Source organism: Capra hircus, chromosome 9 (assembly GCF_001704415.2).
Source record: "Capra hircus breed San Clemente chromosome 9, ASM170441v1, whole genome shotgun sequence".
NCBI lineage: Eukaryota > Metazoa > Chordata > Mammalia > Artiodactyla > Bovidae > Capra > Capra hircus.
In genome coordinates this window covers 38389509-38461597 of record NC_030816.1, presented here as the reverse complement: position 1 = coordinate 38461597, position 72089 = coordinate 38389509, and positions in this window count along the sequence as shown.

Below are 72089 nucleotides of genomic sequence, written 5' to 3'. Positions count from 1 at the left end.
GCTCAGCAAGTTCTGTGATTTCATTCCTCCTGGCCTGGAAACTAGCTCATTACAACAGCTGGAAGATCTCCCATCTTCTCAGCCCTGTGGGTTTACTTCATCCAACACCGTCCTGACTCTACTTTCTTTACTTCAAAGCTCATGTTTCTCAACAGAACAAGAAGACAAAATAATGTTCAAGGAGCTTTTCTTTTACTCTGTTAGGCTGGTACCTCCACTCCCATAGAGTGGGCTAATTCTTTTCTTATTCTTCTTACTAAACACATTAAGAGTAGACTAGAAATTTTCTCTATGGGGCTTTTCTCTAAAGAGGCTCATTTTGTGTTTATCTATGGATATATTCCCATCTCTACCTAATGCCGCACCTGTGCTCTTCCTGAGCCATGTGATACTCCTTTTTAAGCTTATTAATCAGGGCCACTTGCCAGTTAGCATCAGAACACTTCCCCCGGACACATATCCCTATCAGGGTCTTGTCTATCAGGGTCTCAAGACCTGAGGACCCATCTCTCTTGTTTCTGGACCGGTATTGAGCTTCAGTTTTCAGATCTTGAAGGCACATGTCTGATCATGCCTCCCATAGTTTCGCAGACTCTAAGATGACAAATCCATTTTATCAGCTAAACAAATCTTCCTTATTGATAAGAATTACATCCAGAGCAGTGGTTTTCCTTCCTGCTTCCTTAAATTTGTGAGCAATGAAATAGCCCACAAGGCAAGTCAAGAACTTATCAGATAATTTACATAAGTACGCCCGCATAGTCCCAGGTGCACTGTAAGGTATTTAATAAACACCTGTTGAATTAACGAGTGAATGGTTGGAGGAAGAAGATTGCACCAGCCGTGTGTTCTTCCTGAGTTTATCCCTTGTGTGCAAATGGAACATCATCAAGAGTGAATCTGGAGAAATTACAGCAATATATTCTAACTTAACAGAAATCAATGTCTTATACACTAAGTTAGATCAAAATGTATTTTCTTCTTTAGGCATTTCAAAATGACTTCAAATGAGCCAGATGCTGAGTCCTGCCTCAGAATCATTGTCTGAACTTTCACTGTGAAGTTATTTGATAAATAAAGCAAAACTACTCTCCATTCCCCCTGTCTGCCTGCCCAGTGCCCACTCCTACCAAAACAGGCTCATGCTTTCCTGACTTCATGAAAACTTTCCCTTTTTAGAATTAAGGGGGAAATTCCATTTCTCTTATGCCTAGTGTCCCGTCTCATTACAGACAATTTTCATTATGGCCCTTGGAAATGACCCTGAGGATTGATGGGAAAGTAGATGGAAAGTAATGGAAGGAGAGGTGGCAGTTGTTAGAGTGCTGAATTCAAGGGTTCAGAGGTGGAGTCCTTTCTAGAAAAATCAGAGTTGTGAGAAGACAGGAGTCACTGAATGAAGGAAAAAATGAGGAAATGAAATCTAGCATTCCAGCAGGTCTGCACAGCACTGAGGTGCCATGATTAGGTCAGGATTGGGGTGGGCAAGAGTGACCCAGCTTCCAAAGTCATCAGTGAATGAAAAGTCTTGGCTGGGAGATTTGTCAGTGTCTCAGAGGTAGGCATGAAACCTCAAATAACTGGATAGATTTTGCTGAAGAGTCAGGCATAATAACCTGGAACAACTTCAGAGAATGAGAAGACAGACCTTACATTTTTTTCTTTTTGGTCTCATCACACAGCATGCAGGATTATAGTTCCCTAAACAGGGACTGAACCCATGTCTCCTGCATTGGAAACACAGAGTCTTAACCACTGTACCACCAGGAAAGTCTCATAGACCTGACTCTCTAATAGGACCCTGAGTGTAGGAATATGAGCAGCCTCTGCTAGAGAAGAAGAAGGGCCCACTGGGCAGAGCCATTCTGTGGTAGCAGACAGATGGGCAATGGGCAGTTTATGAAGCTATCAAGGCTGTGAGGCTGTATGGGGTTACCTAGCCTCAAAGATTCCAACAGATTTAGCTGGGGAAACCATGATGCTTGCACAGACTCAGGCCTCTCAGAAAAGAGTCAGTTGTGGCCTTGATAATGTGGGGCCCTGAGGAGGATTCCAACCCAGATGGACAAACAGTTGTGTTAGTTAGTGCTTTTGAGTGAGTTTGAGTGAAGTTGCTCTGTTGTGTCCTACCCTGTGGACTCTAGCCTACCAGGCTCCTCCATCTGTGGGGTTCTCCAGGCAAGAATACTGGGTTATCATTTACTTCTCCAGGGGATCTTCCTGACCCAGGGATCGAAACCCGGTCTCCCGCATTGCAGGCAGACGCTTTACCCTCTGAGCCACCAGGGAAGCCCAGTTAGTGCTTTAGGCCTCACCATATTCTGGAAACAGCAAAGTCCCTGACAGATAAGCAGCCTGTCTTGAAGGAATCTAGATGAGAACACAATGCAGAGACCAAGTGACCCCAAATTATGCCACCAGTAAGTAGCAAAGGCGAGTCCCCGGCTTTTTGACTCTAAATCCAATGCTTTTCCTCTTAGACAATTAGGAATATTTCTGTCTGTTTTTGAAATCACAAAAAATAAGACTAGATGTTAGAGCATAAATTATAAGGAGCAAACACGTTTCAAAAAAAATAAAATAATTGTATGTAGAAAAGTGATTTATCTCTTCCCAGAAACTAAAAGGTATGGTGACTTGACTCTCATGCAAAAAAATAAAAAAAATCACATTAAAACAGTAAGCAAAAGAACTATATGAGTTTTACTACCACGGATGTTCAAAAGCAATTTTCCATTTTTTTAACTTCATTTTTAATACATATATTTCCCCAAATGACCCAGTAGAAAGTTTTCCATACCGTGCACTAGGCATACACAAAGTTCATATGCAAAATTCATACATTTTGAGTCAAGAGGTGGTTGAGGGGAAGGAGGCAGGGCTTTTGAAATTGCTTTTGTAACAGAGAATTGTTTATGTTTAAAAACTTCACTTGACTGTATTTGTTCTTCACCTGGCTGCCCACAGTCTCCTGCTAAAATTCAGTTCAATGAAGCTACATCAGCTTCAACAGGATCTAAGCAAAAGAAAGAAAATCTTTTTTAAAATGCTGGGAGAAATTGAGGTCCATTCTATACTGTGATCTTGAAGAATTCAGGCCACTTTTTGGCATTCCTAGTTATCTCTGAGGTCTAATTCTTCACTAAGTGAAGGGAAAGCATTACTTTTTATTAATGTTCTTCATGATATGAAAAGTAAACCAGAGAGAGAACCCAGTCCCCCAGCAGCCCAGAATCTGCACACACACACACACACACAAAAGACCCCAAATTACTCATGGTCTTTGCTCCAGCTGCTGTAACAAAATACCAACGACTGGGTGGCTTAAAAAACTGTGGGAGCACAGTGGTACAGGCTGGGGAGTTGAAGGGCAGGGTGTGAGCATGGCTAGAGTTTAGCAAGAGCACTCCTCTTGGCTTATGGACACTTGCCTTCTTGCTGTATCTTCACATGAAACACAGAGAGAGAGATCTGGTTTCTTCATACAAGGAAATGAATCCCATCATTAGAGTGTTACCCATATGACCTCATCTAAACCTAATCACCTCCCCAAGGCCGCACTTCCCAATACCATCACATTGAGAGTTAAGCCTTCAACATAAGATTTTGATGGGAACATAAACATTTAGCTCAGCTGGATCATTGAAAAAGCAAGAGAGTTCCAGAAAAACATCTATTTCTGCTTTATTGACTATGCCAAAGCCTTTGACTGTGTGGATCACAATAAACTGTGGAAAATTCTGAAAGAGATGGGAATACCAGACCACTTGACTTGCCTCTTGAGAAACCTATATGCAGGTCAGGAAGAAACAGTTAGAACTGGACATGGAACAACAGACTGGTTTCAAATAGGAAAAGGAGTACGTCAAGGCTGTATATCATCACCCTACTTATTTAACTTATATGCAGATTTCAGTTCAGTTCAGTTCAGTCACTCAGTTGTGTCTGGTTCTTTGGGACCCCACGAATCGCAGCATGCCAGGCCTCCCTGTCCATCACCAATTCCCGGAGTTCACTCAGACTCACGTCCATCGAGTCAGTGATGCCATCCAGCCGCTTCATCCTCTATCATCCCCTTCTCCTCCTGCCCCCAATCCCTCCCAGCATCAGTACATCATGAGAAACACTGGGCTGGAAGAAGCAGCTGGAATCAAGAAGAAGCTGGAATCAAGATTGCTGGGAGAAATATCAATAACCTCAGATATGCAGATGACACCACCCTTATGGCAGAAAGTGAAGAGGAGCTAAAAAGCCTCTTGATGAAAGTGAAAAAGTTGGCTTAAAGCTCAACATTCAGAAAACGAAGATCATGGCATCTGGTCCCAACACTTCATGGGAAATAGACGGAGAAACAGTGGAAACAGTGTCAGACTTTATTTTTTTGGTCTCCAAAATCACTGCAGATGGTGACTGCAGCCATGAAATTAAAAGACGCTTACTCCTTGGAAGAAGTTATGACCAACCTAGATAGCATACTGAAAAGCAGAGACATTACTTTGCCTACAAAGATCCGTCTAGTCAATATGCCAGCAAATTTGAAAAACTCAGCAGTGGCCACAGGACTGGAAAAGGTCAGTTTTCATTCTAATCCCAAAGAAAGGCAATGCCAAAGAATGCTCAAACTACCACACAATTGCACTCATCTCACATGCTAGTAAAGTAATGCTCAAAATTCTCCAAGCCAGGCTTCAGCAATACGTGAACCGTGAACTTCCTGATGCTCAAGCTGGTTTTAGAAAAGGCAGAGGAACCAGAGATCAAATTGCCAACATCTGCTGGATCATGGAAATATCAAGAGAGTTCCAGAAAAACATCTATTTCTGCTTTATTGACTACATCAAAGCCTTTGACTGTGTGGATCACAATAAACTGTGGAAAAGTCTGAAAGAGATGGGAATACCAGACCACCTGACCTGCCTCTTGAGAAATCTGTATACAGGTCAGGAAGCAACAGTTAGAACTGGACATGGAACAACAGACTGGTTCCAAATAGGAAAAGAAGTATGTCAAGGCTGTATATTGTCACCCTGCTTATTTAACTTCTATGCAGAGTACATCACTAGAAATGCTGGACTGGAAGAAACACAAGCTGGAATCAAGATTGCCAGATATATCAGTAACCTCAGATATGCAGATGACACCACCCTTATGGCAGAAACTGAAGAGGAACTAAAACGCCTCTTGATGAAAATGAAAGAGGAGAGTGAAAAAGTTGGCTTAAAGCTCAACATTCAGAAAACAAAGATCATGGCATCTGGTCCCATCACTTCATGGCAAATAGATGGGGAAACAGTGGAAACAGTGTCAGACGTTATTTTTGGGGGCTCCAAAATCACTGCGGATTGTGATTGCAGCCATGAAATTAAAAGCTGCTTACTCCTTGGAAGAAAAGTTATGACCAACCTAGATAGCATATTCAAAAGCAGAGACATTACTTTGCTGACTAAGGTCCGCCTAGTCAAGGCTATGGTTTTTCCAGTCGTCAAGCATGGATGTGAGAGTTGGTCTGTGAAGAAAGCTGAGCCCCAAAGAACTGATGCTTTTGAACTGTGGTGTTGAAGAAGACTCTTGAGAGTCCCTTGGACTGCAAGGAGATCCAACCAGTCCATTCTAAAGGAGATCAGTCCTGGGTGTTCTTTGGAAAAAATGATGCTAAAGCTGAACCTCCAGTACTCTGGCCACCTCATACAAAGTGTTGACTCATTGGAAAAGACTCTGATGCTGAGAGGGATTGAGGGCAGGAGGAAAAGGGCACGACATAAGATGAGATGACTGGATGGCATCACCGACTCGATGGACGTGAGTTTCAGAGAACTCTGGGAGATGGTAAAGGACAGGGAGGCCTGGTGTGCTGCGATTCATAGGGTCGCAAAGAGTCGGACATGACTGAGTGACTGAACTGAACTGAGTACAGAAAAAAGTCCAAGCATTTTTTAACATTTAAAGCCCAAATGAACTGTCTGAATGACCTAATCTCTGCTAAAGGAGACTCTTGTTCATTTTGCTAAGGAATCAGCCAAGACTCAAGTGAACAGCCTTGTCTAGGACTGTGCCAGCCAGTGAATTTAGCAAGTTGCTCAGAGCTCCAGCTACTGTGGATAGCAACCTGAGGTGTCACCACAAACCGACACGTTCAATTCTCAGAAGTCTTTAAACTGACGGCTGAGTGGAGAGTATTGCCCAATACATTATAATTTAGATCATATTTTTCAAAATTCACAACACATACTAGAAAAACAGTTAAATTTTTGTTTGTTTGTTTGTTTGTGTTTGTTTTTAATGTGGACTTTGGTTTACTTGTCTTTTCTTCCCTGCAGAGGCTTTGCCCAGAGAGTGAAGCCAAGGGAAAAATCTGAGTCATACTGAAAAAAAATGTTTAAGTTATTTATGAATACTGGCTTATGAGTGTGGATATTCCTTTTTAAAGTATGTCACTGAGCTATAAAGGAAGAAATGGCATATGCTTCAGTTGTGTTTTCTAGAAGCTAGAATGATGAGATTAGTGTGTTTCGGGTGTAGGGGGAAAGGGACACTTCCAGATTATATCAGTAACATTTGTTTTAGACTTTGGGTCTTTTATGGTATTTCCTGCTTAACTTTTGCGAGAAGGCAATGGCAACCCACTCCAGTACTGTTGCCTGGAAAATCCCATGGGCGGAGGAGCCTGGTGTGCTGCAGTTCATGGGGTTGCGAAGAGTCGGACACGACTGAGCTACTTCACTTTCACTTTTCACTTTCATACATTGGAGAAGGAAATGGCAACCCACTTCAGTGTTCTTGCCTGGAGAATCCCAGGGACAGGGGAGCCTGGTGGGCTGCCGTCTATGGGGTCGCCCATAGTCGGACACAACTGAAGCGACTTAGCAGCAGCAGTAGCAGCTTAACTTTTGAGATTTAGATGACTGTTCAAAGGTTAAATATTAAAATGAGCTTTTTAAATGCATGTAAGACAGAGACAGCAACACTTTATGTTTTATGTAGGATGTATCTATTATAATACCTACACATACAGTTCAGTTATAAAAATCTGCAATACAGTCAGTTTGGGGATAATCACTCATGGGAGTCTTAGTCTCCTTTGTTGGGGGTAAGAGAGAGGGGAAATGAAGGAACAAGCTTTTGGCCCTCCCAGGGAGGAGCCCGTCTGTGTTCTTGAAGGAGGATGGTCTCTCCCTTGACTTTGACCCAGACTTTGCTGGAACCCAGCTCTGCAGATGCTTCTTACTATTTTCCATGGTGTGTGACAGCTTCTGGAGGTAGGGCTGGGACAGATGAAATCAAGGCATTTTGGGGTTCAGATGCTTCTTTATCATAGATGATAGCAGAAAGGAAGATGAAGAGAAGAAAGGAAGGGTTTTCTTTCTCTGTTTTTCATCAGCAAATGAAGACCAAGTTTGGCAAGCTGAAATAGAGGAATGGAGCACGTATCCACAGGAATAATTCACTGAAAGTCTTTAAGATATATATTAACAATTGTATTTCTAAGAACTCTGCAAGATAAATTCTGTTTTCCCTATTTTATTGATTAAAAAAATAATAGAGGCTAAAGGCAGATCTAAATACACACAGGGCCAGATTTGAGGTTTGGGCCTGTCTGGTTCCCCAGTGCCCACTCACTCCCCTTTGTACTGTGCTGTGCTAAGTTGCTTCAGTAGTATCTGTCTCTTGTCACCTTGTGGGCTGTAGCTCACCAGGCTCTTCTGTCCAAGGGTTTCTTTAGGCAAGAATACTGGAGTGGGTTGCCATTTTCTCCTCCAGGGGATCTTCCCAACCCAGGGATACAACCCAACTCTCTTATGTCTCCTGCATTGGCAGGGGGATTCTTTACCACTAGTGCCACTTGGGAAGCTCCATTCCCCTCTACTCTGATTCCCCTTAAAATAGAACAGTGGGCAGGAGGATCGAGTTAAACTTTGCAGGCATAGTCTTTGTGACATCCAGGATCTGATTCTAATCTGAAATTTGAGGAAACCACTAAAGATATTACAGGAGAAGAGAGATGCAATCAAATTCCAGGCCCAAGAAGAGAATCCCAGTGGTGATGCTTGGGAGGATGAAGGGAGCACTGTCAGGGCTGGGATCCAGGGAGGATGAGTCAATGCTCTGAGAGCAGCAAGGCCCCAGAGCTTGCCAGTACTTGAAATGTCTGAGAGAAAACACAGCCTGGCTGGCATCAGGTTGGGCAAGTGACCAAGCCAAAGTGGCACTTCAAATGTTATAGGATTTGAATACAAATATTTCAAGGATTTAGAAAAACTGATGCTATGGAGGTATTTTTTGTTGTTTAAGGACTATGGTTACAAACACCACAGTTTCAAGAAAAAGAGAGAGGAAGAGAAAATCTGCCTAGTCTGTGTTTCATTTAAGTGGAAATATATTTATATATTTACATTCTAAAAAAATGGTAGTCACATCTATGAGCCAGTACATTGCTATAGCTTGTCAAGATCTTTTTTCTTTTGGATTTAGTCATGTATAACATATAATCTAACCCAAGATAAATGTAAAAGTTATCAATGTATCAACCAAAACCATGGTCCCAAATTATGAGTTAAAAATGCAAATGCCTTCATGGACAAAGGAGGTGATCTAAAACTTAACTGGGTGAAGTAGGCTGGGTGTACATGAGAGAGCAGTAAGGACTGTGGCAAAGTGGAGAACCAAGAACTGGCAAGGATTATGCCAGGTAAGCTTAAGCCAACAGCTATCCAGTGAAAAAGGCTACCTAAAATAGCTAGACCTTCTAATTTTGGAAATTGAATGAAAAGCTGGAAACTTACACTTTTGTGTCAGGTTTTCTAATCTTAAATACTGTGGGAATCAAATGAAATATGCCTGACCTAAAGAAAAAGAAGACAATGACCTTGTCTTAGAAACAGACTGTGTCTGAGAAACAAAGTATGTAAGGGTATTTTGGAGCAAAGGGTGACATGCTGGAGGTTAGGGCTATAGAAAGACAACCTAGGAAGTGACAACTGGTTTGTCGCAGGTGTCAGCATGGAATTATTGGACTTGAATTTTAAGGAAAACAGAATCAAGTTTGCAGAAGATGTGCATTTGTCCCTGCTAAAATCATATGGATAGGACTATTTTTTATTGACTGGTTGGGATGGCAAGCTTTGAAAACTTCAGATTTTGAAGTGAGATCAAATGAGAGAAACAACTCCACGCCAGGAAATGAAAAGCTCCATTTGGGTCTACGGGTCTTTTGAGAAATATCTATGCAAACACTGCGTCTATCTGTCATAAAAGGGTTGTGTAATTAACATATGCAAAACACCACTACCGTCCTGCTGGAAGCTAACTTCCCTCCCTGGAAAATCCAGCCTCTATTTATTTACAACAAAATAAAGTGGACCCTTCTGGAAAGAAACAGAGCTCCACGGCGGCCCGAACACTGTCGCAGTGATGCTTTAAATCTTTTATATCTCCCATACCTCCGGGGGCTGGTGCTGGATGGTATTGAGCCAGGCCCATAAATAATTTATGCTAAGTAGCAATTTAGTTGTTTGGCTTGAGGTAAAGAAATCCAAGAAATTCATAAATAAAGTTCCCATTTTTGCTTGTGTTCCAAAGTTAATTTATGTTACTCTGCAATTAACTAACATAAAGGTGAAAAAATATGACAGGCCTAAGGTACAAACTTGTGCTCATAAATCTGCTCTATCTTAACTAGTGTTTTAGTGATAGTCACCCCGTTCCCTCCATCCTGTGCTATGAAACAGAAACTTCTCCTTGATCTCATTCCCTATTACCTTGTGGACCTATACAAAGTATTGCAATTGTTTTGAATGGACCCCTGGGTGGGCGGAGGAAGAAAAGGAGATGGGATTTGGGATGGCTACAAATGGAGCTTCTGACACATCTGAAACAGTTCAGTTCTTTGGAAAAAATAGCTAAAGCTAACACGACAAATGCAAACAGCTGTTCACTCAAAGGTTCAGAGTTAGACAACCTGAGAACCGGCAGCAGGATGGCCAGCCGAGGCTGCCATAGCAGGGGTGGGTGTGGTGGGTAGCAGGAGCAGGGCAGAGAGCCTGGCAATTTGGAGACCCTGGAGGATGTAAGAGCAAGAAGCAGTTGTGCAGACATGAGGCACGTGGCCTTCAGTCAGGCGCAGAATCTAGGAAGACTGGATTACCACCGTAAAACATCAGCAGGCAGCTTAAGCACAGGGCTCTGTTTTCTGCCAACAACGTGGAATTCTTTCTTTGTAGGTTCCCACTTGTGACTTTATGGCTCAGCTGGTAAACAATCCGCCTGCAATGCAGGAGACGTGGGTTTGATACCTGGGTTGGGAAGATCCCCTGGGGAAGGGACAGACTAACCACTCCAGTATTCTGGCCTGGAGAATCCCATGGACTATATAGTCCATGAGGTCGCAAAGAGTCAGACACGACTGAGCCAATTTCACTTTCACTTTCACTGGCGACCTCAACCTTCAATTCTCTGCTAGCTTGTGCTTTCCAACTTTTGTCTGAGATGGTTGGTATTTGAGATGGTTTCCCTGTGACATGTGACTGCTTCTACCCTGAAGATCTTCCAAACCTTATTCATTTATTCTTCATTCATTCACAGCTTTCTTCAATCAGATTAGCTTCAAGTTTTGCTTTTCTTCTTCCTATTTCTTTGATCTAATCTTCTGACATGTTAATCTTTTTTTCTTTATTCTAATAAAACTGCTGTCATTTTAAGGCTCTTTAAATTTGACAAAAGGCCAGCAAATCATTTTCTAAATTAATACACATAGGTACTTCCTGGTTAAGGTTTGAACACCCTTCTGAAATGCTGCTGACATGACAGAACACAAAGAAACTTGAAACATATAGGTAAGAAAGATAATGGGAAAGGAGACAATGGGGGACTAAATGTCAACAAATATTTTCATGATTGATATTTGTTGTACATTTAAATATATATGACTTGAATTTCACAATATCATTTTTATTTTCTGTTGGAGTATAATTGCTTTACAGGGCTGTGTTAGTTTCTGCTTTACAACAAAGTGAATCAGCTATATGTATGCATACATCCCCTCACCACCACCACCCCCTGCCCCCATGTAGGTCATCACAGAGCACCAGGCTGAGCTCCCTGTGTTACACAGCAGGTTCCCACTAGCTGTCTATTTTACTCATGGTAGTGTATATAGAAGATGGAAAGCAGATGGAAACGTGGGAAATGACTTACTGAGTGGAGGAAGACAAACCTGGAAGAGGAAAACATTCAAGAGAAGCAAGATGTTTCCCCACTTATCCCAGAAAATTTTGAAAATTTAGAAGCGCCAGATACAGAGGGCAAGGCAGGATACGGGGAGACATAGAGCTCTATATGAAGAACGTGTAGACCTCGGGGTCCCTGAGCAGCCAAACTGCTCCCCTATCCTGCCAGAGACAGGGGGTAAATTACCTAGAGAAAATGCACCTCTGGTGGTCTGACTCAGAAATACTGAGTACAGTGAAAGAAAGAGCTGGAACATCAAACGATAGACTAAAAGTTGGCAAAGTGTCCATCCTCAAAAGTCAAGTCCCCAGCCCCCATCCTTTCCATTTGTCTGTCATTCAGTCAGTTCAGTCGTTCAGTCGTGTCTGACTCTTTGCGACACTATGGACTGCAGCAAGCCAGGCCTCCCTTTCCATCGCAAACTCCCGGAGTTCACTCAAACACATGTCCATTGAGTTGGTGATGCCATTCAACCATCTCATCCTCTGTCATCCCCATCTCCTGTATTCAATCTTTCCCAGCATCAGGGTCTTTTCAAATGAGTCAGTTCTTCGCATCAGTATGTCTCTCAGCATGTCTGTTCTTCACATTAGTATGTCCGTCAGTAGACAGGTATGCATAACCCTTGTATGTATAACTATCTAGGGACTTAAAGCAATTTTCTCTGGAGAAGCCTGAAATAAGGAGCATGAGAAAGAGGCCTTCAGATGCTTACATTTGGGGCTTCCATGTGAAAAAAGACAACTTACTCTATATTTAAAAATATAAGCTCACTTCTACATCTAGAATCTTTTATCAGCTTTAGAACCTCAGTTTTAAATGCTTATGTTCTCTCTAGCTCAGTTGGTAAAGAATCCTCTTACAATGCAGGAGATCCTGGTTCAATTCCTGGGTTGGGAAGATCTGCTGGAGAAAGGATAGGCTACCTACTCCAATATTCTTGGGCTTCCCTGGTGGTTCAGCTGGTAAAGAATCTGCCTGTAATGCAGGAGAACTGGGTTTGATCCCTGGGTTGGGAAGATCCCCTGGAGAAGGAAAAGAGTACCCACTCCAGTATTCTGGCCTGGAGAATTCCATGGACTATATAGTCCATGGGGTCGCAAAGAGTCAGACATGATTGAGTGACTTTCCCTTCACTTTAAATGCTTAAGAAAGCTAGAATCACCAAACATTTGGAAAAGCCTCCAAAGTGATACAAAAGGGCCAGAACATGAAAAAGAAGAGAATTCAGAAGAATCAGAGACAACACAGAAATTGGAAATGCTTTAAAGTCAATAATCGATATACATGAATAAAAAAGAATAAACATGCATTTATGAACTAATACCAGGGTATTATTTTCATGGGCAGAAATCAAAAAATATGATTGTGACCTTGAAAATTAAATATACAGAAGAGATTAGAAATTCAATTGAATGGATGAAAGATAAGTGTCAAGAAAATCCTACAGAGAATAGAATAAACATAAACAAAAAAAGAACTGTGTTATTGAAGAAGGAAAATAAAGAGAAAATTTAGATAATCAGTTCCAGAAGTCTAACACTAGAAACCAGGAATTCCAGAAAAAGACAAAAGGTAAAACTGAGGGGAAATACAAGGAAGTTTCCCAAAATGAGGAGACACAGACATCACAATTCAAAGTTTCCACTAAGAGCCCAGTTCTCTAAATCACAAAGAACACCACCACAACACATCACACAACTTCCAAAGAATGAAGAGGAGATCCTAAAATCTTCTGGAGAGACAAGTTGTTTACAAAGGATCGGTTATCTAACTCACATCTAACTTTCAATATCACTTTTGAAGGCTAGGAGACATTGGAACATTGCTCTCAGAATTCTGAATCAAGTTATTTTCATTCTAGAATTTCATGCCTAAACTACTAAGCAAGTATGGGAAGACTAAAAGCAATTTCAAGTATGCAAGCTCTCAGAAATGTTACTCTTTCTCTGGAGGAGACTGAAGTACTCTAAAATATTTAAGAGTACTCAAAGAAAGAGTGAGGAAAAAGGACATAATGAAGAGAACAATGAAGGAAGAGCAATGAAGGGAATTTTCAGAGAAAAAACAGCCCATGTTGTAGCAAGAGGCTGGAGGACTAAACAAGAGATGCCTCCAACTAAAAAATAGATGGTCAAATAGACTGATTTAAAAAAAGCGAGTGATTTAATTGGTATGTAATATTTTTGAGCATTTTGAAAGAATTATTGCTAAGCATTTGATGAATCAACTAGAACATTGGGGAAAATAAGAATAGATATGTAGAAAATTAAGCAAACTTTTAAAATGAAGCACTTTATTACCTCTATAAAAAAACAACCTAGCATATAAGAAGGGGAAAAAATCATAGCCCAAATGTAATATTTATGTAGTCATAATATAAATACTGAGTTTTAACAAAAAATTGCAATATAACTTTTAGAGGACAGTAAAAGACCATTATGGTAGGGGTGTGGGAGAGAGACATAAAGAAGGTAAAGTTTTCACTGTAAAAATGAAGAATAAATTGATAATGTCTAATACCAAGAAATTAATGGAAGTTTAAATACATGTATACAAATATCATAAGAAACATCTGAAAGGGTCACAAGTTGTTGGATCTCTGAAGAAGATTATGGTGTAATACTGACTTTTTTTTTAGTCAAAAAAACCTAGAAAAGTATAAAGATGGAAGAATCAATTATCCAGATTGCCATACATAATAATAATTACTGTTCATATGTAGAATAATAATTACTATTCATATGTGTTTTGGAGGGGCAGTAGCAGTGGGGTAGTGAACTTTAAAATTTCCTTCATTGATTTGTTAAAATGATGGTGCTTATTAAGAAGTATTAAACAATGCAGAAATGTATGAAGAAGTAAATAAAAAGCCTCTTATATTCCGAAATTACTACCAATTACACAAGTCCAGATTTTGTTGCATGGCTATAAAGATATGAAGATAGATAAAAACTAGGTATCTAGTTGTGGGCTTCCTTGGTGGCTCAGTGGTAAAGAATCTGCCTGCCAGTGCTGGAGACATAGACCTGGGTTTGATCCCTGGGTTGGGAAGAGCCCCTGGAGGAGGAAATGGCAACCCGCTCCAGTATTTTCTCCTGGAGAATCCCATGAACAGAGGAGCCTGACGGGCTACAGTCCATGGGGTCACAAAGAATCAGACATGACTAAAGCGATTTCACATGCATGCATGCGTGTGTTCTTAATTACGAGAGTTCTTAATTAACGACTAGGTAGATGCTGATAGATAGATAGATTAGATAGATAGGGCTAGACAGATAACATTACTTTTTGTTAAACAGGGATTATATATAGATACTATTTTTAGTAGCAAAATATTCAACTTAATTTAATAGTAAAAGAGAAACTGAAGCAAGATTAAAGATACTGTCGATTTTCAAAGAAATGGTTTCTCTAAATTTACAGCTCTCTAAGCTTGAAAGGGGGGAAGAATGAATATGAAAAACAATGAGTTGGAGTCATTAATGTTTTTATTATATATTTCAATATTAGACAGTATCAGTAGACTCTTTCTTAGAAATATGAGAGTATCTCCCTTCACCACACTTTCCAATTATCTTTATACTACTAATTTTACATTGTTCTGATTAATACCATTCACATTTTGTTCTATAGCAATAATTCTCTCAGTTGTTTAGTCTTTAATTCTATATTTAAATAGATTCAAACACCATCAGTTCTTTTTATCACAGCTTCTCAATTTCCAAGTTCTTTATTTTGATTTATCTCTTAATTAGCTAGAACTCATTGTCAAGCATTTTTTTCATGAAGGATTCAAAAATGCCATATTCCATGGGTTCTTTCATGTTTTTGAATGTCTACCTCTTGCCTTTTTTCTACTGATCTCTTAGCTCTCTTTAGCTCCTTCAAAACTTTACAGAAATAACTCCATTATCATCTGGCATTGATCGTTGCCATTAAGACATCTGAGATCTGATTCTTTCTTAAATCATAGAAGGTGATTTGCTTTATCTACTTAGTCTACCTAAGGATTTTTTTTAATCCTTGAAGTTCAATACCTTAACTAGGATATATATCCATTTTGAGTATCCCATATCAAAATTTCTGAAATAGTCGATCCAAATTTTTTTTTTTTTTCTTACAAAGAGAAATTGAAAGTGAAAGTGTTAGTTTCTCAGTCATGTCTGACTATTGGGATCCAATGGACTGTAGTCCACCAGACTCCTCTGTCCACAGAATTCTTCAGGCAAGAATACTGGACTGGGTAGCCATTCCCTTCTCCAAGGGATCGTCCAGACCAAGGAATTGAACTCAGGTCTCCTGCACTACAGGTGGATTCTTTACCATCTGAGCCACCAGAGAAATTACTATGTACTATATTCATTCAGTTCAGTTCAGTCACTCAGTCATGTCCGACTCTTTGTGACCCCATGGACCAGAGCATACCAGGCCTCCCTGTCCCTGACCAACTCCCAGAGTTTATCCAAACTCACGTCCATTGAGTCAGTGATGCCATCCAACCATCTCATCCTCTGTCATCCCCTTCTTCTCCTGCCTGTAATCTTTCCCAGCATCAGGGTCTTTTCCAATGAGTCAGCTCTTCACATCAGGTGGCCAAAGTATTGGAGTTTCAGTTTCAACATCAGTCCTTCCAATGAGCACTCAGGACTAATCTCCTTTAGGATGGACTAGTTGGATCTCCTTGCAGTCCAAGGGACTCTCAAGAGTCTTCTCCAACACCACAGTTCAAAAGCATCAGTTCTTTGGTGCTCAGCTTTCTTTATAGTCCAACTCGCACATACATACATGACTACTGGAAAAACCATAGCTTTGACTAGACGGACCTTTGTTGGCAAAGTAATGTCTCTGCTTTGTAATATGCTATTTAGGTTGGTCATGACTTTCATTTCAAGGTAAACTTTCATGGCTGCAGTCACCATCTGCAGTGATCTTGGAGCCCTCGAAAATAAAGTCCGCCACTGTTTCCACTGTTTCCCATCTATTTGCCATGAAGTGATGGGACCAGATGCCATGATCTTATTTTCTCTCAGAAAGTTGAGCTTTAAGCCAACTTTTTCACTCTCTTCTTTCACTTTCATCAAGAGGCTCTTTAGTTAATTATATAAATATTTATTAAACTTCTATATATCAGACACTAAGCTGCTGGATATATCTCTAAACAAACCCCAGACCAAACAGTGGAGCTTGTTGAGGGTGGGACCAAGTGAGGGCACAGGAGTAAACAGGAAACATAATAAAGAGGTAAATTACATTATAGCATAGCATGACAGAAGTGACAAGCATTATGGGGAAAAAAAGGAAAACTAGAGCAGTGTAAAGAAGAATAGGGTATGGGAGTGGGGGAGTGGAAAGGTTTAATCCCAGAATTAAACAAGGCAGTCATGGAAGGCCTCATTTAAAAGGTAAAATCTGAGCAATAAACACAAAGACATGAGCTCTGCTGATTTCTAGGGGACGAGTGTTAGAGGCAAGGGGAAAAGCCAATGCAAAGGCCTAAGATGAGAACCTGTTTGAGAACTTTTGAGAAAAAGTGAAAGTAAGGGAAGTGCTATAGCAAAAACTTGTGTGTCCTAAGACCATGGAGGTGATAGAGAGCTAGGTATTCCAGTTGTCATCTTCATAGCAGGCCATTGTGAGGCTTTTGCTCTGAGTTTCAAGGTTTTAACCAAAGAGAACAATTTAGCATTTTAAAAGGATTACTTTGACTAGTTTGTTGAGAGCTCAGTGTAGGTAGGCAAAGGAAAGAGGAAGACCAATTAGAAAGCTATTGGAATAATGCAAGTAAAGGATTTTTGCAGTACAGTTGTGCTTTTTCTTAGGTATTAGGGGGAAAATTCTGTGAAAAAGTTTAAATCTGCCATCTAAACCCAGAAGCACATTTGATTTTTTAAACTAAGTGCCTGTGTTCCTTTGCTAAAAATATTTTTAAAAAATAATTTTTTAAAAGATAGATGAAGTTTGCTTTATGTTGGAAGCCATCCAGTGAGATAAATTAGATAACTCAAGTCAGCCCTACACCAAAATTTCAGAGAAAGCACAAAGATAAATTTAATGCATCAAAGTACATAGTCATTCACTAAGGGCAGAGAATATTGGAAGATAATTTTTCTTTTTCTTTTCTCTTTTTATTAATGGGAATCTTCCCCATATGACTTTATCATCTCCATTCAAGTGTCAGCTATCATTTCCCAACACTAAAGTCCTTTTCAATTCTTTCAGACTTCTTTGGCAAATGCCATTGGGGTTAAACACATTTTCTTATATCCAGTTTAACCATGATGTGCAGAATTTCCTGTGTATTTATCATTATTTGATCAAATATTTGTAATCTGGTTGACTTGAAAGACAACTTGACATAGGAATTTTGCTACTCTCTCCCTTACTAAGATCAGAGCTACCTTCTCTGTCTTTTGCTCATCAAGAAACTTCATGGCATCAAGTTAGCTTCCCATATTACTCCTTAAATCAGTGGAAAGAAACCCACAGTTCTCAGAAAAATAAGAAGAAACCTGCCAAATTCCTGGCAGATAGGCAGGTGGAACGGGAACTGACTGTTCCACCTGCCAACATCTCAGTGGACCCAACTGAGGAGTCATCCACTACAGGGGAGCAGGGAGCCAGTAATTTAGATGGAAATCTTAGAGGCTCCCCATTGATCTACTTTGTCAACCAATGCATCCCTCTTTTACCTGAAAATTTCAGTCTAACTTCCCTTCAAGCTCAAACATGTGACTTTATTTCCACTGTCCTCTCCCACCTCCACCTCCAAGACACAACTTCATGCTATTTCCAGATGCCTAAAGGAGTGGGAGAAGTATTCTTCCACCAGAGAAAGAAATGACACATTTGAGACAAAATGTTGAGGATCAGAAATTTTACTCTCATTAGACGAGTTTAATCAAAAAGTACAAATTAATGAAGGGCAATGAAAGTATTGGAGAATTGGAATAATCACTAGAAAAAAAGAAAGTTCTGAAGACACAAACTCACAAAACAAACTTCACCATTTTCCTTGAAGGGAATACGATTAAGTTTTACTAGTTGGGGCCAAAGAAGAGTTGAAAGCCGAAGTATTTCTGTAAAGTAGATTTATAGATGTAAATATCTAAGTTTTCTTTTCAACCTAGGTTGGAAACTGAATCATTTTAATACTAGTAATCTGAAGAAGGAGGAAGAAGAGGAAAAGGGGAAGGATTCAAGCAGCAAGAGCTTGTGTTAGTAATCAATTTCCACAAATAAATGTCTTACCTGCTCAGCTGCTTCAGTCCTACTCTTTTTCGACCTCATGGAATGTAGCTTGCCAGGCTCCTCTGTCCATAGGATTTTCCTGGCAAGAACAGTGGAGTGGATTGCCATGCCCTCTTCCAGGGGATCTTCTCAACCCAGGGATCAAACCCATATGTCCCGCATCACAGGCAGATTCTTTAACACTTGAGAAGCCCCCATAAATGTCTTAGATAAACTGTAAATAAATAAATAGAAGTAACTTTGATTTCAAAAAAATGTAAAAAGTCTTACCTGACTCAGGTAAGAACCTGGTATAATGATCCTATATCACTGTATCACTCATCTTTCAGCAACATAAGAACTGCAACGACTCTTGATTTTTACAGGCCATTCATTATTTCCTGTGAAGACATTTCCTGAAGTAGTTTACAGGCACACAGCCACTCCCATAGCACATCTACCAGTATTTATGGAAAACTGCTATTTCCTTCAAGCTAGCCCAGGGCCTATGCCTAAGGAAATGCTTATTAGATATCAGCATCATCTAAATCGAATGCAAGACTAATGGGGATAGAAAACTAAAACAACCAAAGACTTGTGGCTATTCAATAGCCACTAGTAGTTTAGTGTTTATGCATGTGAGCTGTAATCTCACTTCTAATCTTACTTCACAGAGTAAGTCTATCATGGGATGTTTTCATCTCGATTCAATTTCTTGGAAGCGCTTTCCCTCATCTGTGAACTGGAGATAAAAATGAGACACCACCACCACTGCACATTTACACATCACGAACTACTGACTACAAAAATCTGTTTAAATATAATTTATAAAACATAAACCTCTAATAGAGTGAAAATCTTGTAAAGTACCCTTGGATGTTCAGTCTATTTCATACAGGATAAAAAATAAGATAATTTTCTCTCTACATGAATTCAGCAGCCTAATGACACTTCCAAATCTCTTAACTAAATGCAGTACTATTATTAAACTCTATATAGCACCACAGCAACCTGAACTGGCCAGTCCAGTGCATCACCTTAAATGCAAATTCCCACAGATCATATCCTGCATGCTTGACCTATTCTTTACAAGATTCCTTATACCAGTGAGATGGCATCTGCTCATCATTGTCATCATCCTCTAAAAGCATTTGTTAAGCAGGGGGCCATAGATGGTACTCCCCCAGGTCTTGTACAAAGTGAAGCAATATCCAATTTCTTGACCTCTGGAGGCCTTCAGACCAAGATGGAGAATACTAAAGCAGAAAGATGTAAAGGAGATGCGGGTAGATGAGTAAAAGCTTTAAAGCATTGTATGAATTAAGTGAATGGATAAATGTACAACATTTTGCATAAGCAAAGGCTAAGTAAGGGAAAGAGAGGCAAGTAAGAGCCCTGTGCATTTTGACCAAGTGGAGATGTCAGATGAGCAGGATGAGCAAACAAATCCAAAAGAACTGATTTCACTTTTCAACACTTTTGTTGGCTTTCATGTTATAAAGCCGCTAGTCATTGCCAAGAAGGGGGGAGATACAGAATGTTTTGTTTTTATTCTTTAAAAAGAAAACAGAAAAAGTCTTTTGGTTTTCAACTCAGTGAATTAATAAACACTTGTATACTTAGAAAAATTGTGTTCAACATTTAATTTAAACTAGGCTACAGTCAAGAAAACCCTTAAAATGAGGCAGAGCAGTATGAGCTACTGATTTATACTAAGAAGCAAGTTTGAAAGGGACTTATTTAACGAAGCTTGTTTTAAACTGACCATCTCTTGTAAGGATGTGTGCACTTCTCAGAGGCCTTCTGTGACTGGGTTTTGTTTTTATGAACTTGGTGAATAGGATTTAAACTTCTTAGCTTTTTTTCCCTTTTTTTTTTTTTTTTCAAAAACTACAAACGCAATCAGTTTGAGTAGAATCCATTCAACTGGCCTCTGCTTTCTGAATGCAATAAAGAAGCTACTTTTCCTCCCCTTCGTTTCATTCCAGCTGAGCTCTGTGCAGCAAACATCTCATGCTGAAATCAGTGCCTTTTTAAAACTTCAAGGGGCTTGAAAGCTCCCAACCTGTTCAGAGGTGAAGTGGCTCCAAGAGTTCAGCTCAGACGCACCCTATTTGCACTTCCCTCCTCTGTAAAGGATCTCAGTCCTTTATCCACTGGCCTCATTATGAAGTTCTCTCACTATGAACGCAGGACCAGGGCGGGTCTCCTCTTTGGTATTGTAGCATCACTGTCTATTACACTCACTGTAAAGAACCCTGGCCACTGGCTATAGTCTACTGTGAGATCAAGAGAAGCCTGGTTCTCTACAGTGGAAGAAAAGAGTTAATTACTCTGCCCTCCCCAAGCACCCCTCACAATCCCACCGGCCTTCATATCAGTACTGGCTGCTTTCTCTTCCTTCCAAGGGTTGTAACTATAGCAAAGGAAGGATGGGTCCTAGTTCTGCAGAAGCAGTGAGCTGAGTTCAGAGACCCTGAGGGTATAAACCTCCCAGCCACTTTTTTAACCTCTAATAAAGCAGAGGCTGCAGAATCTCCAAGGCCCCTCTGCAGGAAAACAAAGCCTTGAGTTTTGGCTTCCTCCCTTTTCAACAGGTAGAGTCAATTCTTAAACCAACAGCTTTTCAGAGAAGAATAAAGTAAAAATGTCCATATATTGTATTGAAATGCGCCTTGCAATAAATTTCAAAACAAATGAAGTGTGGGCTTGCTGGGTAACTCCCCAAGGGATGCTTCTGGTGTCTGAGGGCTTCTTATTCTTCTGCAGATAAACCATGGTTCTAGGTATTTTGAGCTTCCCTGGTGGCTCAGTCATAAGGAATCCAGAGGGTTCCATATCTGGGTCTGGAAGGTCCCCTGGAGGAGGAAATGCCAACCCACTCCAATATTCTTGCCTGGGAAATTGCTTGCCTGGCAGGCTACTCTATCACTCATGTGATAGCAAAAGAGTTGGACACGACTTAGCAATTAAACAACTAGATATTTCACTTTTTTCCCATGTATTCCGTAAAGAGAGCAGCGATGAAGCTGTAATCTGAGAATTCCTCAAGAAAAGTGCCTGTTGTTTAAAAGGTTTGCTTAAAGGACTTTCTTCTCTGGGTGCCCAAATCACTATCAACTCTTCAATTTACTACAGAAGGAGCCACATTAATTCTTACAGGTGACTACAACATCTACGACATTTCCTTCCAACACTTCAATCTCGCAATAGTCTCTGGCCCAGGTTAGGGTTGGCCTCAGTAGCATCTCCCAGAAGGATTTCTGGTTTGACTGAGCATGCACAATGATGTTCTCCCTACAGACTCTGCAGACACAAACTAACATTGTTGTCAACAATTTTAGGAAGTTTCATTTGCAAGTTTAATTGGTTTCTCACTATTATGTCTTCCTATAGGACCAAACATAGCCTAATTCCATGAAAGCCAAAGCTAATTTCACTGAAACTCTAAAGAAGCAGCCCCTTAAAAGAAACATTTATGGGATGTTTCTTGCAAGCAGCAATATTTAAGAATGATCAAAGGTTTCAAATATAAAGTTCCTCTCCAAACTCTTCGCTCAATATGGAAATTTTCCTCGTTTTAAGATTAGCATTAAATGCTTTGTTTCAAATACCCTAAGACAATGAGTGAACTTTATCTTTTGGGGAGACAAGAAGACACTGTGAACTGTTCCATGATTAGACCTAAAATATTCATGTGATCACCAACATTAGCTTCCAGAAGCATTTTTAATTGAATGAATATTATCTCTCTGCAAGTAAGTGGTTTATCTTTCACTTCATCACATACTTAATATCAAATATTACATGTTATCACTTAAACTGGATTTCTGCATTTAAAAGGAGGCAAATGCAGCTGATGTGTTATGCAAGTTGATAGTTTACGTAAGCTGAAAAAAGAATTTATGAAAATAGATTTTTTTTAAGTCTGGTGAGGATTTATTAGGAAGTTTTGTAGTCACAGTGAATAAAATGCTATGAACAGAAGAACCAAGATCTCTGGCACTGGGCTTACAGCACTAGTCACACATTAACAAGTATCAAGGATGTCCCAAGCGGAATCTTACCGAAGTCTCACTCTTATCCCAAACACAATACCCACGAACACAGAAATGATATCCATGCATCACAGTGAGAAGCAGGCAATTCAGAGGAGTAGTGAGAGTCATATTTTTACCTCTATCAAGCCTTTTTTTCTTTTCTTACTGAAGTAAATTGAGCATAATTTTTAGGACTGTTGACATGAGGGAAATATTTTGGTTTTCTCAATGATTTTAAAGTGAAAAACTAGTCACTGGTACAGCAAGGAGATACATGATGTTGCCAGGTCAGAGTCAAACAGAGACTTCACCACTCCCTTTGTTGGCTAATGATGTCATACAAGATCTAATTCAAGTCTTTACAACATCCAAACACCTGCCAAATGCATTCTTATAACTAACATGTCTCTTCAGTGGTTCTCTATGACAAACGACCTTGGGCTTGGTAAAATTTTTAAAAGATACTTCCTTTATTTATTGCCCCCAACACTCAAACCTCTTCATTTCCAGCTAAGAGGCCTTGAGTTAGTCTGTGCAGAAAAATACACAGCACTTCTCTGTGCATCTCTCGGTTTGGGCACGCAGCCAAGCCTGACTTGTCACCTGGCACTACAGAGCCGTGGGTCCAGAGCACCCAGGAGTTGGGAGGAAAGGAGGCCATGCCTTCACACATCTGGTACTTGAGCTAAAGGACCCCCTTTCGTGTGAATTAGGTAATTGGAACAAGTGCTGGGGGTAGTTCTCCTATAGGCTCCTTCAAAATGGACTTTTCCAAAGTATTTCTAGCCAGGAAAAATTGATATGGGGACAGCAGGCTTAGAAAGATTTGTTCTGTTATTTACTCATTACTTCAACAAATATTTTTTGAACTCCTACCTGCTGAGTTCCAGGCACTGTGCTAGAAGATCATTTTAAGCACATTGGACAAGGTTTCTGCCCTCCTGCAGTTTATAATCTAGTAAGTAAACAAATACACAAATAAATATACTCTACAATTTCAAACTGTGGCTATGTTATGAAGTAAAAGAACACGGTGCCATAAAAGAAATTGAAAGGTAAATCTGATTTCCACTGAAGAGCTGGAGAAGGCTGTGGTGGAGATGTCTAATATGGTTACCACAGAACTGTCTGAGATTCTAGAATCTGTGTCTTCCCTAATAGTCACTTTATAATTTTGCTTCAAGGCTGTAGTCTCAGTAGCATTTTCATAACCCAATCTTGCCTCCTTCTTCAGCTTTATTCTTTCTCAATTTGCCTCAGTCTCCACCCTCAGAGCCAGTCAATCTCTTGTTCCTTAGAAGGCTTTGAAACTATTGCCTAGTGTCTGCTGACACATCTGACTCTCTCTTCCCACTTTTTCACCACAGTGACTCCTCCTCATCTTCCGTGGCTCACCTGGGACAAGACTGATGCTACAAAGACTCTGACGATTCCCTTTTCCTCGTGTAGGCACTTCATATGACTCAATGCCAGGGGGCACATTTCCATTTTTATTTTTATTATGTCACAGTGGTTGACTATCAACAATTTCATATGATTCAGCCCAGAAGTTCACGTGAATGGCAGCTGTCCACTGCCCTCTGTCCATATGGACTGGAACGTGCATGCAGTTTCTGAAGTTGTGCAGTATGGCAGCTCTACTCATCACATGACCCTTCCCTGTTTCCATTGCACACTGTACCCACCTCTAAAACTTATTTTACCATTTTGAATGAAGTGATCCATTCATACTCCTTTCTTCCCCTCTCAGTAGTTTCATCTGGTATCCTTATCAGTTAATACAGACTTTTTTGTTAAAACACTAAGAGTAGCTTTTCATTTACTGACATCTTAAAACACATCATCTTTAATTCTCACAACAATGCTAACAGGAACATATTATACAATTTTTAAATTTGAGAAACCAAGGTTTAAAAGTTAAATAATTTGACTCCACACCATACTAAAAGATGGGTGAGCTCAAACTGGAGTGACACTGTATCCGATTCTAGAATCCATATTCTTTCACCCATGCAATGCTAGATTTCACTCTTTTCATAAATTTATTCAACTAGAATATACATATAAACCTAAGCCTATTTACTAATGTGTCTCACACACCTGCAATTGACAAAACCTGACTTGACTTCAAGGAGCTTCCAGTCTAGCAGAGAAAGTAAACAATGAACAATCAATTCCAAGAGAGATAAACTGGGAGAAATGCTTACTGAACTAAACTGAACATTGGGGGAGACAAAAATAAGAAGCATTATGATAGCTATTCTTAAAAAAGGGATATGTTTAACTTTGTTTAGTTTCAAATATTATACATAATCACTTTATCTTAACCTTTCTACCTACTTTGTTTCAGAATAACTGGGTTATAATCTAGATATACATATCTAGTTATGACTGAGGTCAACTCTATCACAGTCCTTTCATGGATCACAGCCTTAACTGTATGGATCACAACACACTGTGGAAAATTCTTTTTCTTTTTTTTTATAAAAAGTGATTACAAGTTTTTCTATTAAATGGTAATTTTAGTGATGTAGAATTCTATTATTTTCTGTTGACCAATCATGATACAATGATATTAAGTGAATAATAGTTACGTAATTGCAATAGTAAAAATATTTATCAGTTTTCATAATCAATTGCCAGATATAAAACAAAAAGATAATTACAATTGCAAGCCATAATGGAAACATGATTAACCTAATGATATAAAGTAATTACGTACAATTTGGGAGGGGGTTAAGTAGAGCCATGTGATAAGTGGAAGTACATACATGCACATATTCTCATCCTCCCAACCAGTCTATGTCTTTTGGTAGATGCATTTAATCCATTTACTGTTAAGGTAATTATAAATATGTATGCTCTTACTACCATTTTCTTAGTTGTTTGAGTTTATTTTGTGTAGGTCTTTTCCTTTTCTTGTATTTCCTGCCTAGAAAAGTTCCTTTAGTATTTCTTGTAAAGCTGGTTTGATGATACTGCATTCTCTTAACTTTTGCTTGTCAGGAAAATTCTCAAACAGATTGGAATACCAAACCACTTTACCTGTCTCCTGAGAAACTTGTGTGCAGGTCAAGAAGCACAAGTTAGAACTGGAAAAAGAACAACAGACTGGTTCAAAACTGGGAAAGGAGTACAACAAGGCTGTATATTGTCACCTTGCTTATTTAACTTATAGGTGGAGTACATCACATGAAATGCCAGGCAGGGTGAATCACAAGTTGGAATCAAGATTTCCAGGAGAGAGGTGGTCCTAAGATGGCGGAGGAATAGGATGAGGAGACCACTTTCTCCCCAACAAATTCATCAAAAGAACATTTAAACGCTGAGTAAATTCCACAAAACAACTTCTGAATGCCAGCAGAGGACATCAGGCACCCAGAAAAGCAGCCCATTGTCTTCAAAAGGAGGTAGGAAAAAATATAAAAGACAAAAAGAGAGAGAGCTCTGTCCCAGGAAGGGAGTCTTAAAAAGAGAGAAGTTTCCAAACACCAGGAAACACTTTCAACACTGCCAAGTCTGTGGCAAGCCTTGGAACCACAGAAGGCAACATAACTGGGAGGAAAAATAAATAATTAAAACCCACAGATTATGTGCCCAATGGTAATTCCCCCAGTGGAGAAGCAGCACAGATGCCTGCACCCACCACTAGCAAGTGGGGGCTGCATTGCTTAGAGTAAGGACCAGATCAGGCCTGAATGCCAAGGGTAATCTGAGGGAACTAACTTGGGCTAGCACACCAGACTTTGGGATAGCTACCACGCAAAAAGCCCTAACCTAAGACACCACCAGGCCTGCTCACAGAACAAAGGACTGAACAGAGATAGTCGGCTGCAGTCCATCCCCCTCCGGTGACAGGCAGCCAGAGCCACAAGGGGGCAATCGCAGCCCCAGAGAGGCATTATATACCAAACTGCAAGCAGACTTCTTTGCTAACTAAGACTTCTTGGCGTTCTGGACAGTCAACATCTGCCTGAGAAGGCATGATGGTTGTACACCCAGAAAACCAAGTGGCAGGTACGGGGGAGGCGATAAGTTGCAGCGACCGCGTTCACCAAACACCTCATCACCTGAGCTGCTCGGACTTGGGAAGGGCACACAATGCAGGCCCAACCAAGTCTGCTCCTCTGAGGACTATCAGAGTGCCTGAACCTGAGTGGCTTAGACCTGGGAGGTGCATGCAGCCCAGGGCCAGCCTCGGATGGTTCCCAGCAGAGCCTAGAGCCTGAGCAGTGTGGGCAGGGAGGGCACGTGCATGGTGAGCATGGGCAGGCTCAATGTGGCTGAGACACTGTGGGCACACACCAGTGTTATTTGTTTGCAGCGTCCCTCCCTCCCCACAGCGCGACTGAACAAGTGAGCCTAAAAAAGTGTCCACCACTGCTCCCTTGTGTTAGGGCAGAAATCAGACACTGAAGAGACCAGCAAACAGACAAAGCTAAAACAAAGGGAACTGTCTTGGAAGAGACAGGGAAATAGATTAAAACCCTGTAGTTAGTACCGACTACATAGGAAGGGGCCTAGGATCTTGAGAAATATAAGCCAGACCAAGGAACTAGCCAAAAATGAACTGACCCCACACTGCCCACAACAACACCAGAGAAAGTCCTAGATATATTTTTACTATTTTTACTATCATTAAAAAATTTTTTTTAATTTTTAAGTCTTCTATTACTCCTTTAATTTTCATTTTTATAACCTACTATTACTTTGCAAAAAAAAGAGAGAGACCCTATTTTTTAAAGCAAGCTTCATATATATATATATATATATATATATATATAATTTTTGTGACTTTTTTTTCTTTTCTTTAATATTGCATTTTTGAAAATCCAACCTCTACTCTAGATTTTTAATCTTCGCTTTTTGGTATTCGTTATCAATTTTGTACCTTTAAGAACCCAATCTTCAGTATCCATTTTTACTTGGGAGTGAGATTACTGGCTTGACTGCTCTCTCCCCCTTTGGACTCTCCTTTTCCTCCACCAGGTGACCTGTATCTCCTCCCTCCCCCTTCTCTTCTCTACCCAACTCTGTGAAACTCTTTGTGTGTTTCAGACTGTGGAGAACACTTAAGGAACTGATTACTGGTTGGATCTGTCTCTCTCTTTTTGATTCCCCCTTTTATCCTACTGGCCACCTCTGTCTCCTTCCTCCCTCTTCTCTTCTCTGTATAACTCTGTGAGCATCTCTGAGCAGTCCAGACTGTGGAGCACGCATAAGGAAGTGATTACTCTCTCTTCTTTTGATTCCACCTCATCTCATCCACCTAACTCCCTCCTCCCTCTTCCCTTCTCCATGTAACTCTGTGAACCTCTCTGGGTGTCCCTCACTGTGGAGAAACTTTTCATCTTTAACCTAGATGTTTTATCAATAGTGTTGTATAGATGGAGAAGTCTTGAGGCTACTGTAAAAATAAGACTGAAAACCAGAAGCAGGAGGCTTAAGTCCAAAGCCTGAGAACACCAGAGAACTCTTGACTCCAGGGAACATTAATCAACAGGAGCTCATCAAATGCCTCCATACCTACACTGAAACCAAGCACCACCCAAGGGCCAACAAGTTCCAGAGCAAGACATACCATGCAAATTCTCCAGCAACACAGAAACACAGCCCTGAGCTTCAATATACAGGCTGCCCAAAGTCACTCCAAACCCACTGACATCTCATAACTCATTACTGGACACTTCATTGCACTCTAGAGAGAAGAAATCCAGCTCCACCCAGCAGAACACCAACACAAGCTTCCCTAACCAGAAAACCTTGACAAGCCACCAGTACAACCCCACCCACAGTGAGGAAACTCCACAATAAAGAGAACTCCACAAACTGCCAGAATACAGAAAGGCCACACCAAATACAGCAATATAAACAGGATGAAGAGACAGGGGAATACCCAGCAGGTAAAGGAACAGGATAAATGCCAAATAAACCAAACAAAAGAGGAATCTACCTGATAAACAATTCCAAATAATGATAGTGAAAATGATCTAAAATCTTAAAATCAAAATGGAATCACAGATAAATAGCCTGGAGACAAGGATTGAGAAGATGCAAAAAAGGTTTAACAAGGACCTAGAAGAAATGAAAAAGAGTCAATATATAATGAATAATGCAATAAATGAGATAGAAAACACTCTGGAGGGAACAAATAGTAGCATAATGGAGGCAGAATATAGGGTTAGTGAAGTAGAAGATAGAATAGTAGAAATAAGTGAATCAGAGAGGAAAAAAGAAAAACGAATTAAAAGAAATGAGGACAATCTCAGAGACCTCCAGGACAATGTTAAATGCCCCAACATTCGAATCATAGGAGTCCCAGAAGAAGAAGACAAAGAGAAAGACCATGAGAAAATACTTGAGGAGATAATAGTTGAAAACTTCCCTAAAATGGGGAAGGAAATAATTACCCAAGTCCAAGAAACCCAGAGAGTACCAAAGAGGATAAACCCAAGGTGAAACACTCCAAGATACATATTAATCAAATTAACAAAGATCACGCAAAGAGCAAATATTAAAAGCAGCAAGGGGAAAACAACAAGTAACACACAAGGGGATTTCCATAAGGATAATAGCTAATCTTTCAATAGAAACTCTTCAGGCCAGGAGGCAATGGAAGGACATACTTAAAGTGATGAAAGAAAATAACCTACAGCCCAGATTACTGTACCCAGCAAAGATCTCATTCAAATATGAAGGATAAATCAAAAGCTTTACAGATGAGCAAAAGTTGAGAGAATTCAGCACCACCAAACCAGCTCTCCAACAAATGCTAAAGGATCTTCTCTAGACAGGAAACACAAAAAGGGTGTATAAACTCGAATGCAAAACAATAAAATAAATGGCAATGGGATCATACTTATCAATAATTACCTTAAACATAAATGGGTTGAATCCCCCAACCAAAAGACAAAGACTGGCTGAATGGACACAGAAACAAGTCCCCTATATATGCTGTCCACAAGAGACTCACCTCAAAACAAGGGACACATACAGACTGAAAGTGAAGGGCTGGAAAAAGATATTCCACACAAATAGAGACCAAAAGAAAGCAGGAGTAGCAATACTCATATCAGATAAAATAGACTTTAAAACAAAGGCTGTGAAAAGAGACAAAGAAGGACACTACATAATGATCAAAGGAGTAATCCAAGAAGATATAACAATTATAAATATATATGCACCCAACATAGGAGCACCACAATATGTAAGACAGATGCTAACAAGTATGAAAGGGGAAATTAACAATAACACAATAATAGTGGGAAACTTTAATACCCCACTCACTCCTATGGATAGATCACTTAAACATAAAATTAACAAGGAAACACAAATTGAAATGATATAATAGACCAGTTAGACCTAATTGATATCTATAGGACATTTCATCCCAAAACAATGAATTTCACCTTTTTTCTCAAGCACACACGGAACCTTCTCCAGGATAGATCACATCCTGGGCCATAAATCTAGCATTGGTAAATTCAAAAAAATTAAAATCATTCCAAGCATCTTTTCTGACCACAATGCAGTAAGGTTAGAAATGCAGTAAGGAGAAAAACTATTAAAAATTAAAAATTCCAACATATGGAGGCTGAATAACATGCTGCTGAATAACCAACAAATCACAGAAGAAATCAAAAAAGAAATCAAAATGTGCACACAAACAAATGAAAATGAAATCACAACAACCCAAAACCTGTGGGACACTGTAAAAGCAGTGCTAAGGGGAAGGTTGATAGCAATACAGGCACACCTTAAGAAACAAGAAAAAAGTCAAATAAATAACCTAACTCTACACCTAAAGCAACTAGAAAAGGAAGAAATGAAGAACCCCAGGGTTAGTAGAAGGAAAGAAATCTTAAAAATTAGGGCAGAAATAAATGCAAAAGAAACAAAAGAGACCATAGCAAAAATCAACAAAGCCAAAAGCTGGTTTTTTGAAAGGATAAATAAAATTGACAAACCATTAGCCAGACTCATCAAGAAACAAAGGGAGAAAAATCAAATCAATAAAATTAGAAATGAAAATGGAGAGATCACAACAGACAACACAGAAATACAAAGGATCATAAGAGATTACTATCAGTAATTATATGCCAATCAAATGGACATCTTGGAAGAAATGAACAAATTCTTAGAAAAGTACAACTTTCCAAAACTGAACCAGGAAGAAATAGAAAATTTTAACAGACCCATCACAAGCACGGAAATTGAAACTGTAATCAGAAATCTTCCAGCAAACAAAAGCCCAGGTCCAGGTGGCTTCACAGCTGAATTCTACCAAAAATTTAGAGAAGAGCTAACACCTATCCTACTCAAACTCTTCCAGAAAATTGCAGAGGAAGGTAAACTTCCAAACTCATTCTATGAGGCCACCATCACCCTAATACCAAAACTTGACAAAGATGCCACAAAAAAGTAAAACTACAGGCCAATATCATTGATGAACATAGATGCAAAAATCCTTAACAAAATTCTACAATCAGAATCCAACAACACATTAAAAAGATCATACACCATGACCAAGTGGGCTTTATGCCAGGGATGCAAGGATTCTTCAATATCCGCAAATCAATCAATGTAATTCACCACATTAACAAATTGAAAAATAAAAGCCATATGATTATCTCAATAGATGCAGAGAAAGCCTTTGACAAAATTCAACATCCATTTATGATAAAAAAAAAAAACTCTCCAGAAAGCAGGAATAGAAGGAACATACTTAAACATAATAAAAGCTATATATGACAAACCCACACAAACATTATCCTCAGTGGTAAAAAATGAAAGCATTTCCCCTAAAGTCAGGAACAAGACACGGGTGCACACTTTCACCACTACTATTCAACATAGTTTTGGAAGTTTTGGCCACAGCAATCAGAGCAGAAAAAGGAATACAAAGGAATCCAAATTGGAAAAGAAGAAGTAAAACTCTCACTGTTTGCAGATGACATGATTCTCTACATAGAAAACCCTAAAGACTCCACCAGAAAATTACTAGAGCTAATCAATGAATATAGTAAAGTTGCAGGATAGAAAATCAACACACAAATATCCCTTGCATTCCTATACACTATTAATGAGAAAATAGAAAGGGAAATTAAGGAAACAATTCCATTCACCATTGCAATGAAAAGAATAAAATACTTAGGAATATATCTACCTAAAGAAACTAAAGACCTATATATAGAAAACTATAAAACACTGGTGAAAGAAATCAAAGAGGACACTAATAGATGGAGAAATATACCATGTTCATGGATCAGAAGAATCAATATAGTGAAAATGAGTATACTACCCAAAGCAATCTATAGATTCAATGCAATCCCTATCAAGCTACCAGCGGTATTTTTCACAGAGCTAGAACAAATAATTTCACAATTTGTATGGATATACAAAAAATCTCGAATAGCCAAAGCAATCTTGAGAAAGAAGAATGGAACTGGAGGAATCAACCTGCCTGACTTCAGGCTCTACTACAATGCCACAGTCATCAAGACAGTATGGTACTGGCACAAAGACAGAAATATAGATCAGTGGAACAAAATAGAAAGCCCAGAGATAAATCCATGCACCTATGGACACCTTATCTTTGACAAACGAGGCAAGAATAAACAATGGAGAAAAGACAATCTCTTTAACAAGTGGTGCTGGGAAAACTGGTCAAGCACTTGTAAAAGAATGAAACTAGAACACTTTCTAACACCATACATAAAAATAAACTCAAAATGGGTTAAAGATCTAAATGCAAGACCAGAAATTATAAAACTCCTAGAAGAGAACATAGGCAAAACACTCTCTGACATAAATCACAGCAGGATCTCCTATGACCCACCTCCCAGAGTAATGGGAATAAAGCAAAAGTTAAAAAATGGGACCTAATTAAACTTAAAAACTTTTGCACAACCAAGGAAGCTATAAGCAAGGTGAAAAGACAGCCTTCAGAATGGGAGAAAATAAAAACAAATGAAGCAAGTGACAAACAACTAATCTCAAAAATATACAAGCAACTCCTGCACCTCAATTCCAGAAAAATAAACGACCCAATCAAAAAATGGGCCAAAGAACGAAACAGACATTTCTCCAAAGAAGACATACAGATGGCTAACAAACACATGAAAAGATGCTCAACATCACTCATTATCAGAGAAATGCAAATCAAAACCACAATGAGGCACAATTTCACGCCAGTCAGAATGGCTGTGACCCAAAAGTCTACAAGCAATAAATGCTGGAGAGAGTGTGAAGAAAAGGGAACCCTGTTACACTGTTGGTGGGAATGCAAACTAGTACAGCCACTACGGAGAACAGTATGGAGATTCCTTAAAAAACTGGAAATAGAACTGCCTTATGACCCAGCAATCCCACTGCTGGGCATACACACCAAGGAAACCAGAATTGAAAGAGACACGTGTACCTCAATATTCATCACAGCACTGTTTATAATAGCCAGGACATGGAAGCAACCTGGATGTCCATCAGCAGATGAATGGATAAGAAAGCTGTGGTACATATACACAATGGAGTATTACTCAGCCATTAAAAAGAATACATTTGAGTCAGTTCTAATGAGATGGATGAAACTGGAGCCTATTATACATAGTGAAATAAGCCAGAAAGAAAAGCACCAATACAGTATACTAACGCATATATATGGAATTTAGAAAGATGATAATGATAACCCTGTATGCGAGACAGCAAAAGAGACACAGATGTGTAGAACAGCTTTTTGGATTCTGTGGGAGAGGGAGAGGGTGGGATGATTTGGGAGAATGGCATTGAAACATGTATAATATCATATATGAAATGAATCGCCAGTCCAGGTTCAATGCATGATACAGGATGCTTGGGGCTGGTGCACTGGGATGACCCAGGGGGATGGTATGGGGAGGGAGGTGGGAGGGGGGTTCGGGATGGGGAACATGTGTATATCCATGGCAGATTCATGTTGATGTATGGCAAAACCAATACAATATTGTAAAGTAATTAGCTTCCAATTAAAATAAATAAATTTATATTTTTAAAAAATTAAAAAAAAAAGATTTCCAGGAAAAATATCAACAACCTCAGATTTGCAGATGATACCACTCTAATGGCAGAAAGCAAAGAGGAACTGAAGAGCCTCTTAATAAGGTTGAAGAGGAGAGTGAAAAATCTGGCTTGAAACTCAACATTCAAAAAACTAAGATCATGGCCTCTAGTCCCGTCACTCTTGACAAATAGGAGAGGAAAAGTGGAAGCAGTGATAGATTTGGGGGGGCTCCAAAATCACTGTGGATGGTGACTGCAGCCATGAAATTAAGACACTTGCTCCTTGGAAGAAAGCTATGACAAACCTGACAGCATATTAGAAAGCAGAGAAATCACTATGCTGACAAAGGCAAAGTATAGTCAAAGCTATGGTTTTTCCAGTAGTCATGTACAGATGTGGGAGTTGTACCATAAAGAAGGCTGAACACCAAAGAATTATGCTTTTGAATTGTGGTGCTGGAAAAGACTCTTGAGAGTCACTTGGATAGCAAGGAGATCAAACCAGTCAATCCTAAAGGAAATCAACCCTGACTATTCATTGGAAGGATTGATGCTGAAGCTGAAGGTCCAATACTTTGGCCACCTGAGGCAAAAGAGCAGACTCATTGGAAAAGATCCTGATGCTGGGAAAGATTGAGGGCAAGAGGAGAAGTGGATGGCAGAGGATGAGATGGTTAGACAGAGTTGCTGACTCAATGGATATGAATTTGAGCAAACTCCAGGAGATAGTAAAGAAGAAGGGAGCCTGACATGCTAGATGCAGTCTATAGCGTCACAAAGAATCAGATACAACTTAGCGATTGAACACCAACTACTTCCACAGCACTTCCTAGTAGCAAGTTGATGATTTCTTTTTATCCTTCATCTATCATCTATCTGGGTTACTGCCACTTGCCACAGATAACAGACATGACAGATTCTGAATCTAACTCCTAGAAATGGGCTAAGTGACAGATCTTAAGGTGAGAATGAGGCTCAGTTGCTGAGAATTCCTTGTCCTCAGATGGGGAATTGGCTGACCAAGTTACATGACATAAAAGCAGCTGCTTAAAAACAGCCTGTTGAAACCTCAGACTCAGGCTGAAACTTTGGGAATTTTAGTGGGAAAATGTCAAGAGTATCATCATTTGTGGAGATTAGAAATGGTGGTTACAATTGTAGAAATCCTGTATGACCCTAAAACAAAGCACAATTGAGGATGTTCCTGGTTGAGAAATACTGTTTTGCATATTTCAATTCTACCTCTGCTCCTACTAACTGTCCTAGAAAAGCATCATGTGTTTTTTTGTTTGTTTTGTTTTGCTTCAGTTTTTGGTCAATAGGCTGTGAACACTGCTTGGCATCAAGAGAAATAAGGAGAATTCAAGGAATGTTTCCTTATAGACAGAAACAATCTAAAAGCAAATAGGAATTGCAGAATCACAGACTCTGGAATCAGAAGAGACCTTGGAAATCCTTTGCCCCAGAATCCCAACCAGTGCAGGAAGTTCTTCTAACAGATATCTGTCCCATTACAGACTGGTATTAGATACCTCCATGGACAGAGACCATAACACCATAACTCTTGTTATGGCAAGTCTTTCCAAGACCTCAACAAATAGGATCTCTTTCGGTCTTTAGAACAATATAATCATTGTTGCATACAACAGTTTGTCAATTTATGTACCTTGTACATCTTCTTTCTTTAAGACCTAAGTATCTCCAGTGTAGATTTTTGTGAAAGGCTGGAGCCATCAGACAGAACGTCACTGAGGATATGGCTCATGAGGGAGGGCATGGGATAAACAGAGAGGCATGGGTCTAAATACTGCTCCATAAGGAATAAGGATTCAAATATTCATTAGTTGATATGGATGGTATCCTGTGGCACAGTTAATACATGACTCTAGCAGAGTTAATGCAGTTACCTGGCAGCAAAGCATTTCCAAAAATGCCAGCCTTTCTTCTCATTGACTATTGATGACTGCAGCCCAGGGGAAAGTAGTACATTCATAAACATCAATCAGGGCAGGAAAGGTGCCTTCCAGTCTCTGTGAAAGGAGATAATGTATGTGAAAGCTCTTTGTCAACTGTAAAGCAGTACACAAATGTAAAGAATTTTTATCACTGTTTTAAGAGGAAGTTGGAACAGAATTACTGCTGTTTGTTTTAAAGTTTTCTCTGTGGCCAACTCAATAGATACTTAACAGGAGCACTTTGCTGCCTTTCCATTTTCTCTGAGCAGTTATTCAATGAACTGTTTTAAAATAATGAGTCTCAGGCTTGATTTTTATGTAGGCTACACTCTCTGATTTTTTAATTTTTAAGCAATTTCCTTTGGTATTTCTTCAATGCACATTTTATTCTAAAATGACAGATTACAAAGACACTCCTTGGACTATGAGATGTGATTCATCTGAATTTACATGAGCCCTGTTAAAAGATAAACTGAGGTATATTAAAATTTTTAAGAGTTTATTTGAGCAAAAATTTATCTGAATTGAGCAATATCTAATCTACACATAGAAAGGATCTTCAAGGAGCTGTAGACTTTTATAAGCAGAAGTGAACAGGAACAAGTAAATTATACTAGGCAAAAAAAGTGTGTTGGTTGCAAGGTTACTTTCCCTAAAGGGATGGTAGGCATCTATCAGGCAGATTACCTAACTAGGACAGATCAGGTGATTCCTGATTCACTGCTTTAAGATTCTGTTTCTGGAATAGCCAAAATTAATTCTCAGTTTGGTGATAGGCAGCTTAGCATAAGCAACTCCATTTGGGGTTTGTTGGCTTGCTTTTTGGCAAACACAAATCCAAGACAAGGATCTACTATTTGTAGGATAGCTGTTATGTACTAGAAATTGTTAGGAGTTGTGCATGTTGTCATCCCTGCATATCCATAGGTTCTGTATCCTCAAATTCAACCAACCACAGATCAAAAATGCTTAGGAAAAAAAAAATTCCAGAACTTTCAAAAAAGCAAAACTTGAATTTGCAACACTCCAACAACTACTTCCATAGCATTTACATTGTATTTACAACTATTTACATAGCATTTGCATTGTTTTAAATAGTATCAGTTCAGTTCAGTCGCTCAGTCCTGTCCGACTCTTTGCGACCCCATGAATCGCAGCACGCCAGGCCTCCCTGTCCATCACCAACTCCCGGAGTTCACTCAGACTCACGTCCATCAAGTCAGTGATGCCATCCAGCCATCTCATCCTCTGTCGTCCTCTTCTCCTCCTTCCCCCAATCCCTCCCAGCATCAGAGTCTTTTCCAATGAGTCAACTCTTCACATGAGGTGGCCAAAGTACTGGAGTTTCAGCTTTTAAATAGTATATGTAATCTTAAAATGACAGAATATACAGGAAGATGTGTACACGTTATATGCCAATACTATACCATTTTCTATAAGGAACTTGAGCACCTGCCAATTTTGGTATCTAGGGGAGGGTCCTGCAAAAAATTTCACATGGATACAGAAAGACAACTATATATTATCTCAATTAATCCTCACAATCACCTTTGTCCTAATTTACAGATGAGAAAAGACTAAAACTTTCCTGAGGTTGAAAAATTAATAACTGGCTGAACTCAGAATTTAAACCAGTTGTCTCATCCATCCTAAATGTTTGCTTCTAATATCTCTAAAGAGACTATTTTGAAATATATATATATAAGCCAGACTATCATTCCCACAATGATTTTCATATATTCTCACAAAAGAAAGGACTTTCTAAGTACTTTACAAATGTCTTTCTAATTGATAAAATACCATATATTATTAATTAAACTTTTACCTACTCAAATATACCACATTTTTACTATAGTCCTTGCTGTTTTGTCATTTGTTATCTTGGTAATTGGAAAAACCTCTGTTAAATAATCTGAAATTATTAATATTACAGTTGGCAAAAAATTAAGGATTACTTACTTAAAAACTGAGCAAACATTTTTTAAAAAACATATCCATAGCACATTATCTTTAAAATTGAGGTTGGATTATGACTTCCAGGAAGAGGGAGTGGACATATTCTTCTATTTCCTCCCACTAAGTACAACTAAAAATTCTGAAAATTATATGTAAAGCAAATTTAATAAGACTCATAGCATCATTATTTACAATAGCCAAGATATGGAAGAAACCTAAGTAACTATCAACAGATGAATGGAGAAGTAGTGTTCAGTCATGTCCAGCTCTTTGCACGTTCCTTTGTCATGGGATTTCCAGGCAAGAATACTGGAGTGGGTTGCCATGCCCTCCTCTAGGGGACCTTCCTGACCCAGGGATGGAACACGTGTCTTTTACATCTCTTGCATTGGCAGGAGGATTCTTTACCACTAGCGCCACCTGGGAAGACCAAACAGATGAGTTAGCCTTGAAACAATGAAATTTTGAATTAGCCTTGAAACAATGAAATTTTGCCATTTGCAACAACATGAATGGACCAGGAAGGTATTATGTTTAGTGAGATAAGTTGGACAGATAAAGACAAATACTGCATATTATCACTTATAGATAGAATCTAAAACATAAAACTAAAGAATGATTATAACAACAGATATAGAGAATAAACTAGTGGTTACCAATGGGAAGAGGAAGGGAGAGGTGAAAGGTAGGGGTAGGGAGTTAAAAGGCACAAACCACTATAAAATAAATCAGCTACACACTTCTATTGTGCAGCATAGGCAATAGATCCAATATTTTATAATCTCTATAAGTGGAATATAATGTTTAAAAATCATGAATCAGTATGTATACTTGAAAGTTACATAATATAAATCAATTATACTTCAATAAAATAAAAGAGCTATATAAAAGACAATCAGTACTCAAAATTCATCACCACCTAATAATTTTTCATTTTACTAAGATCTATGCTTTGAGGCTGTTTACATCTACCACAGATGTATGACGGAAATACTGTTTAATGTGCTACTGCTGCTTGTCTATGCCCGACTCCACAACCAGGGACATTGCATTGGTAGCTTGAAATCAGCTCTGGTGGGATAATTTACACCAAGAAAATCAGTAAGTGCTACAGATCAGGACTTTGATCCCCTGGCAAGCTGGTTGTTTAACATCTACCAACCCACCACTAGCCCAGAGATGTAGATGCCTCATCCAGTATCACATCTGCTTACTTTCATTGCCTCCAGAAATGCCTTCCTAGTTCCTCTCAACCCCTATCCTTCTGAAACCTCTGCCTTTTGTCGGATGACTGGATTATTGGCTTCCATTCTCAGCTGCCCCAGCAAAGCCAGGTTTGCCTTAGTGAGCCCCACAGCTCACCTCCAGGCATTCATAGTGTGAATGAATGAATGGATGGATAGGGAATGAACGAAATGAATTGATGCTTCAGAGATTATTTTTAAACCATGGTCATGCCATTGTTTAACTTTCACAACATACAACCAGGTAATACTATTTATGACTCATAAATGCCACCTTTGCTCCCAGAATTCTGAGTATAACTTCTTGGTATTCCAAAGTGCCTTCTGGTTAAAAAAGGCTCTTAATTTCCTCTCCTTACTAACCTCATAGAATAGTGTGAGTTTAATTATCTTACTTATTATCTTTGAAAATAAGTACTGCTATACAAACATATGGCAGTTCTACCATTATTACAGTAAGCTTCAAATCCTTGAAGGAGCAACTTGGGCCTGTTCCCAAGAAACTAGATATACGGTTGTGATAACTTGCATAGGAAATCACTGTAAAAATAGAAACCCCATAATGTAAAATATTTATTGTTAACTTTTTAGGTATAGTTGATTCATTTTTTTAACAGTGACTTTTAAATGGCTTTATTGCATCCTCTATGGATATAATTATTAAATAATAATACAGATATAAGCTAACTGAAAAATAATTGTGTAGTTGTAGCAGCACTGAAATGTAAACTCTTAGATGTGAAGAACAAGCTTCGTGGTAATTATACTTGCCATTAAATGATAACATCCAATTGGTATCTAATCTTCAGGCTACAAATAAGCATGTAATACTGCAAATACACTCTAATTACATGGCTGTTTGTCCCTTGTAAAAGTAATAAGATGAACTACAAGCAGTGTTGCAAATTCCAATGAAGAATTTTATTCAGACTTTAATGAAAGATGCCAGGTTAAGCTTATGGCTTAATACCCTCCTTATTTCTATCTTCAGTACCAATGATTTTGCTACTTAGTTCCAGATGTCAAAGTTTGTATTCCAATATTATTACCATTATTGGAGACTGTTTTTTGCTTAATGAGAACTGACCTAACATTCTGCTAAAGCCTGCACAAATCTTATGGTGGAACTTGAAGCAAAATATAGAAAATGTTTACCCGATAAGATTCTAATAAAGAAAAGCAACTAATTTCTCCACCTTAAATCTTTAGAAGATAACTTTACTATCTCAAGCCCTCTACTTGAATATTTATCTAAAACCATAATTCTTCATTTTTGTCTTTCTGACTTTAGCCTGAAAGTGCATCCTATTGAACTTTTGTGTTCCAGTGTTCAGGTATTCTGTACCTGGTACAGAACTTAGTAACTATTCTGAATGAACGAATGAACAATTGAATAATAGTTTGTAAATCTGCTTATTTCCTGCAAGTAAATGAAGTTGAATATGTTTACCTAGCTCTTTCATGGGCTAATAAATCATTTTGGTGACTTTTGTACACAGATTTAATATGCTACAATATGAAAACCTAGAATACAGAAACAGACAAAACATTACAAATATATGTATCTTAATAAAGAATTCCTATTCTTATGACTTTAAGTGTTTATACACTTAAATAATCCCCATCTAGTGAACTAGGAAGTGATAAAGGAAATGTAACATTAATAATTAAAACTAGAGGTGGGTGGACACCAGAAAGGTAGCTTCCAAGTTTCATGATTTATGGCCTTAGAAAGCTATGTTTTCTATGTGCTTCATCTATGCTTTAGAAATGAAAAATTCTGAAGTCAGTTACAATCACTCTGTACCACATTTTATTTATCTACCTTAAAAATGATTTATTTCTAAAACAACAGCAGTAGCTAATATTTATTGAGGATGTATTTCTCACTGTCACCCTTCAGTGTCCCTATGTGTGAAACGGCTTTCCCAGGGTTGACAGCTGGTGGAGCAGACACTTGAACCTGGAGCCAGTCAGAGGCATTCACTGAACCTCGGTGAGTTATTGGGGGTGATGCTGTTCACACTAATTTCAAACTCTTTGCCTTTGCATGTGTTTCTTCCAGCTAGCATTGCTTTCTCTTCCTATCCAATGACTCAGATCCCACTACTGAGGACTGTACTCAAGTTCTGTCATTCCCACAGTATTTTATCGTCCCTGCTGCCTATCTCACGCACGATGAAAGGTCTGTGTACACTGTGTCAGTCCTATGTAAGTAATCTCTAACTCATGAGGCAAGAACTTTTCTCTGATAATTCTCTCTTACCACCCCCTAATTCTCCATCCGGCTCACACCCCGGCACCTAACACATAGCACATAACTAGAAAGCAACTCTTTGTTGTTAAATGATATCTCTGAAGTTCCTAAAAGAGCTCAGCAATAGTTGATGCATTTTCAGGATTTAAATATGTGTACTTTGTAGCTGTGATTAACAGAAACAGATAAAAATCTAGATTCTTTTTTTCATAAGACCCACACTTTAACAGCTAAAAAGTCATTTATTATAGAAACTTCCAGATACTAAAGGGTATGAACAAAGATGTGACTCTCTTTTTAGATTTTTGCTTTCACAATATTCTGCCTTCCCAGAAGATTGAGCCACTCAAATGAATTGTCTGTTATGCTGATAGAGCCTCCTGGTCCTGTGTTCCTGAGACATGGCAGGGTGTAACTGTTCTGTTTCCAGGGACACTGTGTATTAAGGATGGAATTTTAATCAGATCAAGAGCCACCAAAAATCAGTCATATATATATATATATATATATGTATATATAATTTCTTTTGCTTCATTCCCCATCACACCAAAGAGAGATTTAGGAACCTGAGGCAGGCTATTGTAAAGTATCCCCTTTTTCAGCTGATAACCTAAAGGAAAACCCTAAATTTAAAAAAAGAAAGCATTGCTCATACCAAGGCACCTCCTTTGAGGTTTAGAAAGCACTAGATTTGCTCTTTACAGAAATATTCAAAACACTTTAAAGTGTGGCTTCTCTCTTTCTCTTAGATAGACAGACACACACACACCCAAAAAACCCAGAAACTTCTCATTTGATATCTTACTTGGTTTGCTGGTTGCTCTGTATCTAAATCTGAATTTTTCTCACAATAGACATGTTAAATTTTTTCCCCTACACACCTCTTGGGAATTAACATCTGCAGTAAGCTTGTGCATTTACTAGATTCTAGAATTTACTGTTCCAAATTTTGGTCTGGGTTGTATTTGTCTCTTCCTTCCCTCTCACATTTATCATCATTTTCTGCTTGTATATCTGTCCATTTGTCTTTCTTTCCTTTAATTTCTGTTCCATGGTCCCTAGATAGAAAATGAAATATTAGGTTTGTCAAGCGTATATCATTGTTTAAATGCCTGGAGATGATGGGTTAAACAGACCAATCAATGAAACAAACCTCCAGTGCACTGCAGGGGCTGCAAGGATATTCCCTTTGGCTCTTTAAGGCCTAACAAGTCAATAACCTATTAATATCATATTCTGCCAGTCACCTCTCCACAATTCACATGTGACTTCTTAGGACAAAAGTTTACAGTTTTTTTTAGTGAATTAAGTAGAACAATGTTTGTGGCAAAATCTAAACTAAAAATAAGACTAAATAAATTTAGAAAGTGAAATGGAAATAATAATCACAAGATACACCACAATTGTTACAGTTATACAACAAATATTACAAAAACATAAAATAATTCAGATTTTTAAGCAGTGAATCACGCCATAATTTTTCAGCATGTTGTCACATATAATGCCTTATGCGTAAATACCCAACACATAAAAAGGTAAGACCATTGCACTTGGAGAGTTTACACAGAAAAGAGATGATTAACAGAAAAAAAATTAATTTACTTTTCCTGTTTTATATAATTTTATACTATAAAGGATAAAAATTAATCTAAATGTTAGAGAAAATACACCTGGAAAGCATCACTCATTATGTGTAAAGCAAAGTGTTTAATGGATATATCTGATAGTCCTTTGCATTTATAAGATCATCCATGTATGGTGTGCTAAGTCGCTTCATTCATGTCCAGCTCTTTGTGATTCCATGGACTGTAGCCCACCAGGCTCATCTGTCCCTGGGAGTCTCCAGGTGAGAATACTGGAGTGGGTTGCAATGCCCTTCTCCAAGGGATCTTCCCAGCCCAGGAATCAAACCTACCTCCCTTACGTCTCCGGCATTGGCAGGAGCTGTCTTTACCACTAGTGCCACCCCAAAAGCCCTAAATCATGTCTGCATATAGTTAAATATAAGATATTAGGGATGACAGTGTCTCAGTTGAAAAATTGATGGCTTACTTTTGATGATTCGTATTTTGAAATTCTCTTACCTATTTGTTCTTATTTCTGAAGTAAAAAAAAAAAAAGCATAGGAATATTTTAATGTAATTCAAAAACTTCTCCAAATATTAACTCATGAAATCCCAAAATGATCTTGCATAATTACTTTACATAAAAGGGAAATCGGAGTCAGTTAGTCTTTTCCTAGAAATAAAATCCTTCACTGTAGTATATCTAAAGATTGAATTATGTTCTATGACATTAGAAAATTTTAATTCATGATGTTGCATGGCAGAAACCAACACAACATTGTAAAGCAATTATCCTCCACTTAAAAAAATTGAGAAGTGTTTAGTATTAACCTCCCCAAAGAGAACTACTACTAACGTTATAGTTAAGGGCCCAGTTTTGGAGTCAGACAGAGGTTAAAGAGGAGACTTTAACCTCTACCTCAGTGGATTTGGTGACAATTAAATGAAATGTTGTATCATAATGAGTGCAGAGTGTATTGCTCAGTATTGGGCATGGAAGAATTATTTAACAAATGGAAAATGGAAAAGAACGGAGTTCATTCAACTAACCCCAGTCTTTCAAGGATGCAGGAATAACTTTTTCAAATATCCTTTCCCCAAAATTCTTTATATATCTTGGGCTCATCTATCTGTCTTACTCTGGGACTGTCTTTTGAGCTAAAGAAACCCAAGATTTACTTTTCGTTCATGTTGATATTGACTATATCAACTTGTAGTAATGAAAATAAAGGATCATCTCCCAATCCAGATGAAAGCAATGAGGCAAGCAATAAAAGTAGGATTCATCTTTGGGAATTCATCAGTACTGTGTCCTGAAAGAAAGAAAATTATGAGTATGATCACCCAATTCCAAGTGAAGTAAATAGCTTTTCTTGCCTATATATGATATTTCCAGCTTCTGTCCTGAGTATGTCCAATCATTTTCATTCATTCAATAAACATTTATTGAGCACCTCCTGTGTTCAAATCCATGAAATAGGCTTGAAATTTAATTGAGAAAATTGCCAACTTTCCCTGGTCTCCCAGAGTGCTTGCCATCTCATTGCCTGGCACTCCACACATCTACCATTTATTAATCAAGTGAAAATCTATTCAAGGGCTTCAACAAGAGTCTAAGTTAAATTTTTACTTTTTTAAAAAATTTTGCTATCCTGTCTCTTCTTTCATTATTTTTAAAATAACTTATTTATTTATTTGGCTGCACTGGATCTTAGTTGCAGCAGGCAGGATCTTCAACGTTTGTTGCAGCATATGGGATCTTTTATTGTGGCATGCAAACTCTTAGTTGCAGCATGTGGTTTCCAGTTCCCCAAGCAGGGATCGAACCCGACCCCCCTGCATTGGGAGTCTTAGCCACTGGACCATCAGGGAAGTTCCTTTTTTTTTTTTAAACCCAGCTTCCCATTTCACCCTACCATTTGACACAGCCATATTGAGCTTGTAGCTCCACTCTGTTTCACTCTGTCTAAAACATAGTCCTCAGCTTTAGAATCACCTGGGTAGATCATTTTAATCTTCATGCCCAGGTTGCAATCAGACAAATTACATCAGAATCCCAAGGAATGGGGCCAAAACATCACCTATGTTTAATTCCCCAGGTAATTCCAGTGTGCAGTCAAGGCTGAGACTCAGCTCCAAAGTCTTTCTCTGCAGATACCACCCTTCCCTTACAACTCACTTCTTTCTTGCCTCATTCCTACTCATCCAGCAAGACACAGCTCAGCTCTTCTTTCTTCCTGTGAAGTATTTCCTGAACTCAAATCACCTAGACTGACATAGGGTCATTCTTTGGTTTTCTATTGCTGTGTGACAAATACCACAGACTTAGTCTAAAACAACACTCAGCTATTATTTTAGATTTCCATAGGTCAGAAGTCCAAGTATGCATGGCAGCGTTCTCTGCTCATGATGTCCGTAAGGCTGAAATCAAAGTGTCATCCAACTATGTCTTCATCTGGAGTCATTATTAAGGTGAGATCCACTTTCAAGTTCCCCAGCATCAATTCCTTACAGTTGTAGACCTAGGGTCCCTGTTGTCTTGTTAACCAGGAGCCAGGGACAGTTGTCAACTTCTATAAGCTACTCTTGGGTCCTTGTCATATGGCCTCCTCCATGGGTCCTCTCACACTTCCAATATCTCTGACTTCAAAAGAGCTCAGTTCCCATAAAATGCTCTCCTGATGAAGTCAGGCCCACCTGAATAGTCTCCCCTTTGATTAATTCAAAGTCAGCTGATTAGTAACCTAATTATAAGAGTGCTATCTGGTGCCTCAGTGGTAAAGAATCTGCCTGCAATGCAGGAGAGCCAGGTTCAATCCTTGGGTTGGGAAGATCCCCTGGATGGGAATGATTACCCACTTCAGTATTCCTGCCTGGAGAATCTCATGGACAGAGGAGCCTGATGGGCTACAGTCCATGGGATCTCAAAGAGTTGGACACAGCTAAGTGACTGTTACCAGCTTGAAAAGGGGATACTTTACAATAAGAAAGGGGATATTTACAGCCTGCCTCATATTCTTCAGAGGATGATATGGTTGAATAGCATCACCGACCCAATGGACATGAATCTGAGCAAACTTTGGGAGATAGTGAAGGACAAAGGAGCTGAGCATGCTACAGTCCATGGGGTCACAAAGGGTCAGACAAGACTTAGTGACTGAACAATAACAACAACACAGGCTCAAAAAAGAGGGACTTGTACTAGAAGGTAGAAATCTTAGAAATCATGTTTGAATTCTGCCTACCAAGTGCCCTTACTATGGCTGCAGAAGTCTGTCACTATTATTTCTCCAAACATCTATTCCTAGGAGGGCAGAGACCATGTTAGATTCATATTTGCCTGCCCAGCATACATAACTGAAAGCCTGGAATTGCTACTTGTTCACCAAGTGTTTATTAAGTATTCATGTAGTACATATGCATAAGTCAGACCTTTTGCATATTTGAAAATAGAGCAGGCACAAATTTGGATAAAAGCTGGATCCAGGGTCTTAGGGAAGATGCAACTAATTCAATAATTGCAAAAGTTAAGAAAGGGTAACTTCAAAAGCAGGTTAATAAACATAACAGTATCTTTTTTCTTTGAAGATTTTTAATTAATTTCATTGTTTCTAAAATCACTTTGTTTCAAAATATGTATGAACTTTTTTCGTACTTACTTTGAACCCAATTCATCCCTTTACATTTTGCATCCTTATTTTCATGGTTTGAGGAATCATTTTTCCCTCTGTTGGCCTACATGCCAAATACATTGTATATATGATGTATAATATACATGCAAATTGATAGTAATTAATTGATCTTTACATTATGATCATAAAGTTAATCGTGTACTGCCATTCTTCTGCCTTAATGGTGCTTAGCACAGTGAAAAATGGAGCCTTTGGCACTTGCATTGCAATTCCAGCCCCCCTAGCCTCTAGAATTGTATGAGTCACCTCTGTGCTGTGCTTAGTCACTCAGTCATGTCAGATTCTTTGTGACCCCATGGACTGTAGCCCACCAGGCTCCTCTGTCTGTGGGGATTCTCCAGGCAAGAATACTGGAGTGGGTTTCCATGCCCTCCTCCAGGGAATCTCACAATCAAGGGATAGAACCCATGTCTCCCACATTGCAGGCAAATTCTCTACTGTCTGAGCTGCCAGGGAAGCCAAGTCATCTCTACCATCTCAATTTTTCCTTCCCTAAAAACTAATATCTTTTTGAATGTATATATGGAAGAAATTGAGATAAGTTACCAGGAACTGGCAGAGAATAAACAGAAATGCTGTGCTGGGTTTTGTCATTCAGTTGTGTCCAACTTTTTGTGACCCCATGGACTCTAGCCAGCCAGGCTCCTATGTCTGTGGGGCCTGGAGAGGGTTGCCAAGCCCTCCTCCAAGGGATCCTCCCAACCCAGGGATTGAACCCAGGTCTCCCACATTGCAGGCGGATTCTTTACTGTCTGAGCCACCAGGGAAGTCCAAGAATACCGGAGTGGGTAGCCTGTCCCTTCTCCAAGGGAACTTCCCAACCCAGGAATTGAACCAGAGTGTCCTGTATTGGAGGTGGATTCTTTACCAGCTGAGCTACCTGGGAAGCCCGTAAACAGAAATAATGGTGATTAAATGCCAGCAATTTTCTCTACCTCCATCCTACCCTACATAGAGACATTTACTTCCCCATCTACTTACAGTAGGGAGAAGGAAATGGCAACCCACTCCAGTACTGTTGCCTGGAGAATCCCATGGAGGAAGAGCCTGGGCTACAGTCCATGGGGTCACAGAAGAGTCAGACATGACTTAGTGACTGAATAGCTACTTACAGTAACATATTAGAAGGTGGTCAACCTACCTTAAAATTTAATCTGACCTAAAAATAAAGATAAAATTGTAAATTCAAAGCTTATTCTAAGATACATTGTTGATCAAAGTCTGAAAGCAAGAGAATAAGAAAAGGGTAACTCAAACTATTTTATATAAAATTAAACAGGAGAAAGTTTTCCCAATTGTATTGCCGTTAGGAAAATCTTTCTCTTCTGTCATAATGCTTTGGAACAGTCCTGTCTAATAGAAATATAATACAAGCTACATATGTAATCTTAAATGTCTAGAAGCTACATTGAAAAAAGTTCAAAAAAGTAATTTTAGTCACATTTTTTACTTAACTCACTGTACCCAAAATATTGCTTCAACATATAATCAAAATACAAATTATTAATGAGGTACTTAAATTTTTCAAATCTCAACTGTTCAAAATTTTACACAATTTTTTTATGGCACTTTGAGAAATTAACCACTATTCATGGGCTCAATAACCACATGACACATCTCTAAGTGTGTGTTTCTCTGTATATATTTGTGTCTGTGTATATATTTTAACCTAAAGACTCTTCAACTACAAGAAAAATGAAGGATGTATTTTCCCTTTACGTAAATGAGAAGGAAACTAACTGTCAGCGCACTAACATTCACCTTGGACCCTATGCTAGACTTGAGCACTCTTATGATCTCCCAATTTTGCTCTCTCTCCCTCTCCTTCTCCCCTTCCCCCTTTCTCCCCTCCCACCCCCACCCCCATCTCTCTCTCACTCTGTCTGTCTCTCAAAATGTGCCTTCAGGTAGGGAAACAAAACTAGGAATCAAAGCCCCCATGAGGAAATATCCTTGTGAAGTATTTGATACTTTTTGTTCTATGAGAAGTCACATTAAAACTTGTTTGATTTTTTTTTCCCATCGTTTTTCCCATCTCACTGTAATAACCTCTAGTTTCCTCCCAAATTCTACTAAGGGCTCTAGCTTTGTTCTGGTGTAGTGAGGAATTTTAAAGGAAGGGAAGGGAAATAAAGCATGGCCTTCCCCATGTCACCCCTCTGCTGAGACCAGAGTATCATTTTGAGGGAGGAAATGGTCTTGAAATTCCAGAAGCAATCAGCCCAAGGAGGATGAGAAAAGAGAGCAAGAAGAGACAAACAGCTGCACTGAGTGTCTTAACTTTTCCCTGGTGTGTTATAAGACACTTAAAGAGAAGGCAGACACTTGGACTATTGCTTTGTGTTTATTAACATTAAAAGATAATTTATACACTTTTCTCTATTGAAGGAGACTGATCAAATAGATGAACTAAGAATCTGTGATGCTGCCCAGTGATAGGCCACAATTCTTAACTCTTCTTAGACTATGCAGAGACAGTTTTCTGTGCAAAATCTGATCTGATAAAGCATCGAAGTCTCCATGAAGAACTTAGAACTATCCAGGTGCTCAAGACTGGCATCCCAGGTGGCACTAGTGAAACCTGCCTAGCAATGCAGAAGACACAAGAGACACTGGTTCAATTCCCGGATCAGGAAGATCCCCTAGAGAAGGAAATGGCAACCCACTCCAGTATTCTTGCCTAGAAAATGCCATAAACAGAGAAGCCTGGTGGGCTATGTTCTGCTGCTGCTGCTGCTGCTAAGTCACTTCAGTCGTGTCTGACTCTGTGCGACCCCATACACAGCAGCCCACCAGGCTCCCCCATCCCTGGGATTCTCCAGGCAAAAACACTGGAGTGGGCTGCCATTTCCTTCTCCAATGCATGAAAGTGAAAAGTGAAAGTAAAGTCACTCAGTCGTGTCCGACTCTTAGCGACCCCATGGACTGCAGCCCACCAGGCTCCTTCATCCTTGGGATTTTCCAGGCAAGAGTGCTGGAGTGGGGTGCCCTTGCCTTCTCTGGGGCTATGTTTTATGGGGTTGCAAAGAGTCGGAAATGATTGAGTACACATGCACACAACCAGCTGCTCAAGTAATAGCCTGAGGGGTAGAGAATGTGAAATACTTGTTCAGGTATTCTGGTTAGCAATTTTTGAAAGCTTTCCTGGTGCAGGATCCCGCCCCCGCCCCACAAGCACACACACATGAACCTGGAACGCAAATACCCAATAAGAAGAGAGACCGAAATATTACTGTGAATTAGGTAATTTAGTAGTGTCTTGACTTTTTTAGGCTACCAGGTTTCCATTTTCTCAACTGGAGCAATATTAGTAACCCCCTAGTGATCCAATTAAACAGAGAATGAATGTACTATGCAAAAAACCAAACCAAAAGAAAAAACCAAACTTCTTTAGCCTTCATGATCCGACCCCGTGGGAAAAACACTCCACCAAATACATATGCAGTTTCAATCAATACTGTAACCTTGAAATAATTGAACATGATATTTGACAAATAGCTTGCACACATGGGTATATGAACACACACACACACACAGCTCAACACACACTAACACATAAACATGCTCTTCATATGTAGAGATGAACCTACTCACACAGATTGCTGCTGGTGTCTACAAAATGAGGTCAGAGGGCCACTGAGAGGGCAAGTGTCCTGTCCATGTGCAAATACTGCACTTTAACCTGTAGCTACAGCTGCTATTTTCAATGCTTAAAAGAGACAGGACTATGCACAGACAAAGCTGCTGCCCAACCTCCACCCAAGGACTTAGGATCCCAAGGAGTCCTTGGGATCTTAAGTCAAAAAATACTTGGAAAGTATTTCTGACCTGTCAAAAAATACTTGGGAAGATGCTGGATCAAAAGGAAGACCTTTTTGCATAGCTTGTTGAGAAAACCACAGTTTTAAAGTGTAAGCCATAATTAATGCAAGAAGATCCTCTCCTTGCAGACAGCTAAAATCAGGCTAAAATCATTTCACCAGAAATAAAATAGCTGAAGTCTAGCTAATGAATCATGTTGCAGCATTAACTGAAAAAAGGGATATGAAAATCTGTGATCCCTATTGAAAACATTTAGGGAGAAATTTGAGGTTCCAATTCACCAAACATATCTGTAAAGTTTAACTCCAAAGTTGCCTGTTTAAATTGGCTTCTCCCTGAAGATTGGAGTGTGTAAATTGCATAGAAATGGAGAAAGAGGCGTTGTTTCTCACCAAAAAAATGGAGCTCAATTTCAAAGAAGCTAGTTCATAACTTGAATTATTCTATCTAATAGAAGCTACCTTCCATGAAAAGATAGGGTGAAGTGTAGCAATTGCAGGTCCTGTGTACCCTCTGTCAAAATATTTTCTGATTCTTTCAGTTAAATATATATTCTTGATTTCATCTGTGTCCCTGCTCTGTGTAAAAATTGTGTTTCCTGTGCTTTAAAATACGAAAGCTAAAAATGCCAAGAATGTTTCCATGTCAGTACATTTAACTGATTTAAAGTTCTGCTTTATTTTTTTCCATACAGGAAATAACCAAAGGCTTCCCTGGTAGCTTAGTGGTAAAGAGTCCACTTGCCGAAGCAGGAGACACAGGTTTGATTCCTGGTCCAGGAAGATCCCACATGCCAAAGAGCAACTAAGCCCGTGTGCCCCAAGTATTGAGCCAGTGTTTTAGGGCTCAGGAACCACAACTTCTGAAGCCCACACACTCTGAAACCTGTGCCCTGCAACAAGAGAAGCTACACCTCAACTAAGAGAGTAGCCCCTGCTCACTGCAACTAGAGAAAAGCCTGAGTGGCAATGAAGATCCAGTACAGCCCTAAATACATAAATAAATAAGGAATTACCAAAAATGTTCACCAATTTGTATAATACAGATTTTATGCATCCAAGGAAATATCTTTAATCTACTAACAATATAGTAAAGATATATATTTACTATATATATTGCTATCATTAATATGCAAACATATTCCTTATACATTCATCCATAAGTAAATGATATAGATATACATTTTCATATGAATGATAGGTCTTTATAAGAATAGCTTTGAAAATGAAAGAAGATACTCTAGAAATAATCTGCCTTCAATGCAGGAGACCCTGGTTCAGACCCTGGATTGGGCAGATTCCCTGGAGAAGGGAATGGCAACCCTCTCCAGTATTCTTGCCTAGAGAATTCCATCGACAGACCGTGGGGTTGCAAAGAGTCAGACATGACTGAGTGATTAACACCTTCACTTTCACCAATGAATTAAAGACCTAATTTTAAGAATTATCACTTCTCATAAAAGAATAACCAAGGAAATTTTGAAAAGTAAGAAGGTTATCTAATATAAACTAATAATTAAAACATATTAAAAATTGACTGTAATGAAAACAGCTTGATATTTTCAATTGTTTGTTTCTTCCTTTGAATGCCTTTAACATTTAATTGTGATCTCGAGTCTCTGTTCTCCATGTCTGCTGCCACGCTCATGGTTTTCGTTTATTCACTGCAGCTTTCTCTTTTGGAAAGAAGTTCTTTTGGGAGTTTAAGAAAAATAATGTAGGCTTCTTCTGAAGTTGCCTAGCCTCACTAAATTCCCTTTCCCTATCACTACTGCAGAATTGACACTTGCAGTTTGTAGAGTAGAAGCAAAGTATCTGATGTTCCAAAAACTGCACACAAGTCAGTGTGGAATATCAAAAGTATTCGAGTAGGAAATTCCCTGGTGGTCCAACAGTTAGGACTCTGCACTTCCATTGCAGGGGGCACAGGTCTGATCCCTGGCTGGGGAACTAAGATCCTGCATGCCCATGGTATAGCCAAAATAAAATAAAGTTTAAATTAATTTAAAAATTATTTTTTTAAAAAAAAAGTTAGAGCAGCGATGCACCAACTCTGTTAGTGCCAACCAGAAAACGCAGTGCCTACATGATTCAGCAGCAGGCCAATTAGAGGTTATCTGCCAGAGCAGGCTGGTCATAAGGTTCATTTCCCAAAAAGCTAGTTAGCCTGCCTCCAGTCACGTAATTAAACTTGTTGTGTACAGCCCAGTTACCACAAAACCTTCATATAATGTAGTACAATTGATAGATTTGGGAAGTACCAAAAAGCATCAGATTATCATCACTAATGACTTTATTTTACACCAAGCTCTCCATGCCCAGGCGTTTGCACATGATGTGTCCTCTGTTTGGAACATAACCATTGCACCGCTGCCTTCTCTGACACTCTTTCCTTAATAATGTCTACTCACTGCTTGGGTTTCTTTCAAATAATCTACAATTTATTCCTGTGTGTAAATTTAATTTGCAATTCTTTTTCAATGCCAATGCATACATGACTTATTTCAAATCCTTCCCTGGCTCCCAAGACATTGTGTTCATTTGTTATATGAATCATCACTCCTCTCTTCATAGACAGCACCCTGTGCTTCTGTTCATTGCAACTCTTATCCAGACAATGTGTGGGCTTGTTTGTTTCTCTATCTCCCCCACTGGACCATACATTCCAAAGGCTGAGTACTAAGCAAGTCTTAGCTAATGATATTTTCTGAGCACCTAAAACCAAGCAAGCAATTCCTATTTTAGCTTCTTTGGGAATGTATGACATTAAAAACTACCCTTGACACAAAGTGTACCTACCCCCCGCCAAAAAAGGTTATGTCACAAACTTTTTCTTAAAATCCACCCACTTTTTCTATTTCTAAAACCATGACCAAGCCACCATCCCTGAGCACCTAGATTCTGAGGATCCTCCTTATTAGCACCCGCTTTCCATCCTGCTCACCTTTAGTTTTAAAATGCCAATTGGATCATGTTGCTCATCTATTTAAACCTTTCACTGGCTATCCACTAAACTTAAGACTGTTGTTTAGTCACTAAGTCATGTCCAATTCTTTGCAACCCCATGGACTGTAGCTCGACAAGCTCCTCTGTCCATGGAATTATCCAGGCAAGAATACTGGAGTGGATTGCCATTTTCTTTTCCAGGGAATCTTCCTGATCCAGGGATTGAACCTGCATCTCCTGCGTTGGTAGGAAGATAATTTAGATCAAGTTCCAACCATGACTCTGTGCAGTTGGGCATATCTGGCCCCTATTTGCCTCTGCAGCTCCAGTTCTCTCAAGTGAACCTAGTGTTCACCAGGTGTGTTCCCAGCCCAAGTATTGTTCTTGCTATACCCAGGCTATTCTCTGTCTCTCCCACTTCCCTCAATACAACCTTCTCCACTTGAATGACACATTCTCAGCCTTCAGAGGAGAAGGCAATGGCACCCCACTCCAGTACTCTTGCCTGGAAAATCCCATGGGCAGAGGAGCCTGCTGGCTACAGTCCATGGGGTCGCTAAGAGTCGGACACAACTGAGCGATTTCACTTTCACTTATCACTTTCATGCATTGGAGAAGGAAATGGCAACCCACTCCAGTGTTTTTGCCTTGAGAATCCCAGGGACAGGGGAGCCTGGTGGGCTGCCATCTATGGGGTCGCACAGAGTCAGACACGACTGAAGCAAAGCAGCAGTAGCAGCAGCAGCAACCTTCAGAGGCCACCCTGTTCCTTAACATGAAAACAGCTTCACCTGTTATATTCTCTCAAGGAACATGCATTTTTTTCCTTCAAAGTATCTTTTCCAATTCATCATTGTATTCCTCTAGTAAACTTTAAGTGCTATGAGGGCAGAAATCACACCTAATTTTCTTCACTGCTGTGTCCACAGTGCTCAGCTTGGGACTTACCTTCTAGTAAGTTCTTAACACATATTTTGAATAAATGAGTAAGCAATAAAGGTAGAACGTACAGGAAAAGTTCAGAATAGAGTAGTGATTGAGAACCAGCCTTCTCTCCAGAAGAGCTAATCCATGTGTTGCAGTGTAAAAGATATCGTAGGGTTAGAAGATGATTCCCAGATTTCATGAAACAAAATTTTTTAAGAGAGACTTACAGATTGCTGATAATTCAATTTTTCCAAGTAATGCTATTAAAACTGAAAATAATTCCAACTGGATAAACTATCATTTTATTTAGGAAAAATATATTTTAACATTAAAACCAGGGGGAAAAACTTCAAGATAAAGGGCAGTTGTTTTTTTTTTTTTAAACTAGATGAATCTAGCCTTATGAGAAATAAATCATACTGCTTTATGTGTGTGTGTGTGTGTGTGTTTCCTTGTTTCCCTTCAGAAAATTCCAACAAGGACTGGCTCAAATCCATGGACCAGCCCTGTAACACACTGACCTGAATCAGAGGAGGGGATGCAGAAGGCAGACAAAGTCCCCAGGAGCGCTCCAGGCATATTCAGGAAACAATAACTAGATAGCCAAGACACAGGTTTTGTGAAAGAGAGGAAATGTTGACTAGATAAACAGTAGAGGCAAAATGCCTAGACCATTCAACAAAAAATGCTCTCTTTCATCATGCTTGGCTCACACACAGATATACCAGTGTTTCCAATAGGAGGAGAGGCCGAAAGGAAATGGGGAGGGAAAGCCCCTCAACTGTTGATCAACAGCTGAGATTGGATATTACTATATGCCTGTACCAGAGGCAGAGAGAGGGAAAGTAGGAGAAATATCTGCTTTGCTTCCTTCACAGGAGACTGAGGAACAGGATGAAAGGCAATGAAACGGCAGTGTGTGGATTCAACACCAGCAGAGAGGCTGGAAGTAGACACAGCATATTCAAGTTTACAATTACAGAGAAGAAAACGAAGGCTACAAAATAACAAATAGGAGTGCCTCCCATTTTCCTGATGCCCCCTCTCCTTGCACATGTATTCCAGGAACCACCCAGGCCCTAGGTATCCAGTGGTTTTGGGGAGAAAGGCAGAACTCCCTGGGTGGGGGACAACGAAGAGGGCCAGAATAGACCTCTGACTCTTGTTTTCTCTTTACTTCCTCCCAAGGCCTGCAGAGTTATAGAATGTAGAATCACCCAAGGCATCTTCACCTTCTTTTGGACAGTTCACCTCACTCTCATCCTTAAATAAAAGACTGATGATCACATTTCTTCATTATACAGAAAGAGGGAATAGCATAGTTACCACCTACCTCCATTTATTAAGAATTAGAAAACAAACAAATAAGGGGGAAATCCGTTTGAAATAAGATTATCAACTCGACCTGAAGTCAAGATTGAAATTCTAATTGACCAGCATACTTTCCACTATTACTTTTATTATTCAATGTATTTGCCACATTTGAACCTTTCCCTTTTCAGAGAAATCTTCCATCCTTGCAGGTCTAGTGCCGAAATAAAGATGTACCTTACTTTGCCCTAAATCTCTTTTTTTCTCTAAATTGACTATATTTTCAATGCACCTCCAGAGTTTTCTATTTCTAGGAACTACTGGCTACTGGCTATGCCAAGGAGTGATAAGTCGGTGTTACAGTTTGTTCATCCTGAATATGCATAACTACAGATGCTGAGATGTAGGGTGGGTTAGTCTGGAGTCCCTGCTGAAGCTCTGGACTCCAATGTCACGGAGCATCATTCTTGGGCTGTTCAGTGTGCATCAGTTGCTCCTGGAACTTATGTAAAGCAGAGTGCTTTGTGAATATGGATGACCATCCCATTCTTTGCTCCTATTCAGAATTTAGACTGTTGAGCATTCCTCAACCAGTATACATGTTCTTCTTTGAACATTAGAAGACTTGGTTTCCAACTCTTCACTCCTCCACTCTCTTTGATATTTTAGTGACCACATTTCCAACCTAAGGTGAACAGGATGACTGCAAAGTCCTCAGCTCTTGAGGAAGAAGGCACCGTAGAAATACAAGTTCACGCTTAACCTGTTAGTTTTTGATCAGTGGTTTCCTGAGTTTCTGAAAATCCTGTTTCAATAATGCAAATGTATATTAGATTTGAACCTCTTTTTACAGCCCTTTACACAAAAACCTCAAAACCAAATTCCTACTCCAAATGTACCTAGAGAAGCAACTATTGAGGTTTTCTTGATTTCCAACTATGTTTCACGTGAATTGACTTAGAGTCTTCTAATACGAAAGAGTGAAACATAGTAAAAATATTTCAAGAGAGTTCCTGTAACACTTGAGGGGGCGGAAAACAGTATGAAACAAGTGCCCATCAGTTGAGAAATGGTTGCGTGGATTCCATGCTGTGGAATATTGTCATGCAGCTGTTTTAAAAACAATGATTTGAGTATGCACCTAACCAAACGGGATATTCGTGATATGTTACTCTGAGGTTAAAATGAAACCAAATTTCAGGGAAATTTGTACAAGATGACACCACTTTTGCAGAAAGCAAAAATATGTATGCATACATGTGTTTGTTCATGCTGGTAGGAGCATAAAGAAAGGTCTGGGGAAAAAGGCACACTAAACCTTTGTAAGATTGGTCCCAGTGAAATGGCCACTGGAGTGGAGGACGATAAACTTTTTCATTATTTATCTTGGTACTGTTTCACATTACAACCAGTACATGTTTCTTATAATTAATACAGCTTAAAAGGGAAAGATTTGCCTTATACTGTGGGTCTATAATAAAATCCCAAAGCAGGAGAGTTTGTCTGATTTAGCATTTGTAAATTCTGATTGCTCTATAGATAACAGCTCAAAGATCTCCGCATTTAGACAGGAACAACCTTACATTGTAAGCCAATTTTGGTCTGGAACACTGTCGAGGATGATTGAATGTTGCAGCTTTCAATACAAAGACAGGAATTTTGATACCAGCTAAGCATTTCCCACCTCCTGCTCTCTGATACTTTTCCTATGACAGAAAAAATCAGAAGCTTGTAAATCATAACCAGGATATTCTGAGAAAATTTCTGTTCTTGGTTTCTCTGCCAATTATCTGTCCCCTGACAAGGAATTAAAAAAAATAGTATAAGCGATGTGACATTTTAAGGAGCAAGAAAAATAACAGACAAGCCTGTAGTAGGCTGCCAGGTGCGTGGCGCCTTAGCACCTTTATAGTCTTGTCAGGAAGTGAAGTTATTACACCAAGTTTTCCTACACGAGTCTTCTTTCTCCATGGACTTCTGATTCCTACAAATGACTTTGTGATGCTTCCCGCTCTTCCACACTGTAATCTATCCCCCACTGACCATCCCATTCCCCCACCCTCAACCAGAGACACAGAAATCTAGTTATTTCACTTCCTTCATAGATGAACTGCAAACACAATTTTGCAAAAAAGGAAGCAAGTGCTTTCTAAAATTCCCAGCAATAGCATGAGACACCCTATAGACTGAAAATGATACTCTCCTGGAGTTCTGAGGCTAGTAACAGTGGTACTCAAAGAAGGAGAAGCCAGCTACCAGGTTCTTCAGAAGGCTTAAAACGACATTCAGACAGGCACAGCATCACATAAATTAAAGTTTACTGAATAATTAATCATATTCGAGTTAAATGGCATTTTAATCTAATTTTTATTTTTGTTGTTGTTTAGTTGCTAAGTTGTGTCCGACTCTTTGCGACCCCATGGACTGTAAGCCTCCAGGCTTCTCTCTCCAGAGGATTTCCCAGGCAAGAATACTGGAGTGGTTTGCCATTTCCTTCTCCAGGGGATCTTCCTGACCCAGGGATCGAACTCATGTTTCCTGCATTACAATTGGAGTCTTTATTGCTGAACCACCAGGAAAGCCCCATTTTTTTTAAACTGTATTCATCTATTAATGTCATCTTGCCTTATTTCAGAAAACCTCTTTGGTTTTTTTTTTTGTTTTTTTTTTTTTTGCTTTTTTTTTTTAATTTTAAAATCTTTAATTCTTACATGCATTCCCAAACATGAACCCCCCTCCCACCTCCCTCCCCACAACATCTCTCTGGGTCATCCCCATGCACCAGCCCCAAGCAAGCTGCACCCTACGTCAGACATGGACTGGCGATTCAATTCTTACATGACAGTATACATGTTAGAATTCCCATTCTCCCAAATCATCCCACCCTCTCCCTCTCCCTCTGAGTCCAAAAGTCTGGTATACACATCTGTGTCTTTTTTCCTGTCTTGCATACAGGGTCGTCATTGCCATCTTCCTAAATTCCATATATATGTGTTAGTATACTGTATTGGTGTTTTTCTTTCTGGCTTACTTCACTCTGTATAATTGGCTCCAGTTTCATCCATCTCATCAGAACTGATTCAAATGAATTCTTTTTAACGGCTGAGTAATACTCCATTGTGTATATGTACCACAGCTTTCTTATCCATTCATCTGCTGATGGACATCTAGGTTGTTTCCATGTCCTGGCTATTATAAACAGTGCTGCGATGAACATTGGGGTACATATGTCTCTTTCAATTCTGGTTTCCTCAGTGTGTATGCCCAGAAGTGGGATTGCTGGGTCATAGGGTAGTTCTATTTGCAATTTTTTAAGGAATCTCCACACTGTTCTCCATAGTGGCTGTACTAGTTTGCATTCCCACCAACAGTGTAGGAGGGTTCCCTTTTCTCCACACCCTCTCCAGCATTTATTGCTTGCAGATTTTTGGATCGCAGCCATTCTGACTTTGACAAAGGAGGCAAGAATATACAATGGAGTAAAGACAATCTCTTTAACAAGTGGTGCTGGGAAAACTGGTCAACCACTTGTAAAAGAATGAAACTAGATCACTTTCTAACACCGTACACAAAAATAAACTCAAAATGGATTAAAGATCTAAATGTAAGATCAGAAACTATAAAACTCCTAGAGGAGAACATAGGCAAAACACTCTCAGACATAAATCACAGCAGGATCCTCTATGATCCACCTCCCAGAATTCTGGAAATAAAAGCAAAAATAAACAAATGGGATCTAATTAAAATTAAAAGCTTCTGTACAACAAAAGAAAATATAAGCAAGGTGAAAAGACAGCCTTCTGAATGGGAGAAAATAATAGCAAATGAAACAACTGACAAACAACTAATCTCAAAAATATACAAGCAACTTCTGCAGCTCAATTCCAGAAAAATAAACGACCCAATCAAAAAATGGGCCAAAGAACTAAATAGACATTTCTCCAAAGAAGACATACGGATGGCTAACAAACACATGAAAAGATGCTCAACATCACTCATTATTAGAGAAATGCAAATCAAAACCACAATGAGGTACCAGAAAACCTCTTTGGACTTTTCCCTTTTCCGCCAAGGTGACCATCTGCAACTCATCTTATGCAAAACAGTTTACAAGGTCAGATTGCCACGTGACCCATCCTTTACTCTGATACTTTTCTACCACCACTCATCCTGTGCTCTATTGTTCCTCTCTTTCTTTCCTGTCTCCCTTTGACTTCCCTCTCCGTGCCTCATGTTCCACTCCCCACAAAGGTCTCTGTTTCTGCCCATCCCATCTTTCTGAGGCAGCACAATTTTGTCTCAGATTCAGTCCTTCAACAGGAAACCCTGGTTTGGGCTTCTGGGCTGACAATAAAGCTTTGATGCTGAGATAGAGAAAACTCTCATACACAGAGAGTTCTAGTGTTCGTGGAAAAGGCACTGTGACCAATTCTGTGCTTAGTTGCTCAGTCGTCTCCAACTCCTTGAAACCTCATGGACTCCTCTGTCCATGGGGATTCTCCAGGCAAGAATACTGGAGTGGGTTGCCATGTCCTCCTCCAGGGGATCTTCCCAACCCAGGGATTGAACCCAGGTCTCCCGCATTGCAGGTGGATTCTTTACCATCTGAGCCAAAAAAGGGAAGCCCAAAGGACCAAGTCAGGGAGTTGCAATTTGACTTCCCTTGGAGGGGAATGGAAAGGAGGTTGTAATATGCAGTCACGTTTCCCTTAACAAATGTCCCTGCTTAAATGCTTGTAGTGTTCAGGTGTGAGTGTGTCTGTGTATGTTGTGTCTCTTTGAGACCCCATAAACTGTAGCCCACCAGGCTCCTCTGTCCATGGAATTTCTGAAGCAAGAATACTGGAGTGGTTGCCCCTTCCTACTCCAGCTGCTGCTGCTGCTAAGTCGCTTCAGTCGTGTCCGACTCTGTGCTACCCCATAGACAGCAGCCCACCAGGTTCCCCCATCCCTGGGATTCTCCAGGCAAGAACACTAGAGTGAGTTGCCATTTCCTTCTGCGGTGCAGGAAAGTGAAAAGTAAAAGTGAAGACGCTCAGTCCTGTCCGACTCTTAGCTACCCCATGGACTGCAGCCTACCAGGCTCCTCCCTCCTACTCCAGAGGATCTTCCTGAACCAGGGATTGAACCTGTGTTTCTTATGTCTCCTGCATTGGCAGGCATATTCTTTACCACTAGCACCACCTGGGGAGTCCCAAACTCTTGTAGATGTTATCACAAACATGTTTACATTTGCTTACAGGTTTTTTAAAAAATCTTCAAACATAGAAATTCATATGAAAGGCAATAAATGAATAAACAACAAAATAGCAACAGTTATTCAAGAGATCCTTTGGGCATGTTGAAAAGGAGAGACAACCCCAGTCCCTTACCCACCTCCCTCCAAGAGGGACCTTAGAAATACTTGACATTGCCGACAGGATCCTGAGACAGGGAACTGGGTAAACCACAGCCTTGTCCTTGGAGTGTTTCTAATATCACTTGGTAGGTGGATCAAAGGATCTCCTCCAAAACCCTTTGGTCAATTATTAAACACATAAAAAGAGCATCTTCTCAGAATTTGAAGAACAGATACACATATATGTATAACTGAATCCTTTGCTATACACCTGAAATTAATACAACATTGTTAATAAACTATATTCCAGCATAAAATTTTAAAATGTTAATAACAATAGTTTTTAAATAAAAGTAAAAAAAATAGCATTTTCTCTCATCTTGGTTTTCTGGCAATGAAAACAAGAGTGCTATTTTTTTTCCTGAGTCATCTAATCTCCAAGAATCGGTGATCTATATTTTGAATATAGAGGTTCTTTATTAGCAAATAGTTATTTTTAATTCAAGAATTATTATTTTCATTTTATTTGGGAGTTTTATGTATAAAACAAACTAGAGTTATATATTTAAAATCTTAATGGAGTAATTATTCATGCAAGTCATTGAGGTATTTGGGGAAAATATATTATACTCTGAGCAGGATAATCTTCTTTTACTGCAGATGGAGGAAAGTTGTAAAATCTTGAAAAAAAAAGATGTATTTGGTGAACAGCTCCTGGGTATGTGGGCCAACTTCAGCCAATTAGAGGCTATTCATTAAGGTCCCAAAAGTGTTGCCTGGGTAGCAGATTAATAATGGCACAGACCTCTTTCAGGTTTCATGACAAGGCCTATTCTTTGCCAAATGTATCACATTTGAGAGTCTGTAGCCTGTTAAGTGTATTCATTAGGAAAGAATAATTATAATTTCCCAAGTTTTAAGGATTACTTTTTTGAAATTCACCCACTTCCAATAAACTCCAATTTCTTGATAACTTTACAAAAAAATAGCATAAATTCACTAACTAGTAACCCTTTAGAAAAACTGTTATATTTATTGTATTGGCAAATGATTTAGTAAATTTGAAATATTGCTCACAGTTAAAGTCACAAATCAAATTTTTCTACTTTCTGAATTTTCCTCTTCTCATGCCTTCTGTTTTCCTTTTGGCTTAAACAAGAGAGCAGTTTGAGGTAATTTGAGGCGGGGAGTTAAAATTGGATTTGATTCTATGTTCTAAACTTTCCTTTCTTTTTGTTTTTTCTCCACCCTCTTTTTACTTCCCGCTGTGGCTTCCTCCCTTCCCTCTGTCTCTCGCCTCTATCGTGGATCATCCTCATCGCCATCAGGTGTTTCCCATCTCTGTCCCATGTAGCTGGTAGTAGCAGAGTCCTAGGCACCAGGAGCTGAACACCAAGAGCACAGCATGTCTTCTCCATCCCCCAAGAGCCGGCAGCTCAATCTAGGAGACCAGCTGTACACACATATCATCATGCCCTCCCATTCCTTCACTCTGAAAATATCTATTGAGCACCTGCTTTACGTCAGGCTCGGTGCTAGATTATTAACAAAAGACTCTATCCTAACAACAACCAAAATAAAGTAGCTAATCCAGAAAAATGCAATCACCAAATGTCCCATAGCCCAAGGGTGTTATGGAAAACCAGACAAAAAGTGATTTCAAATAGAAGGGATCCTAGAATCTAAACAGAACAGATAAGGTAGGAAACTATAGTCCAAACTCTATGAATATTGAAATCTGTTCTATATAAATCAAAATAAATTAGAAATTTGAGTTCTACATGTCTTCTCTGCCATATATCAGATAGCAGACATATTTTTGTGGTTGATTTGGACTAGGGGATAAAGAATCAGAATCCAAAAACCTAAGTTTAAGTCTTATCTCTGTTCATTTAGTTATCATTAAGTATGATCCAAAATTTAAAATTGCATCATAGGTGGTATTATTTGTCCTTAAAATGCTAAATGATTTTGCTACATTTCATTTATCTGTCCTTTCAAAATGGCATTTATTAGTCTCTGAAAAAGAGACTTATTTAGAAAAGAGGTAATAGCATCATTTTTAAGAGTCTCTGTAGTACAACAAAACTAAAGGGTTTGTATTTACAATAATTAGCAGAACCAGAAAGGCAATTCCAACTGTGAATGTATTTTATGACATTTTTCTTTCTCACTCATAGGTGGGAGACTAAGCTAAATGACACATTTTTAAATATCACCACACACATGTGTGTATATTTGTGTGCGTGGTGATAAATATATATATACATATATTTATTTATTTATATATATAGTCACCAGATATTATGTTCTTTATGTAAAGAAATGTTTTAATTTTGATTCAGCCTTCTTGCAATATTTTTTTAAAGAGTCCTTATATAGTTTGGGAGCTAGTTATTTACCAAGTGGAAATTGGAAAGGCAGTCTGGAAGAAGTCCATTTTAATGTAATTGTCCTGGTGTTGATCACACCCTAGTATTTGTCATCTGTTGCTCTTGCTTTGCATTCAAAGGGTTTGGGATATGATGCCCTTAAAAAAAAAAAAAAACGGTATTGTGTAACACAGCCCTACTTCATCGTAATGCAGAATGCATAGCTTCAAGTGTTTGCAACACTCTCCAGCCAGTTCCTTTCACACTGAAAATAGACACAGGGCCAATGTGAGTGCACACTTTTTTTTCCAGCTCCACTAATCTTGCAGCTGACATCTTAGCAAACAATTAAGCATTCAAGAAAGTTTACGAAATTTAAAGCCAAATTGCCAGCCACTCCCTACTGATAATCTCAATCACATATTCTGCCAAAAATTGCAAGAAAATAAGATCACTTTAAAGGGACAAAATCATTATTCAGGAGCAGAAACACCTGGACACCCAGGCTGACTATTTCATTTATTAAAATTCTACTCGTTGTTATTGTTGCTATTAGAAAAAGCAAGGACATTTGGGAGAACCCCCGACAGGGCTATACCTGGAATTTTTGTCATTTATAAACTATTAGATATTTATTTTAAATTTTAAATTTTTAAATTATTTTTTATTTTTATTATTTATTTATTTTGAGTGTGCTGGATCTCAGTTCCCTGACCAGGGATTGAAGTAGCAACCTCAGCAGTGAAAGCACAAAGTCCTAACCACTGGACTGCCAGGGAATTGCGTTTTAGTTTTTGTTTTTTAAGATCTATAATGGCCACAAAGAATCTCCCATGCAACTTTCTTTGGGAGATTATACATAAGAATGTTAAATATAAGAGGCTGTTAGAATTTTCCACTCCCGTGTGAACTGTAAAGAGATTGTCTTCAAATTCCAATTTGGGAGAAGGGAAAAAAAGATCCTTTCTCTGCTGTTTTCTTCATAGTCACAATGCACTGTACAAGTGTTACACCAAAGTCTTTTTCCGGATCACAACTTCACCAGTCTGCAGCCACATGAGGTTGTAGCCCCACCCACTGGGCTACATGGTCCTAAAGGTCACTGATACTGAGGTCTTCAGAGGAACAACCTTTCCTCGTGATTTCTTTCATGCCTTGGATAATTGACAGGTCTCACCTTTCCTCCTCCAAGATTGCACTGCAATATGTGCTCCATCTCTGCCCTCAGTCACTTGACCATTTTCTATGATCATTTCAAAGTCAACCCAAGCCACCTCATCATTGCTGACAACTTTCAGGGGCAGTGGAGCCCCTGAGATAAAAACGAAATCATTACTCAGGAATTCTGGCTCCAGCTCTTCTGCATCAGACACACAGGTTTACTGAGCACCGAAATAGCAATCAGAGTAGGAAGCACTTTCTAGATGCCCCTGCAAACATAAAGGGCTTATAACATTTTAACTACCTTTGCCTTGTCCAAAGGTGCACCTGCTCCTCACCCCAAGCCAGCTCTCCTTCTCTTTCTTCAGTTCTCAGGACATTCTCTAGGTTCTTTATCATCTATTCAAGTCCTGGATGCCTCCTCAGAATTTCAGCAGCATGTTATCTTAAATGTTAATGACTATTTTAGGCAGAAATCTTTTCTCCCCTGACTAAATTATAAGACAAGACAAGGATCCAATGGCAGTTTGTATTTCAATGCCTGGGCAAGTGCGTTCTTGGTATTTCACAGCACTTTATTAACGGCGTCTTTTAAAAGCTACACCTTGAATGGGAGAACAAGTGCACGGCTTCAGAATTGATGGTCTTGCGGGGACCCTAAAATTTTCAATAGAAAATCACATTGGAACTGTGTGGCTTGCGGAATAAGAAAAGCTGCTCGCTGGCTCTTCGTGTGCAAGCTGGATTACATGAAATGAAATCATGACCAAGGTCAAGCCTTGTCATCCTGCTTCTGTGGTCTTGGGAAAGTTGGTTATCTTCACTTTCTTTTAGTTTGCTCTTTTTATTTTGGGAAAAGGAAATTAAAACGTACGTTTCCCAGAAACATGATGACACATTATTATTTTGGAAAATATTTAACTAATGGGAATCAGGCATATAAAATGTTCCTCATTATTTTCAGAAGATATTTCAGCAGAAACAAGATTGACTAATTCTGATTGTGTTGATTTCACTCTATGACTACCTGTCTTCCCAAATTTGAATTTTCCAGATGCTCCACGTGGGTCCGAGTTCCTGTCAGTTACTTAGTTCTTATCACAGAGACTGAGCCCATTCCAGGCAATCTAGCAACTGCCAAGACATCAAAAGATTTTATCTTTTTAAATCTTCCTATACATTCTGGATGTAACAATTTATTTGTTTTCTTTTTTTTTTTTTCCACAGAATACTTACAGAGCTCTAATGGCATTAGATACCCGACATTCAATAGGCTGATGGCACTTGGTGGCACTGGCCTCCAAGGATTCAATGAGAATACTGTTTGGTGCTTTTTCAATTGCTGGAATGGCTGTGGATATAAGTTGCTTTGCACAAAAGGGTGACAAATAATGATGAAAGACACCAGAGTGCTCTCATGTGTGGCTTCGTCAAGAAGGAGAAAAGAGATTATTGCAGCTGAACTGATCACATGGAATTTGCTGGGCCTTCCTTTCCACCCACCCCCACCCCCATGGCCACCCCATCCCTCGACTGAAAATGTGTTTCTTACAGCCTAGGAAGGATCCAGCTGAATAACACACAAAAATTGATCCTATTAACAATGATCTTTAGAATGTTCAAGGACATAACGCCGCTTTTGTGAGGTTCCAACATAAGCATTCTCCAATCCTTAAAGGAGCAAATTGTTTCTGGTCCTGTCGTTTTCTTCCTAGGGAACTGTTGCCTCTAAACAGAGATGCTTCTTGGGGTGGGAAATGGGGGCGGTGGATGGTTGGGGGGATAAGGGGTGGGGGGAGAGGGGAGGAGGGGGAAGGAGGACACAGCCTCCAGTTTAAAACAATGCTCAGGCCGTTTCCTTCCTGTAGCAGAGACACCACTTATATTTTTAATTAACATTTTAATCCTTCAAAATCATTTAATACTAGGCAAATACGTTAATGCTGCAAAATCAATGCTAAGAAAAGTGTCAGCAGAGATAACAAGTAAAATTAATTATTTTATGATCCACCAGGTTTTCAATTGTTCTTTTGCTGTTTTTTTTTTTTAAACTCTTCATTACTCTTACAGAGAGTATTAGGGATCTTAAAGGAAAGAATGAATCTGTGTCCCAAATTACTGAACATCTATGTGCCTGATAAAGTGGAGATTTCAATCCCCTTTCTCCTGGCAAAGTGGCTTTTTCTATTCCGTAGCACTTAGGGAACCTGACTTCCTTCCTCCCTTGGAAGTTACTCCTTCTTTTCTCTCCCCTCTTCCTTCTGTTTTAGGAGTTGCCTCTATTACCTAAGAGGCTGTTTTCCAAACAGTTGCATCTTGCGCCTTCCCTGGGCCCTGCTTCTCCGGCTTAGTATCCCTATCCTCAGCAGCCAGCCTTCAGGCCCTCAGGTCTGTGACCTTCACCACCAGCTCTTGCCACAAACTTTCTTTGGTAGTTTTCTTATTTCAGCTGCTAGAAGCATCCTATGAAAGCCCGTGACTCTTTACAGGATAAATGACTGTGTGCATACTGTACAAACATCTCAGCAGTGCGATGCTGGCTATTTCATACCCTGGTTTTAGATCTTTCAAAATAGAAGCACTTTTTCTTTCTCTCTCCCTCTTCTTCAGTCCTAATCAAGCTGTTACTTGCAGGCATTTTCATTATGACGCGGGAAGACTTATACACAGAAATGTAGGCTTTCTAGTAATAATATGCTGCTGGTGCTTCCAGAATACAGAGAAAATTCACTGATGAGGACAGATAAACGTTGTGGTTTTCAACTTCTCTCAACAGGCACTTTATGAATACCACCAATAGTGACAATTCTCCGTTAAAAGAGAACACCATAGTTAGGCCTCAGACACGCATGTTTAATAAGTGAGTTTCAGCTATGTCTTCCTACAATAGAGCCCCATCATGTCCATTACAAGATCAGAGGCAGAGAAATGTTGTCCTTCATTAAATTCTACTCATTCTGTGGTGGTTTTTTAAGTCCTGCAAAATCTGGGCAGCCTCTCTAATGCCCCTCCCCAAGCCAAATTCTGAGCATAGGAAAAATGATGGGCCTTAATCATTTTCTCTAACCCAGGGTCCCTTTGTGTGACAATATGGCTTTCTATTGAAGGGTCCAACAGTGGGGGAGGATTCAGGTCTGTGTACAGATGAAGCCCCCATAGGCAGGCAAGATGAGGTTTAGTATCTTAGCTCTGCAAGGCTTTTTTTAGAAGATGGAAATTAGAAAACTAAGAAGAATCTGACCAGAATTGAGAGAATAGCTCTCAGACTTAAGAAAACGCCTTCCCATCATACTCAAGTCCTCTGTGTTGTGAGGTGATATAAAAGCCCCCAAATCGTAGTGCCTTTTATGCTGAGTGACCACAGTTCATATCTGGGATAACCAGTTTCAGAGTCTCCAATTATCCACCACAAGTAACATTTGATGTGTAAAAATCACATATATACAGTTGCTGATAATGAGTTAAGTGGGGTGTTTGCTCCTTGTTTGTTTTTATATATATCGAGAGAGAAACATTTAGAATTAAGGATTTGTTGTTGTTAATCAGACTTCCCCAATTCCTGTATTCTGAAGTAGAAAGCATAAAAAGGCTTCATCAACTGTAATGAACACTTAGACAATGAAAGATGTCACCAGCATCCACTCTCTTATTGCTTGGGTCAGACACTTTTCTTTTGGAAACAGAAAACCTGGTTTGTCACTGAGGTTGATGCTATAGTTTTTAACAGAATCTTTCAATACTTAATGAATTGAGTGGAACCAGAATGTTACCAGTAAGTATTTCCATAAGATTTCCTTTTAAGTGTAAATTTCATTTTTTTCCTACAAAAAAAAAACAAACAAAAACAAACCAAAACCTGATGCTCTGAATAGTTTAAAATCATTTTATTGAAAGTGGGAGGGATAGCTCTTCATGTCAGGGATAGGTCTTTTAGGAAGCCTCTGAAGAGTCCAGTATTTTATTCTTATGTTCCATGTACAGTGGGAGGGAAATGGAGAAGTTTCAGTGGGCTCTGAAAGAACTGTTCTTTGTGCATCGTACTCTCTCCTGATGTGGTATGTGTTCCAGGAAAGAGGACAGGCACAGAGACTAAACATAAAAATCAAAATGGATTTTCCTCCGCCTTCAGTACACAGCGAGGCACAAAAGTCCATTGTGCTATGAGATAACTGCGAAGATGAATGGAGTGGGCTGTCAGGGAGGTGATTGTGGGGCCGGTCGCTATTGGATCACAGTCCAGGGCTGAATTCCTTTCTGGTTCATCAGGGTCTGTTGGTACCACAGGAAGTGTCATGGTCCTTTTTTTCACTAGGGCCAGATGGTGTCCTTTTTGAGGCCTTACTAATGCCCAGTTTTCCACATGTAAAACTCCTGGGAAAATGACCTAACTCACAGCTGCTTAGTGAGGCTTGAGCAGATCTTTAGAAAGACTTCTGTCAAGAGCAAGAAGATTGTACCACTAGCAGGATAAAGGGGGAGGCTGTGGCCAGAAATGTATCAATTACAAACTATTTTTAAACTACTATCATAATTTGAATTGTGATTTGCACAATGTATGTCTTCATAGGCAGTGGCTGAAAGGCTGGTTCACAAAAGCTGCTAATTGCTAGAGATGCTGATTGTTTTCCTAGCAGAAGTTTTACCTTCCTTGGGAGCAGATGGCCTGAATAAGAAGAGAAAATGTGGTCCAGAAGGTCGGGAAAGGACAAAAAGTGAAAGATTCCCTAGATAGCTGCAAGGAGCCTGGGGAGAGGGGAGGGACCCTGGTGTTAAAAAGAGCTGGAAAAAGTGGAAACTTTTGATGTATGTGGCTTGTGTTTACCAATGAACTGAATGATTCCCAAGGGCGGACGACTGCAGGTGTGATATTCAGAAAGCAGGACGCCTTTTCTATTAACTAAGTTATAGTGAGAAGACATCCAAGTTTTTTACAGGGGTCAGTGAGATTCACTGAAAGTTACTGTCTAACTGAAAGTCTCTCTAATCCCAGAGAGCACTGGTAATAATTACCTTTGAGATAACGCTCCTCTTAAAAACATCTTTGAAATCCTTGCTTATTTTTGTTATTTTGTTGTATAGTAATGGATTCCCGCTTCTTTGTGTATTTTCCCTTTGTGAAATTTTTAAAATCTAGATTGTTGTTTTTCAACTTATTTAAAAGAGGTCTTTCTCTAGCCATTAGAGTTTTCATTATCATTTTAATTAATGTGTGGCAGATGACAGATTTTTCTTGTCATGTTTGAACAGTGTGTGAGTTTTTTTTAAAAAAACCTAAAGCCATGCACACAATAAGTTTGTATATTTTTATTCCAACCTATACCAAAAAAAAAAAAAAATTAGTTCCATCTCTCTGCAAACAAGTGAAATTATCATATAATTACCATGGGGATCTATTTCTATAAAGTTACTTTTTTAGGTATAAAATATGTATACAAATTTGCTTAACTTTTAGGTCACAAAATTCTAATAATATATTGCTGGGGAAGAGGAAAAAACTGATGTGAAATATTTGACTTGTGTTTTCAATCAAGTACTTAACATTAAGGCTACTGAAAGAAAAGTCTCATTCACGTGTTTTAAACCTAATAGGTTGTGTAGCAAATGGCAGATTAGTATCATGAGAAGGAAACAATACCTTTGCAATTTTTATTCTCTATGAGATTTTTGATAAAAGCATACAAGATGGCAATTAGCTATCTTTACTGCTCAAAACCTGAAGAGCATCAATATCCATAATTTGAAGATTACTGACTTAATTGTTTGTGAATATTTCACAGAACCTTGCCTCCTTGTGTAATCTATTACAGATTATGTCTGGATGTGAATTGTCATAAAGTAAAGCAACATCCATAGAAAACACTCCAGTGAGAGGCTGCCAATCTAAGACAATGTTTGATACTTTGCTCAAAGAGCGCCAGTTTTGTTCACACTTAAAAATGCCCATCTCCATGAGGAACTTGGAATTGTATGTTTAGGACACGAATCCCCCAGGGTGGCAGAGGAGGAAGGGTATTTTCCTCTGGTTAGCAACCAACAGCATTAGAACAAAGACCCCAAAACTTTAATTAAGGCACAATTTGCTTATCTGCTTGTCTTTAACTTTCTCTTTAAACAGTTATACAGCTCACTAGAAACAACTTCAAATACAATTCTGCTGATCGGTATTGGTTTCTCTTTTGTTTTCAAAAGCAGAACAGACACAGGTATCCTGTGTACACATAGGGTCCATGTTGAGCAGCGAACGGGCTCCAGAGATAGAACCAGGATCTCCTCTGCTGGGTCAGTTACATGCAGCCAGGCTTTTAGCAGAAACTAGCCTTCTGTCTCCTTCCTTTCATGGGCAGGGTTACGTTTTGTTATGACACAAAGAAATCTCTCCCTCCCTTGTTCACAAAGCCCCACAGAACTAGCTCTCTTTTATTACTGCTCTTTTCTTTCTCTGAATGCTATATCTTTTTATTTACATAAGAATTCTTATAGATGTTTTATTTACATGTGTATTCACTCATTTTGGGCGAATGAAAGGAAGGGAGGAAACCCTAAACCCAAAAGCACATTTTTACTAAGACTAAAAGCCATCTCCATGGCTGTCAGTGTCCCAGAAAGTAACTCTAATCTCGCTTTCATTTGTCTTAATTCTTGAGTCTTAGCCTTCATATCTTCGGTAGAAATTCAGAAGGTATTCATTGTCTTTACAAGTATCAAGTTTGATGCTATGTAGTTTTGTTCTGTGGAGACGAGGAGGAGGAAAAGTATGTCACGTGAAGAAAGACTCTTTAACTTGAAAGATACTATTCAATTATTACAATGGATCATCAAAGAAAGAAATAATGATGCTGAGCTCCAGATGAGTGATTATATTTTTATCTATGAAATTTTTAGATGTGACCTGAGAAAAGCAAAGGCTATTCTTCTAAAACAATCAAAAGTTAATCTTTAACATTATTTGTGATTCAAATAAATTATGACCTTTGTTTCAAGATTATCCATTCAATTTACAGAGTTTGGAAATTCAAATGATCAGTACAATATTAATTGTTAGCAGAAACTAGAGCCTCTATATTTTTTTCACTATTTAAATTTCTGGGGGGAATGGGGAGAGACTCCTTACTGAAAATTTTAATGTCATTTCTCAAACAATCTTGAAAAAATTAACTTCAATTAGTTTTTATGTATGGGAATGTGCAAAATAATTTTTTCCCATTTTTAAAAAGTGTCCAAAATAAAGAGATCATTCTTCTTGCCCCCTCAGGTTTGCCATGTGGGCAAAAAGAATAACTTCTGAAAATTTACCCTAGGAACTAGTGGAATCTGGGCTTTCCTGGTAGCTCAGCTGGTAAAGAATCCGTCTGCAGTGCAGAACTGGCAAAGGGAAAATCCCCTGGAGAAGTTCAATTCCTGGGTCAGGGAGATTCCTCTGGAGAAGGGATAGGCTACCCACTCCAGTATTCTTGCCTGGAGAACTCCATGGATAGAGGAGCCTGGCAGGCTACAGTGGGCAATAGTCCAGGGGTCGCCAAAAGTTGGACATGACTGAGCAACATTCACTTCACTCACATGACAGTTGGGGGTGCCCATGATGGCAAATCGATTAAGGACTGCTGCTGCTAAGTCGCTTCAGTCGTGTCCGACTCTGCACGGCCCCATAGACGACAGCCCACCAGGCTCCTCTGTCCCTGAGATCCTCCAGGCAAGAATACTGGACTGGGTTGCCATTTCCTTCTCCAAGGCATGCATGCATGCTAAGTTACTTCAGTCATGTCCGACTCTGTGCAACCCTATGGACAGCGCCCACCAGGCTCCTGTGTCCACAGGATTCTCCAGGCAAGAATACTGGAGTGGGTTGCCATTTCCCTCTCTGATTAGGGACAAACAGTATAAAGATTGGAGGAAGTGGAAGGACATCCTAGACTTTAGTATCCCAATCCCATCACATCCTTTCCCTCTCCTTTACGTTTTTGAAGATTCTATAGAAGGCTCAATGCACAACAGGAGTTCAACATATATAATGGTTGTT